Raw genomic sequence first — 72089 nt, 5'->3', positions numbered from 1 at the left:
ACTGGTCTGCATCATGTCAACGGATATGACGGAGTTAGGTGACCCAAGAAAGAAAAGCACAAGAAGCACCGTCCGAACTCACATAACTTTGTTCAGCATGCCTCCTGAATCTATACGGTGTCGCAGCAGTCCGAATCATTATACGCAAATAAAAATAGTTATTATGATCTTGAATTGTAGCTTTAAGATTATCCGATCGGCTGCGTCTCTACACTCATAGGGTGCAAAGTTCACGTATAGCCAAAAGAAACAAGATTCGAAATTATGGAGGCCATATGAATACACAAAGTGGACAACATTCTAGTGTCTCATCCTGCTCCTGCTCAAATTTGAAGTTTTTCCTGCATTTGCGGAAACTTTGCAAGAGGTATTCTTCAATATGGAATGGTTCAGTTCAGTTCAGTCGTTCAGTCGTGTCCGACTCTTCGTGACCCTATCGACCATATCACGCCACGCTTTCCGGTTTCTCACTACCTTCCTAACATCACATAACCGGAAATTTCGACCACCTGGGGTTCTTTAACGTGCACTGACATCGCACAGCACACGGGCGCCTAGCTTTTCGCCTCCATCGAAAAGCGGCCGCCGAAGCCGGGATTCGATCTCGCTTTCTTGGGAATAGTAGTCGAGCGCCGTAACCTCTGCGCCACCCCGGCGGGGCAGTGTAGACGATTTGGTATAATGATTTTTTTTCATGCGTTATACAAGAATGATGGTTGATTATTTAACAATTTGACGCAATGAATGTCCAGTGCAGCTTCAGGTGTCATGATTTAGGTATCTTGTTTCTTTATGAGCCATTAATACAATTTTCACCGAGGTTTGTGGATGCCGTCAGGAGAAGTCTTGATTTCCAGGAAGGTCAAGGCTCAGAACTGACCTTCTCTATGTGTTCCTGGAATGCGTCGATAGATGATAAGAAACAGGATACAGAAGGTAACGGAGAAAACGTTAAAGATGAATCAAAAGCCATTTGGTTCAAAACTAAATTGTATCATCTGGAGATCTTTTCCGTGTTGCGAATCCGCACAACATAAGAATCGCCTTTGTGTTAAGACTTGATATTAGCGCGACCAACGTGGCCTGGAAACAGTGCTGCCTCAAAGGGTTAAAAAACCGGCCGTCTTGTCCACAAGTTCAGATTGGCCAGTGCTGCTGCATATCGAGGCATATAGAGAGGAACCAACTGAACGGAGCGAAAGACATTGAATATGCTACCAATAGGCCAAACAAAAAAGTTCTTTGGCGGGCCAGTTTCTAAAGCTTCAATTGCACCTTGTTTGGCCAACTCTGCCGAGCGGCAAAGCGCGTTTGGGATTCACATGTGCCACGCAGATCGCTGGGACGTACATCTTGGCTGTGCGCTGCCATCGCATTACGTTTTCTGCCACGTTAGTGAAACTGAATTAAATATGAAGGCCGTACTGCAGTTGGTGGAAATACAGCTGATGAAATACACTTACAATACGGCTGAAATGTAGAAAACATAAAGGAAAAAAGGAGTCTCGGCTGCTATCTACAATCTTTAAAGTGTCCGAAAATTTTGCTGCGTTTAGAAATGTAATATACTTTCGCTTTGTTAAAGCTATGTTCCTCATTTTCAGAGCTCTTAAATGGCGGCTGATTATGTCAGTAGGCAGGTAGGACGACGATTTTAGTGGCAGCATAAACCATTTGAAGGTGCAGCTGTTAATTCTTTTACAGTAGCACTCAAGAACACATTACCTTTTATTAGGTTATTCGGAGTAACAATGCGTTGCAATCACGATAATAGCTGTTATAACATACTGTAACAAATACTTGACCAAAACACCGAAGAGGTCAGTCTGGCGCCACACACTGCAGTCAACTTTGTTTTCGATTTCCTCGATCGCAGAGAGGCACGCGGTGATGTAATCCTAACTCTTGAAGCTTAGACCGCAAAATTGCATAGCTACATCCTCAAAATATATACATCCATCTTTCACCGATGCAGATCAGTGTCCCTCGCACGCTTTAGATTCAGTTGCTGACCGCAAGATAGCGGTTGTAATTCCAGCAATGATGACTACAACGCCTACAAACCAGTTAACATTCCTATGAGGCAGAAATTCCTGCAAGCATTTTGTCGCATCTGGCTCCTGTACAGTGCAAACATGTTTGGTCCACTCATGATTGGCATGTGATTTCGGGCACTCAGACTTGCTTGTGAGAAATTAATTTAATTCACTCTTGAAGATGGTGTACCGTTGACGCAATCAGGCAGGAAAGTGTGTTCTGAGACGGCAGTTTAACAGATGCTTGATCCGATGTGCCAGTTACCTTTCTCCGATATGGTAACGTTTGGCGTGGCGAAAACCTTACTCGTTATGCTTGCAACTGGTTTGCGAAAACTGTATACACGGCGGATGAGGGCGCTGCGAGTGTGCCTGTGACCATTCACTCCTCCGTCCCAGTCCGCATTTGAACTATTGCTGTAACGTCCATTCCCTTCTGTTGGAGTTCTAGTGGGGACAAAGCTAAATTATTTTCATGTTTTATTTTTTATTTCAGAGGACACAAGCTGGGCCGCAACTCGCAGTTTTTTTTTTTTTTTTCATGGCAGCTAACGTGCAGGCATAGACTCTTTCGATCTCGCGGTTTATCCGAAGCCGCTATGCCACTCATTGCCACTCCTACTCTCTTCCCTCACGCGCAAATTCGTGGAGTGTATTTTCATTGACATTCCACCTTTTTCTAGCCTTGGAAGATGGTATGGGGTGCCTCCCTCAGCTATTCTCTACGACGGTTGGCAGATGGCTGGTTACACCAGATACTATGTCGACTACTCGCTAAAGGCGCGCAGTCCAGGTGTGGCGTCTTACAGGTGCCATTTACAGCTTTTATTTTCAATATTCTATATCCTGGGTACAATACGTTACTGCAGATTACGTTTGAAATCCAATACTAGTTTAGAGACTCGTCTATAATAAACAATCTAGGGCATCACATTGACTTGGCAGAAGCTCTATACCTAGCAGTGTTCAAAAACTGCAACAGGGTTCCTGCTTGTAGAGTGAGAGCTAGTTATTCCTGGGAATTTGCGGAGCGTAGACTAAATGCGAATCAAATGCACTAGCACTTCAATATTCACTTTGGTTTCAGACATTACAGAGCTGAGACCATATGCCTTATTCTTCCGTATTATACTTGAGAAAAGGGAATCGATTTCATTGGAGCCCTTGGAACATATATGCTACTCCTCGGGTATGCAGACACCCTCGTGCAGGCTAAATAAAGCAAGGCTTTATAGTGCTCTACATCGAAGGGACTTTGGCAAACTGCTGTAGTTTACGACAAATCGCTAATGCGTTTGTTTAAGCGGAAATTTAAGCAAAATAAAAAACGAAGCTTCTCGCATTTGCCTTAATCCCGATGTATCGCGCATGGTTTTCTAAAGCAGCCGCTGTCGGTTATGACAAGTGACCAACACATCTAAACTGACATCTGCCAATTGCCAGTGTAGTACATGCGCACTCAGCAATGTCATGTGATGTCATGACAGTCACCAACCTCAGTAACTAAACAGAGCAAAGTCATCAAAACACATCTGTCAAAGGTCCTGGAAGCTCGATTATGACACGTGGTCTCGAGATGATGTATAATTATCGCAGCAAAGCTGTATCAGCAGCCAACTAACACATACTACCGCATTATCACTCTGATGACCTTTCTTAAGCTAATGCAATGATAACAGGTTTAATGCCGACATCTAAGGGGTGAGTAGAGCGCGTGTGAAGGAACAACTACGTAATAGTTGTCAGGCGCACTGGCAAACCCGTACCTCTTCAGAAGAATGCAGATTTCACTGTTTATGCGATATCGTAATGGCCGCAAATCGCAAATTTACCGGCGTCTCCGTGTTTTCCGCGGTAGGTAGTGAGCGAAAAATCATTACTAGGTTCTAAGGTCTTGACGTGATAGCTACATGACCATGGGCGCGATTTTCGAGCAGTCTCAAAGCTCACAGAAAAAACGTTGCGTCAACAAGCGAATGAAAGGTACCTAAATATGATATGAAAAATAAAGGTATCTGCATGTCTAAGCTCAGTTGATTTACGTTTAGGTTTTAAGCTACGCCAACTGTTCCAGAGCCAAAAGGGTGATGATACCGCTTTCTGCTGTTTCTCTTCGCAACGCCAGAGCTCAGAAAATTTGACAATTAGCCGCGTGCACCCACGCTTTCTCATCGAAGACATTCCATGCACGACAGAATTCATCGTCCTCGCCCGCTCATTTCACAGCGTCATTTTGGGTTGGGACTTCCTCTCCACTCATTACGTTGTACTAGACTGCGGCAGTCCTCAACTTGAGTTATCAACCCTCAGTGGCGCTCCCATTGGCGTAAAAGGAGCTGCTGCCACGACCGTGGTCGTCTCAAAGTACACCGACGTTCTGCCTTTCTTCCCAGTGCTTGTACGCCATTGCAGTTTACTATAATTGCGCCACTGTCATTTGTGCACCCTCGTTACAATGCGTTCGCCAGAAATTCGTTTTCCTGCCGCATGCCGTGCTGACAATTTTTCGCAGCTGAAGTGCTATTTAAGTTTGTGACTCTTGCACCAGGCCTACCACTTAACTCCAAGGGAATCGCTTAGTATCGCTGCCTTGCGGGATCCCACCGCCCCGTTACCCCTCGTCACTAACACCACCGGCCATCACATCAGGGCATAACGCCTCTTCCTGCCTCCACTCCATCTTCCCCCGATGTTTTCCACAGGTCTATCGATGCTGACCGGACGCCACGAGCCCAACTTGTCACCATCCTATAGTTTCCTAGCTTCCCTCAATTTCCAGCAGCCTTCGTTGGGCCACACAACAATCATTGCCCACCGTATCGATATCGGCACCCATGCCCGTCTGCGCCACCGTCCGTGCAGCGTCTCAGCTTAACAGTCCTGCATCACTGACAAACAGGTGACCGACATGCTCCACCGTAACGTGCTCCACCCATCGCACAGCCCTTGGGCGTCTCCAGGTGTCCTGGTAAAGAAAAAAGACGGTTCTATCCCGTTCTGCATAGACTACCAGAGATTGAACAAGATCACCCGCAAGAGGTTTAATCCTATCACTCGTATCGACGACGCCCTCAACATCCTGCAGGGCGCTAAGTTCTTTTCTTGATTAGACCTGCGTTCTGGCTGCTGCCATGTGCATATGGGTCAAAAACCGCTTTTGTCACTCCCGATAGGCTGTATGCATTTTATTTCATACCATTCGACCTGTTCAATGCCCCTGCCACACTCGAGCGCTTGATGGGCAACCTACTCAGAGGGCTCAAATGGCACACATGCGTTTGTTATCTGTATGGGGTAATCTTTTCTCATATTTTTCATGTCACCTCCAGTGCCTTGATACTGTTGTGCGATGCCTGACCAACGCTGGCCTTCACCTAAATTTAAAGTGGGGCCACTTCTGGGCTCGGCAGCTCACCATTATCGGACTGTCCTCTCGTAAGATGGCGTTTTTTCGGACCTAGCAAAGTTGTGAGCTACGGCAGAATTTCCCAGGCACACTACTGCGAAAGAACTCCGCAGGTTATCCACTTCCGCCGCTTCGTTCGCAATTTCGCGCCACTATCATCGACCCTCTACCAAGCTTCTCTTCTGTCCAGCCACGACGTTCCAGCCTGGTCGCCACCCTGTCATAAAGCCTTCGCGACATAACGGTACCTTTTGACAACTCCGACAATCCTGTGCGGTTTTGTTCTTTCTCGCACGAAAATTCACACTGATTTCAGCGGCGTCGCCCTTGGCGGAGAACTCACTCAGCGGAAGTCATGCTTTGACGAGTATGTTGTGCTTACGCCAGCCAAACCCAAACAAAGGCTGAAGCTAACTATTCCGTCATCGATAAATCGAAAGAGTTCTCCCCTGCCGTCTGAAGCATCTCCTTTTATATCCGTCCTGCACACTTCGTCATTTGAGCCCACCTATACGATTTCCGAGCGACTCAGAGGGGCATGGATCGCTTCACTCTTAGATCTATTGTCTGGCTGCTCGTCACGACCACCTCCCCGTGCTCTCTTTCGCTACTCCCACCATTTCGCCATCAGAGACAAGCTCTTTACCGTAGGCATTACTTCCTGTATGATCGCAAGGTGCTGTTTGTCATTGCGACTCACCTGGGTTCTGCAGTTTACTCCTGCTGCCACGATGATCCCCACTGTGTTCACGCCGGCCTATTGAAAACGTTCACCCGCCTGCTACAGCTGCACTACTGGCATTAGATGTAGCGTTATGTTCGCCGGTTTATCCAGTCCTGCACCGAATATCAGCACCGTAAAGCCAACCTCGCCAGCCCGCCGCTCCTTTGCGGCACAGGACCTTCCCAGCCCTTTGTGCGTGTTGCAATTGACCTGACAGCCGTCTTTCTACCACATCAACCGGCAATCGCCGAATCATAGTCGAAATAGATCACCTTACACGTTACACCAAAACGTCGTATTCACCATTCCCTACAGCCTTCAACATTGCCTCCTTCATCTTCCATTGTATCATTCTTAAACACAGGGCTACCAAAGAGTTGCCGAGTGACAGAGGTCCCGCTTTCCTACCTGAAGTTGCAGTAGCTCTCCTTCGGGAATGTAACATCATTCCAGCAGCAACCACGGCGACATACTGTCAATGTATATTGCTTCCGACCACTACACTGGGATCGCGTTCTCACATTCAATACCTATGCTCAATTTCTTCCATTAAACCAATCACCGGAATCTCTCCATATTACTCCTGTACGGCCGTGAGCATTCTTGTACAATAGATACCATTCTTGAATACCGACCAAATGCTTACGAATTTGGAACTTTCCCATGCAACTTATGTTGAATAATGCCGCCAGCTTGCCTGGTCTTTCACTCCTCACGCCTAGAAGTAGCAGCAGAAAACCACCTGCGGATCATCTGCAGTAGGACCGCCGGGGTGGTGCATCAGCTACTGGGCTCGGCTGCTACGCCTGGAGAAGCGTTATCGAACTCCTGCGGCGGCGGCCGCTTTTCGATGGAGGCGAAAAGTAAGGGGCCGTGCGCTGTGCGATGTCACTGCACGTTAAAGTTCCCCAGGCGGTCGGAGTTTCTGAATCCCTGAACTACGACGTCTCTCATAGCTTCAGTTGCTTTGGGACGTTAAACCCCACAAACCAATCCAATCTGCAGTTCTTCGTGCTCATCGTCCAGACTCTTTACTCTGGCTATGGGTACCTTTCTCCAGTTGCGGCCTTTTCTCACACCATAGGAAGTACCAGGGCCCTACCGCATTCTCGACTAAGCATTCCCGGTAAACTATCTCATCGAACCCCTCACGCCGCCCACTTACCACCGTGCCGCAAGCGTCGAATAAAACACAGTAACCGCCTAAAATCATACTATGATCTCGGTATCATCACATTGCCATAAGCGCCAGGATGACGCGTTTTTGCCCGGGGGATGTTGTAGGGCACGCATTCGGCTGCGGAATCTTCCGCGTCTGACTCACAAGGAAGACAAGCACGACAACCACACAACGCTCGCTCTGACGCTCGTGCATGTACTGGAAAAAGCCACGACTAATAGCTGGACATTCTGCTCATTGTTCGCGGCGTAGCCTCCTGTGGAAGATGTTTTATTACAATTCTTAAATAGTATCATCTGTACTGTGGCGAGATTGAAATGAGTTCAAGAAATCGAAATAATACCCAATCGGTGACATAGAGCTAGGACATGTGACTCATCTTTAAACTTCTCCCTATCGTTTCATCTCCTCAAAACCTTATGGTACGTTGCGTCTGCCTTGAGCATACATTCGGCCTTGCAAACTGGGAAAAATCATTCTATGCGGAGGCTGAAAAAGCCATTATTGTCGAATTTTTAAACGCAAAAATTTATTCATTGTCGCTTTGACAGGACTCATTCGATTACAGCAAGAACACTTATTGCAGACTACAATAATCTTTTATGCATCATGCAACGTAATTGGAAATTGAAGCATTATGCATTGTTATAATCACTAATTTCCGCAAGGCAATAATTATATTTTCATATATCGGTACATGCTGGTTCGTTCCGCAAAAGCATTTCTGTACGTTCTTAAAAGTAGGCATTTTGACCTTTAATGTTTCCTTCGCCGCCATAGTGACACCGGTGGCAGCCGGAACCCAACGCTGTAATTTTAATTATATCTCAAAAATGGGCAACAAGAAATGTAGAAGCTCAACTCTCCTTGAACCATTTTTCAGGAGCGTCAGTCATCGGCTGCAGCCGCAGTCGATGCTGCCTCTACGACCTTCGCACGCTTCCGCGCTTAGTAAGCTTTTCGGCAACGGACTAGTCTGATTCCTCGTTGTCCGATGGTTTCACCAACTTGTCTGGAACGGCTGTGGTATCTATATTTAACGAGATGGCGTATGTGTTGAACGCCTCGCCTTCAAAAAACGGGTCCGCGCGAGCCATGGTCCCAGGTTTATTCCGGATAAACGAAAAAGTATTGAATAAAAGCAAACATCGGGCGCTACTGCATTGGAAACATTCTGTTCATGCGCTCGACAATAGAACACCAAAAATAAAGCATAAATAAGGTCAAGGCTTTACAGCGGCAGAACAAAATACACTGCGGGATGAATAGGGCGAGTAATAGGGCCAAAGTGCTCACGGCGGCACAAGAAACATTCCTCCTCGCGTGGCAACAACTCACGCAAATACGTCTCAGCCGTGCACTGGCAATGACTATGTTCACGCAGATATATAGTTCTACTCGTATTTTTTTACCATCATTTTTTTAAGCAAGAGTATTGTATGTTAATGGGGATTATAAATTCAAAAACTGTATGATGTCCCGTGGAGGAGAAAATAATATCATCAATGTTTTTTTTTTTATCTCTGATGCAGGGCAGGAAATGTAGAAATTACCGTTGAAATGCCACCCGTACAGCCTGTGCCACATCGTCTACCTATGAGGACGTGTGGAAGCATGGTACTCTGATATTTCTTGCATTCTGAAGCAATGAAATGGTTCCCCTATTTCAAACTCAAGCTTTTGTCAAGCGCCAGCATTGACGCTGCATGCCATCTGAACATACTTTTACTTTGCTCTGATGATAACTTACTGATTTGATCGATAACTGTATGTAAATGAGGTTCGAAACAGATTTTTTACTCCTTATAAAGTAGAAGTATTGTTCTTTGTGGCGACAGATTTCTTATCAGTGAACGGCAGGTAACCAGACAGGAGCGTCCGTAACTGTAGTAGTCCGCAAAACAGTCCGCTTTCACTTGGCAGCCTGCCTCTTGCACTTTATTCAAACCATCTCCAGGGCGCCTGGGCGGGTACTTTGAGTTTGTTTAGTTATCGAAGTGTCGCTATCTCACGCGACCTCGAGTGATCTGTTTGTTCGAAAAGCCGGAATCACTACGGAACCGGAAGAGGTGGTAGCATCATGTTCACGCTTTTCCACCTATCAGATGACTCAAGGTCGGGACATAGCGACACTTTCGATAACGACGCAAGCTCGGAATACGGGCCCTGGTGTCATATCATGAAATCACTGTGTAGCAAGACGTGCCATGTAAATTAATATTTTTCTGTGCAATTACTTGTTTCTTTCATCTCCAGTATTGAAATTTACTAGTTGTCAGAAATTTTCTTTAATCACTGAGTGCACATGCTATTAACTCGAAGTGGGGGCGATACTCGATTGAGTAGGAGGAGAACGCGTATTTTGAATCTGCCGCCACCGCTCTACTGCCAAGATAAGGCGTCGAGGAGTATTCTATAATGCGTGTGTTCGCACGCTAGGAACTTTAACAGCTTCTAGTTCACTGCTAAATGTCGATTGATGGATTATATTGGGAAAGAAGATCGTGATCACCGTATTCACCCAACAATTGCTCGCTCTGTATATTATTACTTGAACTCTTCCGCGACCTACAAGGCGTCAGAAATTAAAGTGATTGCCACAAACAGCCAAATCTCAGTACGAACAATGCCATTAGGCCGACGTGTGATATGCCTTCAGCTTAAGCTATACTGGTTCGGAGGTCCTCGCTGGATTGCCTGCCTTTCATAATTTCACTTCAGTTGCTCAGTCCGAGAGTGCTTTGCTTCAACTTCTAGAAAACGTGGCAGTAGTAGTGCTGATTAAGTGAGGTGGTGCAGGATGGTGTCGTCAAGTATGCGTACGTGACGCATTGGCAGTGTTGAGGGCGCTCGTGTGATGCGGTATGAATTGTACTCGTGGTACACATTAAAGGCAGGCATTAAAATGTACGCTTACGTTGTGGCGCGTAAATGCTAGGGACATGAGGTGGGTGCACTTAAAACCACAGTAATGGTCGAATATTTACGGACGATTGCCCCGGAAAGGCGGTAATCCGGGAATCGATTCTCGGACAAGGACGAATTTTCGTTTACATGCGAAGTTTCTGAGAAAGCTTTATATCTTTCTTTTGGAGCCGTACTGCTGCGCTTGGATGGAGGACAGTAAGTGATTAATCTCTTACTAAAAACCGCAGTAACAAGGAACGTGCACAAAATCAAGAGGAACTGACCGTGACTCGGGTGGGCGCATTGTGCTAGATGACGAATTGTTGCATAGGTGTAATTTATTGTGAAGCTGGAAACAAAGTGCTGCTGCCATGTACTGTGGCCTCCACTGTGGTTAGACGTAGAATATCCAAGAGTACCATTCTCCGGCTCAGGAACCAAACGACGCCGTTTGATTCACGGTTCAACATTTTCTTTTTGAGCGTAATTACTTTTTCAGAACCCTTACGTAATAGTGCAAGAACTAAATCATGACCTTGCAGGCCAATGAATAATTATGTTTGGATGTGTTCGATTGCTGCTTTTGTGGTCGTTTTGGGGTGCTTCAATTAACGAAATGGGGCGTTGGTCATTTCCCAGTCACGTCTACCTCTACCACTCAGCGAATTCTGTTCCATGAAGTTTAGGTGCAACAGTTGTAATACTGTGATAATAAAAGAGGAAACGTTTGCTCTAGCAGGGCTACACCAAAACTGGTACCTGAGTACAAACGAGCACGATAGTTATATGTATTGTCAGGAATTACAAGGGCACGAGTGCATATTCAGCTACTCGAAAACATCATCTCCTAGTCTTCAGGGTAACACGAAATTTTCATGTTTCAGCAAGCACGTATATAAAATTACGTTCTGCGATATCGTTATCTAAAAATGTGAATAAATATACAGCCGACTTTCATGGCGTTTTAAATATGCATTATTGCGTCAAGGGTTGGCCTTCCGCAATATTCCAGATAAGAATATTATTCTGTTTTTGACTCAGTATTACTAGAAGCACAGGAGAATTTCCGATACCATGTACTAGTGCCCCCAAAATAAAACGGAGCACACGAAAAAACAAACTTTCGTTTCGTGGCACACCCTGTAGGCGACTGCGTATAGCTTCGATGTATGGGAGTCACCAGGATGTTCAGCTTCATACTTTATGTTCATCTCATCAGCAGCCAGGATGAAGGAGACCGCTTTTCTCCCAAGCTCGTGTTCCGCTTTGTTTTGTGGGCACTAGTACATTCGTTTCAATTATATTAACAGGCACAGGCTGAGTCTGCTCGCTTTCTTCAGAGATCACATTGACAAATTTGCGAGGCCACTGCTTTTTTCTTCATATCGTTTCATTTTGAAAAAATATATTCGAAGCGTTTATAAAATAATGGATAGCAATGCACGCGCTAGTGAACTGGTCAGTGGAAGGTTATAGATAGGCTAGCTTACGAACATCACTGTTTTTTCAGGCTACCAATAACGCACGATCGGATTTTCAGCCGTCTTAAGCCACTATTTGTGAACCGAGGCCTAATAATAGGCTGCTAATAAATATTCCTGGCTGCATAGCTTACGTCCTCTTTACCAGCTCAAATATAAACGTTAACATCGCAGAAGGAACCCCACCGTTGCTTTGAACCATAAAAAGAAGAAATGCCTGTTGTTAGGTATGTTATTTGACAACACGAAAAAATGCAAAAATAAGTTTCCAAGCATTGCAGCCTGCCACAATTAGGGCTTGAATGAAGCAAAATGAGTGCTAATTAGTCGATGACTAATCTTTTCAAATATTCAGTAGCACAGTGGAGAGCAATGATAAATTACAACGCCGGGAATCTAAAATTGTATATCCAAACTCAGCTGCTACTACTGTTCCCAAAACGTGCAGTTAACTTTTAAATCATTCCTGTGCCCTCTGGATGTGCATTCTTCGAATAAAAGTATAACTTAATTGCCTTTTCTTGCTCATGATGCAGTGCGACCCCACGATTCCAATAATTCAGTGCCCGCCGAAGTGTCCCTGCTTTGGTGTGCCCAACCACCGCCTTTACGGAACGTGCTACATGCATCAAGTGCCGCATCCTTACGCCTTCAATGGTCACATTCCTCGGCATCAGATGCACTTCGGACAACGAGGATGAGCTACTGCTGCAGACAAAAATAAGAAATAAAACATTGACGGTGCATTTATAAGATGTGATGATAGTAGCAATAATATTATTGATGTTCAAAAAGAACCCCCCGAAGATTTTCCTTCCTTTGGGTTGAGCAAGAATAACCAACAACAACTTTTCAGATAGTCCCAGCCTTCAAGAAGGCCTTAGGCCGCACTGGGAATTACCGTGTAAAGGGAAAAAATCCACACAGGCAGACAACCTCGACAAGACGAGAGTAAAGCAGATAGTGGGACATAATCACCCCTTTAGTAGAGACGGCCTACGGCAAAATAGTGCGCTGAATGGTCTGCGAGGCACACAGTGTTAGTAATGTGTCATTATATATCTTGTTAATTATTGATTTCGGGAAAACGTGTGAACGTACCAGTGGTAATACATTTGCACAAAAGGGCGAGCTTTGTTCCTTCCACCAAGATATTGTTTGCTGAAAGTATTATTTACTGCCTGAAAAAGATGTCTCGCGCAGTAAAAAGCTTACACGTGGACAGCGGCTCCTTTTCAATATCAGAAACTCTTTTCAGATAACAAAATTCTTTCTCCCCTGCACAGCTCTTTTCTCTTCATCGAAGCATTTTATGCGCACTGGGCAGTGGTTGAAGCGATAAGCTAGTCACATGAGAGCTTCCTCAATTCGAAGGCCAAAAAGTGAAGCCACATTACTCGTAGCTTGATGGAAACAACGTCCGGCCATTTTTCGAGGCGATGTAGAACTTTTGCATGTACACTTATTCTCAAGGCATTAAATGAAGGCACAACTAATTAGTTAGTGCTAAATAAAGAACATTGGAGTACAGAACACATTGAAGGTTTAGGATAGACGAGTTTTAAAAGCTCTGCGCATTGGAGTGGGCTCACGCACACCGTATCTTTAAAACCAGGGCTACATTTACAGGAATAACTTGCACGTTAGGCTTTTTTAAGTGATAGCGTACAGTCAGTTTATTAACAACTACACCAACTGCTCAATACCCCAAATAGCTTGCTTTACAGCCCTGCGGCATTTGCTAATTTATGGCTCTCTTAATTCGCCGAAAATACAATTCTCGTCGCTTAAGCAGAACAGGATGTTTGGGGCTGCTCTCGGACGGTGCAAAGTGGAAGGCCAGATGGAGCGTTAGCAATGACTGTTACAATGCGTAACACAAAATACGCATCTGTCGTGCTCTGTGGATGCTAGCCAGTCCCAGCTGAGCGCCGTGAAAACTTCGGTTGACGCCCGCACCTCTGTGTGACGCGTGGCTGTTTGCGCCGATAGCGCTAATTCTGTCGTTGTGGTTCCGCCTTTATCCTGGTACAGCTGTAAAATTCATTCGGCTGCAGCGGCAACAATTAGGTTGCTAATGAGAAATGCAACTCTCATATGGCTTCTAGCTTCGGTTTAGCAGTACCTGACAGCCAAAAACACAGCATAACCCTAAGTGGTGGAACGTTACAAGCATTATAGTTAACACGGCTTCTGATGACAACCATCACCTAGACATACACTTTCAAGCTCGATAATTGTAGTCCTAAAGCTTGCCCCAATTATAAAACAAAATTCTTGGTAAAAGCTTGGGTACAGCCTATAAGCTAACGCCATAGCATGCGTGTCCTCATGGCACATGAAGCGAATATTGGCACTGTGCTATGTCACTAAACTGGCGCCCTTTCGACGGAAAAAGCTCTTGTCGCTCTCGCTTAAACGGAGCCACAGTTTATCGCCGCATAAAAAAATACGACGTGTGAATCCACTTTTTGTCATTGATAAGCTAGCACAGAATTTGGGCAAGTGTTAAGTGTCTAGAGTTCGTCTAGTTTTGTCGAGAAAGGAATGGCGTAGTGTCTTTGTGACTGCTTCATGAATATCTACAACTGCAATTAACAAAACAGATGGATGCACGCATTTAATCTGTTCTAATCTCTATCGCAGACTAGCCTCCAATTTTACAAGCAGGTGGGTGCTAAAAGGTAGAGCGGGAATGGAGTGACACCGTTCTGAATGCTGCACAGAAAATGCTAAAAGCGTATGCTTCTAATGCTATAGATTAGTAGTCATACAGTTACCTTTAGCTGTGTATAAAAATTAGAATGGTTCAACGCTGCCGAACACAATATGGAGCAAAAGCATTAGCTGCGGGTGACCGAGCGTTCTTCCTCTTCTTCTTCCGCAGCGCACATATAAAATCCAGCCTTAACCAAGCCGTATGAACGTGCCTTAGTGGCCTATAGGGGTAACGTGAATGTCACGGTCCTGGCAGCTGATTCTGACATAACCGTCCCATGCGAAACGAGAGACCCAGGTTGGAAGCTCCTACCAGGGGACCACAAATACAAACAGGGACACGAACATGGCACACAGCGACGAGTGGTTATACCTAGCGTAGTATTGCTTTCGCAATAAAAATGTGAATACCTCTAAAGCTACAGACTTCTAGGCATGTAAACTGATTAGGCTGGCTATAGAAAAGTGTATGCTCTTGAAGCTTTAGACTAGTAATCATACAGTTACCTATAGCTGTCTATACAAATATATATTCCTCTAATACTAGACTGCAAGTCATTTAAGATGTTTTAACTGGCTACAGAGAAGTGTATGATCCAGAAGTTATACACTAGTAGCCTAGCCATACAGTTATCTTTAGCTGTCTATATAAATGTTAATAAAGGTGCGAATGCCTCTAAAGCTACAGACTAAAAGCCAGAGGGACAATTTTACGTACCTCAAAAAGTTATGTTCCTGATACTCTACACCTGTAGTGATACAGCTACATTTAGCCGCCTGTAGAGATGTACATGCTTTTAAAGCTACAGACTGCAAGTCATATAAACTGTTTTAGCTGCTTATAGAATACTGTATGTACCAAAAGCTATAGACCAGTAGTCATAGAGCCCTCTATGAGGGTACATATACTGTCGGTTCTCATCCCTCGAACGACTTGCCTTCTAGCTTGACTAAGATCTGTGTGCTGTATACAGTGAGAAACCGTATGACATCAACCGCAATGCTTTATGGGAAGCGGATTGCGCCAGTCTTAGTATAACTGGTGGGAACACTGTCGCCGCATGGAAGTCCGCCTGCGTTCAGTACCTCCTGTAGAAGAAGGAAGGCGCACCAGCCGATGCCTCTTCCTTAGTATGCCTCTTCCTATACCTCAAAGGCTTCTTTGGAACTCAAAACACCAGTGACGAGGTCAGCGACGCAGAAGCACGAGGGGAGGATAGCAGCTCTACGATGTAGAGAGGCTTCAACTTGTAGTAAAGGGGAAGTAATGTTGCGCCTAAAAGACACGCGCTTGCAGTTGTCCCAAAGGGCACACTCGTCATGTTGTATTACTGAATGGCCAGCAAATGACTCGCGGGCAGCGGTGCGTGCTGAAGCCATAAGAAACGCAGAGCATCTTGGTCATGCCGCTAAAAAGCGAACTGCAGAAAAACACCTAGCACATCAGCGCAGAGGCCTACCGGGTGCAGTGGCAAAATCACCAGCTTCGTCACCATATCGTCCCTAAGGTAAGCGGTCTTTCACTCGTGAGACACCATGCGGGTGCGACGACGCATTCAAGACGACGCGCAGCCACTTTGCTGTAGATTACTCTGGAATTGCAGATTTTTAAGACATGTAATAAACGTACCCTCCGAGATACTGCTCGCAAGGTACCTTTCCTGTATATCCGTTCACTTCGTATTGCCTGACTGCTGCGTCGTACTCTTGAAGCAAGTCGGCACCAACGCCAAGGCGTTGAACCAGTGGGTACTGTAGCGTGAGCGCCACCGAATGATTGTCACCGAGGCTAACATCCACGGTCTTCTCCGTTAGTGTGACTTGATACCGCACATTTTGCAGCTCAAATGCTCTTGGGAAACCTTTCTAATTCTATGCTGTCTTGACAAGCGCTCGTTGAAGGGTCACATATGCCAATGCCGTCCAGCTCCCAGAAACGGTGGAATGTATCCAGACTTCTGCGCCGACAGAGCTCGTTTGAAGCACGCAGGCTTGCACTACTTGAGATAAATTACTTCCATTACCTGAATCAGGGCCTTGCAAAGTATAACCAAGTCTTTTATCGATGGTGGCAAGGCCATTCCCCGGGTTTCGGCTCCATGCACTGTACAAGAAAGAAGGCACACCAGCCGATGCTAGCCGTTCTTTTACTGAGGTCGAAATCCCAACATTGCGCTCACACTGCTTCTCGAGCTCCATGCTCTCTCGCTTCTTCATTTTCGTCCTTCTCAACCATCAGGCTCATATCTTCAATACCTTTGACCCATGGTAGTTTTAGAGGTTAGGATTATGGCCTATTTTAAGTTATTTAGGCATCGAATTGAAAATAAACATCCAAAGATATATAGCGTGACCCACATTTACTTGTACACATGCGCATGTACACACGTGCATGCACGAGCACACACATGCGCATGAAGTTTCTAAAGCTGACCATAGACAATGCTGAAGACTGCAATGCATTAGAACACACCCGAAGTACGTCAATGGGATATAGGCTTCTACAGCAGATTACAGCATTTTGGGTCAAACATATATAGCCAACCATACAAGGGATTTTCAAGGGATTTTCTATAGCTGACAATGTATTGTTTATACGTGACTATAGAAAATGCTAAAGTAAATGCTATATAGGCAAGCATACGTCTATGGAAACGGTTAAAGACCGAGATGATTTACCAACTAGCCCGTTCTTCCACCCTTGCAAAGACTGCAATACATAGGGAACCATAAGTCTATAGAATAGTTTAAAGACTTCTATACAATAGACTAAAGCAAAACATAGAGACTGCCATAGGAGCGGCTAAAGATTTTTGGCCAAATATTTATAGCCAACCATACAAGAGAGTTTCTATAGCTGACCGTAGAGCTTTTGTATGGTGCATACATCGTAACGTTCCTACAGAGATCAAACCCCTGCGCAACATTACTTCCGGACATAATTTCTCACATGAAGCGGGCGTCTTTACCCAGCGCAGAACAGCACTAACGTCTTTATAGGCCTAGCCAACATATGGCAAGTGCAGTTCACGAAGCGCGAAGAGATAGTGCTCCTAATTTTTTATATCATCTATATATATATATATAGAATTCCTGAACTTTTCATAGAAAATCCGAACCTTAGGAAATCAGCCAATTGGCTGAGGTGCCTCTAGCTTAGTAGGACGTTTACTTGCTGCTAGTACGGCTGGAGGCAAGGAAAGGCGGCTAAATTTTTGCGATACAGAATGCATAATGCTGATTATAAAAGAGCGCGGCTAAAATAAAAATAGTATACTGCATTCATTTCCAACGTAGCTTTACAGCAAAGAGGCCACAATGTTGGCTTCATATTTGTTTTTGTTATATATTTATAGATATTACAATTTCATATTTTCGATTTTTAGCATGATTAAAAACGTAAAAGCAGCACATCGGACAATACATCGGCAAAACAGTAGCAAGTTGACGCAGAGGAAAAAGCAAAGACACCTGTTTCATAAAATATTATTGAATGACGAAAGCAAACAGAGTCATTTAAGGTTGGACAACTTCAGGTCACTCACCATATTCCATTTAGTCGCCGTTCTAGGAAAAACTAAATACTTATATATTTATTACGCGCTGAAATAGAGTTGTAGTAAAAGCATATCTTCACCTAATAGCATAGTCAGTTGAGAAGGAGATATATTCATAGCGGTCAGATTTATAGTACCCTCTTAATTAATCGAAATAAGAACTTCAGTCAGCTGAGACAGTTTCTTTGACTTATTGCCGGCAAGTTAGCTATTATTAATGGGGCCTTCATTGAAGTATGCTTAAAATAATATGAATAAAATATATTCCTTTTTTCTGTACTTTTCCTAAGTTATTAATATTAGCTTTTATAGGAGTCTCAAATAATAGAAGCATAAAATAAGGTAGGAAGAAATATTCATTTGCAGGCCAGAAGGCGAACCGAAAGATTGAAAGGTTTAGAGCGCGCCTCTGTACTCTCAGTTACCACTTTTGGTGGGAAGCGGGACAAAGACCTTTACACGATTGCTAAATCTAATGTAGAACCTGGTGGCTAACCTGCGATAGGTCCACGCCTGATCAACTACCGACCGGAGGCATGAAACAGGAGCCGGGAATGAAAGTAAGAGAATTTATTTGCAATGCAAATTGGCACATTTAAAACTGTTAAATCCCCATTCAAAACAAAGCAGGTTACACAGAATAAACGGAATAAATTTTGTCATACATGCACAGCATCCAAATACACAGATACTACCCTAACCCGCCTCATGTCACGTTTGAGCCTTGAAGCGTTTTAAAACTCAATACTGAGTACAAACGCCATATTTACTCGACTAAATCACCGAACACATAACCTCGTCTCTCAAACATCAGAACGCGAATATATAAAAAATAAAACTATATAGCGGTTGTTTTCTTTGCTAATTCGATAGCGCAGGGCGATTGGCTGCGTGTGAAAGTAGAGATGGGCATGCTCAGAAGCTGTTCAGATTTCCTTGCCGTAAATACGTCACTAATCGCCTAATGGCTTTGTGACCTTATCCACCTTAACAAATTGAAGCTCGATTAGTGCAGTCGTCTGACAGAAACTGCGAAATTATGTTCTATGCGTTGCCATCGAATAAATTAAATAACGTGCGTTGCTGTGAACTCTGTGCTAATTCCATGCGCTAGTCCTTTTCGAAATGGCAATGCCTGTAGGAAATGACGTCCACAGGACTGCCACAAAATAAAGCTTTAAAACGGTCAGATAATCGGTACTAGAGATTTACATTTATAAAGACTGCCCATAGTAACAAAATCATATTTTATATTTACATTTTATATTTAATTTCCGCTTTTAAAAGAAAGGAAGAAATTTTGCATATATCACATACCTTCTCTACTTTAAATGCACTGAATAAATTGACATTCTGCGAAACAGCTATAATACGCAACTCGTTCCACACAGAAGCCGCCACTGCCGTATACGACAGTAGGACAAAATGGAGTGGGCACTGAAAATAGGGTGGACACCTAAGCTCCGCCTCCAGGACCTTAGGAGGTAGTGGTGATTATAGGACCGTGTTAATGACTCTTTCTTGCCGGCTCTTGCAAATTCTCAGATGCAGATTCTTATTCGCGTACACGGACTTTCCTTCAAATTCGGTTACCTCCACAGGGAATCAAACCCCTATCCCGATCCCCAGAATAGCGCACAAACCACTGCTTCACTCTGCGCTCATTAAAAACGGACCATATTTATAATGTCTTGCGTAAGGATGATAGTAGCGATGAAGACGCCGTTTCAACTAGTGATAGTAATAACGATTTTAGTAGCGATCTCAATTACGGTGCATATAGAACATGACTATAATGATGACAGCCAGGATAGTGATGCTGATAGTGCCGATGACAGCTCAGCAGGGGGGTTGCAGTTCTTGGGGCGCTTGATTACGGGGCCCAAACATGCGGGGTGGAATCTCGGCCACGGCGGCCGCATTTCGATGGAGTCGAAAAGCACGGCGTCCGTGTGCAGTGCAATGTTGCACATTAAAGAACCCCAGGCGTTCTGAATTTCCGGAATCCTCCCTTACGACGTCTTTCAAAGTCTGCGTTGTTTTGGGACGTTAAACGGCGCAAACCAAATTAAATCAGAAACGAGGACAATTACGACGCAGATAATGAAAACACTGCTGTAAAGTGTTTCCTTTCTTAAGCAGGTTTAAGAGCAGTCGCGTATGCTCGTATAACATGTCTGCTGTTTTTCGTTACAATGTAAATAAGTTTATAACGTATTTACGTTTTTATAAGAATTTTCTAGCCTTTAGATGGGAGAGTTGCTTGACGAGATCTTCAACATTGACCCGCCTGAGAATCTCGTGTCTCCACTCAGATGAGCCGACAAACTACTGAGGCGGCTGTCAGTTATAAGAGGCTTCTTTTATCACAGAGTTTACAGCTTGCATGTAAATCATTAAAACGAAACTGGCCTAAACCGTAATAATGACAAGTGAGTAAATTTTCCAGCTCTTATGAGCTGACACCAGCTGAAACCAACCAAAACCAGTCATGTCCAGCTGAAATATTTCGATTATTGAATCTATTTGGGTGAGCGCAAAATTTTTACTTTGACTGACGAAGAAGCATGACTGTTACCTCACCGTTCCAGATGTTTAGCCGCTTATATAGATGATTCTTCGCCGTCTTTAAACTGAACGCTGCAGAATTTTGTGGGCATTTGTAGCTCTATGTCCGCCGAGCTCACATGTTTTCGCCGCTACCGAATTGCTCACTTATTTATTGGGCGCAGGTAAGTCCAATAACTAGTTTATTTCGATGCAATTCCTCTCCCCGATTGCGCCTACGTCTTTGTCTCAGTACGTGACAATAGGAGGCTTGGTTTGAGATTAAGCGTATGATGTGATGAACAGCTTTTGAAAAATTCGTCATTGCAGTAAATATCTAACTTTAATAATTGCAAATAAGGAAGATGATTTCACTGTTTTTTGGACGAAACCTTGAAATCGCATTTTGAACTCCCTGGGGTCCCCTCAGAACGGAGGGCTGGGTTCATGAACCCTTTGAAACCTTCATAATACGGGTGGCCTGCGTGTTGCCGCCTTTGAGTGCACCCTCAATATGTCTTATGTTTGTTCTAGTTATCGTAAGGTGATATCATCAGCATACACGTCATGGCGTACGCCATCTATGGTTCTACGTTGAACCCGTAGCAACAATGAGGCCAAGCAAAAAAGGAGCGGGGATAGTAGCGACCATTAAGGCATTTCTTTACTGCCCATGTGAATCAGATTGAACCTCACACTGCCAACTAGGAGCTAGCAGGAAGAGACAGAGCGAAAACCTTTAACATTCAAGTTGTAGTGAACTATGCGAAGATATTATGAAGACGAGGATGAACTAGCCGAGGATATCACGAAGACGAGGAGAAGAACGACGAAGTGCCGCTGCGCTGTTCGAGCTCGCTTGTGGAGGCCTAGACTAGCTGTGCTCTTGTGTGGTTCTCTGTGCAACTTAGAGAGGGCTATTGTCCCCCCTTTCAAAGTAATCAAATTCGGGTCCTTCAATTTACGTGACGAGCACGCAGTCACTACGCCAAAACACTGCGTTGGTTGTTTGTGTATAAAGGCGACCGTAGTTTGTACACTGCCTCATGGCTATCAGCTGATGAGTAGACTATAAAAGAACCATTGTGTAAGTAATAGTTATGCAAGTAGCCATATACACTTTCCCTTGTCTTATATCCGCTTTGCATACTTACACTTATCGAGCCACAATGCGCGTTGACTGAAAACTCCCTTTATGGCACTAGCCCACAGATGCCACTGGAGGAGTAGAAGGCATGTAATCTCTACTTTCATCAAACTAGGCCATTTCTTGTGCTCCCCGGTGGAAGCAACATGCCGTTGCTTCCTTTTGTCTCACAAGTAAAGAATCGTCTTTAGATCGCCGAATCCTCCACGCCACCCCCTGGGGCTCCATTCAATCTTATATATGTGGGGAACCACCTCAAAAATGGTGTATATTCACGGACTCGAAGACTGCATTACAAATTTTGGAAAACTTCTTACGCCACACTGCCTATCAGTCCCTGGCACTAAACATTACGGAGCTCATCACATCTGCCCAGCTGCAAGGCCACATGATAATGTTTCAATGGATTCCTGCCCACTGCGGCCTCCATGGGAATGAGCAGGCCGATGTTGAAGCGAAAAGCGCTCTCATCAATGGCTTCCAAACAGCTGTGCCTTTTTCAAGAGCGGATACGACGTGTCTTCTAAAGAGTTGTATGAATATTGCTACAGCGACTTACTGGGCTCAACCAGACGCCCGACACATGCGTCTAAGAAAGCTTGATCGAACATTTAAATTTACTGTTCCGCGTGATATTCCGCGTCATCAGGCATGCTTGATACATCGACTTCGTTTAAACGTGGCTTTCACGCGCAAGTACTTACATTTAATTGGACAGATGGACTCACCGGAATGTTTAACTTGTGGCATCCCAGAGACTGTGGACCATGTATTATTGGTGTGCCCAGAGTATGCGAACGAAAGAAATGTGCTAGCTGCTTCCTTGAAGCATTTAGACAAGAGGCCTCTGTCGGAGGAACTGCTGCTGGGCGCTTGGCAGGACAAGGGGAAGGGCATCCAGGCAGTGCGCGCTCTTTGCCGTTATTTGAGCGCCAGTGGACTTGATTCACGTTTGTAAAGCAAGCTGCTGTGTCTGTATATATATTTCATATGCCTTCTCCCACATCGTCACCCATCATGACCTTCTTTCTTCTCTCCTTCCCCTTCCCCAGTGCAGAGTAGCAGGCCAGATTTGAATTATTCGGGCCAACCTCTCTGCCTTTTCCTATCAATAAATCCATCTATCTATAGTTGGCAGCCCACTTGTCATCGTTGAGCAAGCCAACTGGTATAAAACGACTGTGGCTACCGTTCCGACGCCTGCCGCTTCCGACATGCATCCGTAACCACCGCTAGAAGCATCTACGCAGCGCGAAGCTTGCATACGTTTCTAGATCGCTCAGCAAAACGTTTAAACCGTGGGGCATCTGAATAAAAATTTCAATTTTAATGCAAAGACTACCGTTGAAGCATCATAAGATATTGGTTTGATTTGGTTTGTGGGGTTTAACGTTCCAAAGCAACTCAGGCTATAAGAGACGCCGTAGTGGAGGACTGCGGAAATTTCGACCACCTGGAGTTCTTTACCGTCCACTGACATCGCACAGCACGCGGGCGCCTTGCCTTTCGCCTCCATCGAAAAGCTGCCGCCGAGGCTGGGATTCGATCCCACGTCCTTGTGAACAGTGGTCGAGCGCCAGAACCACTGCACCACCCCTGCGGGGTCATCATAAGATATGGTAAACAGCTTTAAAATGAACTAAAATGTTTTTTTTTTCTAATTTCACAGAGGATCTTTGCGGTTCTTTCACTGGTACCACAGGGTATGATTATCAAGCGCCATATGTTCCCGAGTTGGTCTTTTTGAGCCTGTAACAGAGCAAGAAATACCCACTATAATCACCAACCTAAAGACAAGTAGAGTAGAGGGCAAGCACGGCTTTCAAATACTTTTATGTTTGTGATTAACGCACTCGCACTGGTAGTGGTAGGCATTTACAATCTTGCTCTTTCCGCTGGAACGTTTCCAGACCAAATGAAAATCGCAAAGGTTGAAGCTATATATAAGGGCGGTGTGGAAATGGAACTGTCCTATTACAAGACCGATTTCGGTTCTTCCTGTACTGTTTAAGTGCTTAGGAAATATTTATACCAGACTAACCAAACCTTCAGGAAAACACTCGGTACTTTCTTACAGGCAGTACGGATTCCGGCAAGAAAGATCAAAAGAATTCGCGCTTAATAAACAAACGGAGCTGATCATAGATTTCTTTGAGGACCGAAAAATTGTCCTCAGAATTTAAATTGATTTTACGAAGGCGTTTGACTTAGTCCACCATCGTCTTCTACGATATTATGGAATCCAAGGAATAGGTTTATCTTTAGTTGAATTACCTTGAAACCCGCATGCGAATGGTTGTCAATGATTACACAGTTCAGTTCAGGCTTTCAGTCGTGTCCGACTCTTCGTGACCCTATAGACCATGTCACGCCACGCTTTCCGGTCTCTCACTATCTTCTTAACATCACGTAGCTTCATCTGCAATGCCTCGAGAATGCCATCTAACCATCGCGTTCGCTGCCTAACCCTTCTCCGGCGACCCTCAACCTTTCCCAACATCAAATCTTTCTCCAGCGACTCCTCTCTTCTCATCAGATGACCAAAGTAGCTGAGCTTTAACTTTAGAATTTGACCCTCCAATGAGCAGTCAGGGTTTATCGTCGACAATATCGACTGATTTGATCTTCTGGCAGTCCAAGGAACTCTTAAGAGTCTTCGCCAGCACCACAATTCAAACGCGTCAATTCTTCGGCGGTAAGCCTTTTTCACAGTCCAACTCTCGCATCCATACATCACAACTGGAAAGACCATAGCACGGGTTATACGGATCTTGGTTGGCAGACTAATGTCTCTGCTCTTTACTAGGCGGTCAAGGCTAACCATTGCTCTCTTTCCCAGAAGCAGGCGTCTCCTAATTTCATGGCTGCAGTCTCCTTCCGAGGTAATCTTGGCGCCCAAGAACAGAAAATCTGTCACAGCTTCCACTTCTTGTCCATTGATGGTCCAGGACTTGATAGGGCAAGACGCCATGATCTTCGTCTTTTTAATGTTTAGTTTAAGCCCAAACTTCTCACTCTCTTCTTGTACGCGCATCAGAAGTCTCTTGAGTTCCACTTCACTTTCTGCCACACATGTCAACATTAAAACCTATTTTTTTTTACTGTAGTTCAAAAGGGCAGAATTTTAGGCCCTTTATTTTTCAATGTGTACGTAATGATATATTTTACATGCCCTTACATTTAACTTTTATAGCTTACGCTGAAGATCTCACAATGCTTTTGCTCGATGATGTTTAAAGTGAACTTTTATTGTATGGAAACCAATTTTTGGAATATTTGCCTGAATGGTCGGGTAAGAATTGTTGAGAGTAAATGCTAGGAAAATAAATTAAATTATCTTTCGTCCAAAGAACAAGCCCGTCTCAATGAATTTTGATCTCATGCTTGGTAACACTAGGGTTGAAGTTGTAGACCCTATAAAATTCCTTGGTGTGGTGCTCACTGAACCCTGAGTTAGGACAACCGTATAAACACTATCCGCAAGAAAAATAACCGAGTCAGTTGTGTCCTGGATCGACATAGATACACGCTTCCAACAAAGATGAATATTCTTATCTATCCGGTCTTCTTCGCAACAATGCACACATACTTCCTATCATTACCTTTGCATAAGTGTACCTATTGCATAACATAATAAACACAAGCTTTTAGTTGCACAGACACAAGCTGCCAGATTGATTGCAAATGTACTCTAGCATGGCAGTTTAAGCTAAAAAGCAAGTTTCCAAATTACTTTTCGTGCCCTATCCAGCTTACCTTAGCGAGAAGTTGCTGTCATGCAAGTTTCAAAAATTTCGCGCCAGCAATGCTTTTGCATAACTGCATTTTCTGGAAAAACACTTTTGCATACATTTGTGGACTTTTCTTATGTGATAATTCCAAGCCAACAGTGATAAGGTAGGGGCATTTAACTGACGATAAATGTATAGTCATAAGCAAAAGTTGTATATAACAATCTGCCACTGCAGAGCTTGGGAAAACTGCATCGAATTGCCATCTATCGACAGCGAAAGGGACAACAATAACGACACATGCATGAGGATAAAATGGGGCACCACCACTATTGCCCTAAATTCATATAGCTGTCGCTAGACGAACTTGTAATGCAGTATTTTGGAGCTCCGCCACTGGCTGAGTGTTGTATACCACTTTTGCTCACGACTGTTCTTGTCACTTCATTTGCGCAGTAATACCAGAAAATGTTTACACGGGGAGCAGGCAAGTTAATGTCGCACTTGGTAAGAAGACAATGGAAAACAAATAACCACAGTGGGCCGTGCCCTTTTCTCTATGTATCACACGTTATGCATTGACATCCGTGAAGCAATAATTTAACACGCGAAATCTGATTCTATATTAAGCTGGACATATAAAGCTTCTATTCCAATAAAACCAAAGTTTCTACCACTCTCAAATAAGTTCCAAGTCCCTCGCAAGCAGAGCTAGGCAGGCCGGTGAAAATGCATGTGCAGTGATAAAAAAAAATTTACAAGGATTCAACGCTGCTGAACTAAATATTGAGCGAAAGCATCAGCTGTAGGTGACCGAGCGTTCTTCTTCTTCTCTTTTTCTTTTTCCTCAGCCCACTTATAAAGCCCCGCTTTAACCAAGCCGTATGAACGTTCCTTAGTGGCCTATAGGGGTAACGTGAATGCCAGGGTCCTAGCAGGCTGATTTTGACATAACCGTCCCTTGTGAAACGAGAGACCCTAGATGGCAGCTCCTGCCAGCCCATATCTCGCTTTCGTGTCACGTGGGGTGTGACGTCATTCGCGGCGCCGTGGCTGCGACCGCGCTGCGCCGACCGCTTGAGTTGGTAGCCCAGCTCTCACCCTAGTGACACGTGGGCCGTGACGTCACAGCGTCACTTGGGTGCGGCCGGGCCGCGCTAGAGGCTCGAAACCTAGAGTAGTATTGCTTTCGCAACAAAATTAGAAGGCTTCAATGCTGCTGCACCCAATATGGAGCGAAAGCATTAGCTGCAGGTGACCGCACGTTCTTTTTCCTTCTTGTTCTACTTCTTTGTCTTCTTCTTCCCCAGCTCTGATATAAAGCCCCGATTACACCCAGCCGTATGAACGTTCCTTAGTGGTCTATGAGAGTAACATGAATGCCAAGGTCCTGGCAGGCGGATTCTGACATAACCGTCTCATGTGAAACAAGAGACCCAAGTTGGCCGCTCCTGCCAGGGGACCACAGACAGGGACACGGCACACGCCGACGAGCGGTTAGACCTAGCGTAGTATTGCTTTCGCAATAAAATTATCATATGAGAGAGAGAGAAAGAGAAACAACTTTATTTGCCCCAGATGTCGTGAATTAGGGCAGGTGGGTTCTGTGTGGCCCCCAGATGGGATCGACATCCTGGGCCCACGAAAGATGACGAATAATGGTATAATAGTATAAAACGGGGTGTGTACAACAAAAGACATAATCAAAACTAAATAGGACGTAAATACGGCACATCACAAATACCAGACCGCATTGTACTATATACGAAAAATACACCTCCAGCGAGGCAAAGTAAGGTTACAAAAATTAAAAGGGTTCAACGCTGCTGAGCCATATATGGAACGAAAGGATTAGCTGCGGGTGACCGCGCGTTCGTCTTCTTGTGTTAGGCGCAGGGCCGTCTCGGTGACAACAGACACGGACAGGGCAGAGTGACGAGCTGTTAGACATGGCGTAGTAATCCTTTCACAACAAAAACAATTGTTTGGGTCATGAAGGATTACTAAAGATAGATTAAAACTATGCGGTATGGGAACACACACAGAGGCCTGTGAGATTAGCCCAATCGTATGCTTATAAAACTCTCTTTCTCACATAGCGAGGAAAGAAGCCGCCAACTCAAAACTACCAACCAGAATGCTATTTTAGTTAGGTTTAGTTTATGGGCTTAAAAATATCAAAGTGACTTAGGCTATGAGCGACACCATAGTGGAGGGTTCACGAAATATGAAGCACCTGGGGTTCTTTAACGGGCAATGATATCGCACATCATACGTGTCAATGGATTCACTCCTTCATCTTGAAGCGGCCGTCGCTACTGGGATTCGAACCCTCATACCTGGCTGTGGCAGTCGAGTGCACTAACCACTGCACCTCCTTGGCGAGCAGAGTGGTGGTTTAGTCTTGCATGTCGAAGGAATCCTCAAGTCAAGTGGCATACTTAAAAAGCTTGCAAAAACGTTTCGTAGATACACGCAGCACTCAAGTGAAATCTATTGTTAAGAACATGTACGCGGGTCCTAATTGAAGCTAAAGGATGGTCAGGCCCAAACCTGCCACCATAGGACGCGTAGAAAGGAAACGCTTGGAGCCTCCTCCTTTGGCAGATGTCACATTTCTTGTCGTGAACAACTATAAGCAGTTCTTGACAGCCTGACCCCAGACGTCCATCTCGGTTCTTGCCAAGAGCGCAAGAGGAACGCTATCTTAATGAAAAATAAGTTGTCACTCTCTGTCTCTGCCTACGTTGCTAATTACGTATATATTAAAGGTGGCTTTTGTTGCAATAAAATAGATGCGTAGATCCCGTCTGCTGCACCCAAGACAGTTCTTTGATGCAATGGTGCTGTGCCGATCTGTCACAGTACGCTCAACAAACATCTCAATTATTTTTCAAGGCCACGCATAATTGAGAACGAATGTCTCGTCTGACCACAACCACTTTAGCTGCCTTCTGATGTAATAATGTCCATTGAATCTATTGATAAATTGCTGGCTTTTTAACCACAGTCGTGTTTCATATTGGTGTATATTTTCTTGTTAGTGTTGAACATTTCTTATCGTAATTTGCTTGTCACTTGTGTTTAGTATGTTACTTTTGATGAATTCATATTTTATTGCATTGTATTAGTTTCGCCCCTCCTGCTAGGGCCCAGTTAGGGCCTGCAGTATTTGGTAAATAAAATAAAATAAATAAAATACGTCCGAGGCTACTCATATGATGGGACAGATAGTCAGCGTTGTGGTTGAAAACTATGAAAAAATCTTAGGGTGCAAGGTATTAGCACATAGGAAAGGAATTGTTTATCAACAGACATGACACATGTTACGCTAGGACATGAGAACATAAATTTAAATTTGTTTCTGAAACAGCGCTAGTTTTTAGAGCTTGTATTGGACGCTTTGGAGACATTTTCTTTAAATATGGTTCAACTAGTGGTAACCTAGTTTAAACACCTCACTCGCATCTCGGCTATGATAATGAGACAACAGTTTTTATTACTTTGGTATAACAATTAGGGCTACAGCAAAAAGAAGATATTCTTAGAATACGATTATGCCCCGCCGGGGTGGTGCAGTGGTAAGACGCCCGACTACTGTGCCGGAGTTCCCGGGTTCGAACCCGACCACGGCGGCTGCGTTTCGATGGAGGCGAAACGAAGAGGCGTCGTGTGCTGTGCGATGTCAGCGCACGTTAAAGATCCCCAGGTGGTCGAAATTACTCCGTAGCCCTCCACTACGGCTCCTCTTTCTCTCTTTCCACTTTAATTCCCACCTTCCTCCCTTCCCTTACGGCGCGGTGCGGGTGTCCACAGAGCAAGTGTGACAGTTACTGCGCCTTTCCCTTCCTGTGAACCAATTTAGCATTGGGAACGCCACTGAAATGTTTCTGCTACCAGTTATCATTAAAACAATAAATCGGGAGGCTAGATGTTAAGTGCTTCTGTATGTTGCTATATAATTTACGAGTTGTATGAATAATGCTACAGCAGCTTACTGGGCCCAGCCAGACGCCCGACACCTTCGTCTAAGAAGGCTCGATCAAACATTAAAATTTTATGTTCCACGTGATATTCCGCGTCATCAGGCATGCTTACTACATAGACTTCGTTTAAACGTGGCTTTCACGCATAAGTACTTACATTTAATTGGACAGATGGACTCGCCGGAATGTTCAACGTGTGGCATCCCAGAGACTGTGGACCATATATTATTGGTGTGCCCAGCGTATTCGCGCGAAAGAAGTGTGCTAGCGGCTTCCTTGAAGCGTTTAGACAAGAGGCCTCTGTCGGAAGAACTGCTTCTGGGCGCTTGGCAGGACAAGGGGAAGGGTGTCCAGGCAGTGCGTGCTCTTTGCCGTTTTTTGTGCACCAGTGGACTTGATTCGCGCTTGTAAAACAAGCTACTGTGTCTCTATATGTATTTCATATGCATTCTCCCACATCGTCACCCATCATGACCTTCTTTCTTCTCTCCTTCCCCTTCCCCAGTGCAGAGTAGCAAGCCAGATTTGAATTCTTCCGGCCAACCTCTCTGCCTTTTCCTTTCAATAAATACATCTATCTATCTATATAATTTACATTTCATTTCTTCATTAGTCGTCCACGAGGAAAACAGCATAAAGCAATGTCGAGTGACGCAGGTTCTGCTCCGCTTATTATAACCGTATGCATATATGAAAGCATTTATCGCATTTGCTCGACGCTGTCATATCAGCTGGTGTGTAGGCCAAATGTATGCTATTATGTTTTGCCATTGGTATTCAAAACCGTATAAATCTGTACGTGTCCTATATGTCTCTGCTTTGCTGGCATCAATTTGTTTCAGTGTGAGCCTGAAGTGTTTTGTTAAAGATGAACGTCGTTTTGCGGATCTCGCTTTTTGTTCTCTGCTGGGCCGCTCTCGTTGAGTAAGTATGTACTCTGTAAGAGATTTGGCTACTTTATTTTAATTTTGTAATGCCATGAGAGGTTATGCGCAAAAAAGGCGACACGAACACAAAAGACACGAAGACCGAATCTTCATGTCGTGTCTTCTGTTTTCGGGTCGTCTTTTTTGCGCCTAACCTTTCATCGCATTACGATATTACAATGACATAAGACACGACATCACGATTCGGTCTTCGTGTCATCCTTTTGTGCATAGCCTTGCATTACATTACATCCTACTCTCTACATGGAATATTAGCCAAGTTTTTATCAGCAATATAAATCCACCACATAAGTTTGTTGCGATCTGTTTAGATCGCAACAAAACCAAAATTGATTGGATAAACCGTAACATACCAAACATATTGTCGCGTGAGTGGACACAAGTATATAACATTCTGCATGTGTACGCAGCACGAATTGTAGAAGTACGTTCTTGCGTTTTCCGTATATGCAACACAGGCTCAGACGGGCAATAAGGACAAAACTTTGCTGAGTTCAACGTTTGCTTCTATCGGAAGGATACAAACCGTTGACTTGGTCGTAAATACGAATATTAAGTGTTGTAAGAATGGGGGGTTTATTCAGCGGATCAACAGGACTTGATCAGCAGGACTGAGCAGATCAGCTTCGAACACAGCGGCAGCGAACACAGGCAGATCCAGCACGCGCAGCGATCACGATGCCACTGACTGGCATGTTCCTTGTGCACTTCTTCCTCTTCACAATTACCCGCGGGACGAAGAGGAGACATCCTGGCGACTTACGGTGTGAGCAAGACGGCAGGGTCGTAATAGGGTTTGAGGCGCTGGACGTGAACAATCTCGCGTCCGCGCCGGCGTAGATCATGGGACGGCGTAACAGGTTCCACCACATAATTAACCGGAGAGGTGCGCTCCAGAACACGGTATGGGCCATGATATTTAGCAAGAAATTTTGAAGACAGTCCAGGGGCATTGGAAGGTATCCATAGCCACACAAGAGCGCCAGACGAGAAGTGCGGTGTCGAGTGTTGGCTGTCATGGTTGGATTTATGGCGGTACTGGGTGTTGGCCGTGAATGCGCGGGCGATTTGTCGACAGTCTTCCGCATGCTGGACTGCTTGAGACGCAGGTGTATACTCTGATATGTCTGGCTGATACGGGAGTATGGTGTCGATTGTTGCAGAGGGGTGACGGCCGTAGAGGAGAAAAAAAGGAGAGAAGCCAGTAGTAGACTGCGTTGCGGTATTGTATGCGTACGTGACATACGGAAGGACGAGGTCCCAGTTTGAGTGGTTGGAGGAGATGTACATAGAGAGCATGTCGCCAAGGGTACGATTAAAACGCTCAGTGAGGCCATTAGTCTGGGGATGATAGGCGGAGGTGGTTCTATGAATTATGTTGCACTTGGTGAGCAAGGCTTTTACAACATCACTCAAGAAAACGCGTCCTCTGTCGCTGAGCAGCTCTCGAGGTGCGCCATGGCGAAGAACAAATCGCTGCAAAATGAAGGAAGCTACTTCTGACGCTGTGGCAGATGGAAGTGCGGCGGTTTCTGCATACCTCGTCAGATGATCAACGGCTACGATAGCCCAGCGGTTGCCGGCCGCAGTGTAGGGAAGCGGCCCGTACAAATCAATGCCGACGCGGTCGAAAGGACGTGGTGGGCTGGGTAACGGCAGCAACTCTCCAGCAGAACGTTGAGGAGATGGCTTGCGACGTTGACAGGTGAGGCATGAGCGAACGTACTTGAGTACAAAGGTGTACATACCCCGCCAGTAGTAACGCAGCCGGAGACGAGTGTATGTCTTGAAGACGCCCGCGTGACCGGATTGTGGGTCAGCGTGGAAATAGTCACAAATTTGCGAACGTAGCTGCCGGGGAATAACTAGCAACCACTTGCGGCCATCTGCACAGTAGTTGCGGCGGTAGAGGAGGTTATCACGAATGGCGAAGTGGGAAGCATGGCGGCGGAGAGCACGCGATGGAGAAGCAGCTGTAGGATTGGAGATAAAATCGAGGATAGAGTTTATCCAAGGATCTTGCCGCTGCGCTGACGGCATGTCATTGATGTGAAGCGATGGCGGGGAGTCGTCGGAAGGGGAAAGGCTCGCGACCTCAGCTGTAAGGGGGCAGCGGGAAAGTGCATCGGCATCGTGATGTTTGCGGCCAGAGCGGTAAACAACGCGGACATCATATTCCTGAAGGCGAAGAGCCCATCTTGCCAGTCTGCCGGACGGGTCTTTCAGTGAGGAAAGCCAGCAAAGCGCATGGTGGTCCGTCACTACGTCAAAAGGGCGACCATAGAGGTAAGGGCGGAATTTAGTAAGAGCCCAAATAATCGCTAAGCATTCTTTTTCAGTGACAGAGTAATTGGATTCAGCCTTCGTGAGTGTACGGCTAGCATAGGCGACCACGTATTCAGCATAACCTGCTTTGCGCTGAGCGAGCACAGCGCCGAGACCAATACCACTGGCGTCTGTGTGGACCTCAGTAGGCGCTGTGGGGTCGAAATGACGTAGGACAGGCGGTGCCGTGAGGATATGTCGTAAAGCATTGAAGGCATCGTCGCACGCTGGTGACCACGACGAAAGGTCGGAACTGCCGGACAGAAGTTCTGTCAAGGGAGCAGCAATGGAAGCAAAATTCTTAATAAAGCGGCGAAAGTAAGAGCACAGCCCGAGGAAGCTACGTAGATCTTTGATGGAAGTCGGTTTGGGAAAGGCTGTTACGGCACGAAGTTTGGCAGGGTCTGGAGATACACCTTCTTTGGAAACAACGTGGCCGAGAATGTTGAGCTGGCGGGCGGCAAAACGACATTTTTTCAAATTCAGCTGCAGTCCGGCATCAGATAGGCAGGTCAAAACGTGCTTCAGACGGTAGAGGTGCGTGTCAAAGTCACGAGAAAAGACGACAATGTCATCGAGGTAGCAGAGGCATGTCTTCCACTTTAGGCCACGCAAAATGGTGTCCATCATCCGCTCAAATGTTGCCGGAGCATTACAAAGGCCAAACGGCATAACTGTGAATTCGTACAAGCCGTCGGGAGTTACAAAGGCAGTTTTGGGGCGATCAGCCGCTTCCAAGGGGACTTGCCAGTACCCGGAACGTAAATCTAGGGAAGAAAAGAGTTCGGCGCCTTGCAAACAATCGAGAGCGTCGTCGATGCGCGGGAGAGGATAGACGTCCTTTCGCGTTATCTTATTAAGGCGGCGATAATCGACACAGAAGCGGATAGAGCCATCTTTCTTTTTTACAAGGACAACAGGTGAGGCCCAAGGGCTGCTTGAGGGCTGAATCACGCCATTCTGGATCATTAGGTCGACTTGCTCTTCTATAGCCTGGCGTTCGGTTGCAGACACACGATAGGGACGCTGTCGTAGTGGTGCGTGGGTGCCGGTGTCGATGCGATGAGTGACTGTAGAAGTTTGACCCAAAGAACTTTGATGAGAGTCGAAGGAGGAGCGAAAGTGATGTAGTAGGTTCAAAAGCTGAGTGCGCTGCTCTGGAGGAAGATCGGCATCGATGGAACGGAGAAACAAGTCTGTAGAGGGGGGAGCGGGCGCAATTGAAGGGGGGCTGAGGGCAGTCACGGCACAGTGCGGCGCGTCGTCAGGTTCCTCAGAGATCAGAAGAGATGCGATTGGCTGGATACTTCCGAGACATTCGCCATGGCGCAAAGCAGTAGGGGAGTTAAATGGGTTAGAGACCCATAACATGGAAAAGCCAGCGGAAATAGCGAGCACTGCGTAGGGCAATGGAAGGCACTTGCGGCGCAGGAAAGTATGGGCTGGTGTGAAGAGAACGGTGTCATCGCTAAGAGATGCACAAGCGACACGAACAAGCACTGAAGAGCAGGGAGGAAGGTCGATATCTTCGGCGACGAGGGCTTTAGCACCGGAATTTGACTGATCAGCGTCTGGTAAGGCATCGGGCATAGTCGAGAACCCCACTTCAGCTCGAGCACAATCGATAATAGCAGCATGACGCGACAGGAAATCCCAGCCTAAAATTACAGCGTGCGAGCAACTTGGCAGCACGACGAACTCAATCGTATAAAGGGAATTTTGAATAACTACTCGAGCGGTGCACGCTGCTAAAGGCTTGATATGCTGAGCGCTGGCCGTTCGCAACGAAAGTCCCGCAATTGGCGTCTTCACTTTCTTTAAAGTGCGACATAGTTTTGCGTCCATTACCGAAATCGCAGCACCAGTGTCAATTAGAGCCATGACAGCAACACCCTCGACGAAAACTTCAATTAGGTTTGTCGGCGACAGATGAGGACTTGGGAAGTTCGACTGGGTCGCAGTTCTCGCCTCAGGAACTGCGGCCTCTAGTTTTCCTCATGTGAAGCGTTCTGTCGACGTCGCATCGGAGAGATAGAGCGGCGTCGCGGCGACGGTGAACGGCGGTCGGACATGGCTGAGCGGTCTGGGGAGAACTGAGGGCCAGCTGGAGGCTCGGTAGGCGCGGAATACTGAGGCGTCGGAGACCAGTATGCAGAACCATGAGTAGGTGGTGCCGACACCGGGAGACGGTTGCGGCAGTAACGAGAAATGTGTCCAGCAAGCCCGCAAGTGTAACAGATTGGCCGGTTATCCGTCGTGCGCCAGGGATTACGTGGTCTTGGAGCCGGTCGCATAAACTGCGCAGGTTCTCGCGCAGGCGCAGGAGGCGGCTGAACGTAGGCTGGTGGCGGTGGAGCATATGCAGGTGGCTGTCGGGCCGCAACAGCCGCATAAGTTAACGGCGCTGTAACAGGCATGGGTTGAGGGGCTGGAGGAAGAGATTCAGCTACCTGTTCTTGAATAATGTGGCGCAAACTAGGAGCCAGGTTTGAGGAAGGTTCTTGATGGCAGGATATAAGGGAGAGCTGTCGAGCAACTTCTTCCCGAATGAAGCTCTTAATTTGTGGTAGGAGCGCAGAATGTTCACATGCATCTGTCAGGCCAGCAAGGGACTCGGAGTGCATGGTGTTCGCGCGAGTTATGGCCCTTTGTTTTCGCAGTTCATCATAACTTTGACACAGTGTGACCACTTGTGCGACGGTGCGGATATCTCGAGCCGACAGCATCTGAAAGGCATCGTCATCGATGCCTTGCAGAATGTGCTTGATCTTCTCGGCCTCTGACATGTGTGGGTTAATGCGCTTGCACAGGTCGACGACGTCCTCGATATAGCTCGTGAAATTTTCGCCAGCTTGCTGAGACCGCGTACGCAAGCGCTGTTCAGCGCGGAGTTTCCTCACAGCTGGTCGGCCGAAGACTTCAGAGAAGCTGGCTTTAAACGCGGACCATGATGGAATGTCCGCTTCATGGTTTCGAAACCATAGGTTTGCTACGCCGGTGAGATAGAAAATGACGTTGCTTAACTTTGTTTCCGCGTCCCATTTGTTGTAAACGCTCACTCGTTCATAGGATGTGAGCCAGTCCTCGACATCGTGGTCGTCAGTGCCGCTGAAGATGGCGGGGTCACGCTGGCGGAGGGAGCCGGGGCAGATGATGGCAGAGCCAACTTGTACGGCTTGGTGGTTGACGTCCTCAGGCATCGCAGGAGGTGGTAATGTACGGCTGCGGAGTTCCAGGGCGAGAGGATAGATCTTACCCAGCACCTCCACCAAATGTAAGAATGGGGGGTTTATTCAGCGGATCAACAGGACTTGATCAGCAGGACTGAGCAGATCAGCTTCGAACACAGCGGCAGCGAACACAGGCAGATCCAGCACGCGCAGCGATCACGATGCCACTGACTGGCATGTTCCTTGTGCACTTCTTCCTCTTCACAGTGTATATTTACAGCACATATACATAAACTGTGGTTTCCAAAAGTAACCAGGCTGCTCCAAAGGTTTCAAGAGCAGGCACGCGGCCGTGTGGCGGTGTTGAGTTCGCAAGCGGCTGCTGGCGCTCGTCCGCTCTGAGGGTAGAGCAGCTGACGTGAATTCGCACTCTCGCTCTCGCTGTTCGAATGACTAGGCGCGTATGACGCGCAGGCTGCGCTTTAACATGTGCGGAGCATGCTTATGCCGATCGAGGGCGCTTACTATAGCTATGGTGCTATTTTCTCTTTTCAATAACTGCCCTGAAGCGGAAATCGCGTATTCGATATATAATTACGCGCGCTCGAATTTTGTACACCGCTACTCAAATGCAGCAGCGAAATCGCGACATTTTTGCTTGTATATTAAAGAAGCGTACCCGACCCCGAAAGTTAAATTGGTTCACAGGAAGGGAAAGGCGCAGTAACTGTCACACTTGCTCTGTGGACACCCGAACCGCGCCGTAGGGGAAGGGAGGAGGGTGGGAATGAAAGTGTAAAGAGAGAAAGAGGAGCCGTAGTGGAGGGCTACGGAGTAATTTCGACCACCTGGGGATCTTTAACGTGCGCTGACATCGCACAGCACACGACGCCTCTTCGTTTCGCCTCCATCGAAACGCAGCCGCCGCGGTCGGGTTCGAACCCGGGAACTCCGGCACAGTAGTCGGGCGTCTTACCACTGCACCACCCCGGCGGGGCCGACCCCGAAAGTTAAGTACGCTTTCTTGCGGTGCCTTGCGTACTTTCACTTTATGCGCCTCGGGCGCAGAGATATCGAGAGGCTTGCTAACCCTTTCAACCCCAGTTATCTCTCCTTCATATTGAAAAGCGTGTGTATAGCCCCTTGGTTATGCTTTGTTATATTAATGCAAGGCTTGATTATGAAATGTCTTGTATTTTCTTGTGGGTAAGTATTTGTGTACGAACCGAATTGTAGTGAAAAGTTCCTTGCGGTTATTTTCTAGGCACGCAAGGTTATTTTTCTACACGCACAACTCTTTATTTCTCGCCAACACTATCTAGCAACTATAACCAGTTTTTGTGTTTTCCGAACTTGCCGAACACCGCCACTATACTGAGCGCCCTCGCTCGGCAACTTCCGTGCTCTGCACACGTGAAAACACAGCTCGCACATCATACGCTCCTAGATTTTAATATTTAATGAGCGAGATTGAGGGCGTAGGGTTACGTCAGCTGCTGTACCTCGGAGCTGTCGAGCGGCCACAGGTGGTTGCGAAAGCCAACGACGCCCCACTAGCGCACCGCTTCCCCCACAGCCTTGGGAGCAGCCTGGTTACTTTTGGCAAAGACGGTACACAAGCACAAACTGCAAGCTGCAAAAAGCAAGTTACAAATAGAACAAACATCGCGGTTTCAAGCTATGCGTTAGAATAATTTTACTCACAGACGCGGCATATGTATTCATTGGGTTCTAATGAGAAAGGAATGGTACTTTTATTTTCTTGCGCATTTTAAAGCCTTAACTAAACAAAATTTTAGCGATAACCTTCAATAAACGGTGTAGATCATCAAAGAATAAAAACGTGCGATGTGCAGTGTCCTCAGCATCCAATATTGGGACATGGCCTTGGATAGAGCGGCAGTGTTATGCATGTGGTCCATGCTCGCTTACAATGCAGAGGCTAATGCAGCGCTTACGCTTCACCGTTCGCCGTGTTAAGGCTAAGCGGCTGCGCCTGTGATCAAGGGTGGAATATTTTAGCAATTTCAAAATCTATTCCATTCCCTCAGTGATGACGTCAAAATTGCGTATGCGGTGACAACTACGTGAACTTACTTCTGACGTCCTGCGATGTCCTTGCAAACGTATTATGCCCAGATTCAAATTTTAAGTGACCAATGGCAGAGAAGGCGATGGAATTAAATAGTTTTTAATCGAATAGAATCGTTATATAATTCAATTCCACCTCAAAGCGGCAGCTATTAAGAATACAGTTCTTTGAATAGGACCTTGCCACCGTGTTAGCCGGGCATCTTGGCTGTCCATGATGTATGGCTCTAATGAATCACTGTTTATTTCTTCTTTGTGCGCGAAGATTCCTGTAGGGAAAGGGGAAAAATAAATCGGCGACAAGCATGCCTGGGCAAATTAACATGTTTGGGACTCCTTGACGTGATCCGTTAATACTGAGCTGAGTTTTTTTTTTAGACTATGCGAGTGCAGGCCCTAGGCGCTGCAATGGCCAAATAGGAACAGGAATGTAGACCTTTCATTACTTAATGGAAAAAATGGTGACACTATAGGGAAAATCAGCCGAATGAAATGATAAGAGAAATCTGTATTCACAAGGGAAAGTTCTTTTCTTCCTTTAGTGGTGCACTGTAAGGTTACAAAAGAAAGTTTTTCTTATTTTGGGAATTCGCTATTCCCTAGGCTCCCACCACTTCCAGCTTATGTATTTCGTGAAGACTAATAGCAGACATTTGTTCTGTGATTTAGCATGCCGCTAGCGATTAAAAGATGGCAAAGCTTAAGGTGTGTCAAACGTAGGGATTGACTTTGTTATTGGTAGCATTACTGACAGGAATAACGGATCGGATACCGTCCGCAACTTGTCTTTGGAATGTTCATCTCCATACAAGCACCTTGCAATTGGTAAACAGTAAACCCCGAACTATGGGTCCCTGGTGCCACACACATCCCTTTTCTGACAGTCTTAAGCTACCACAGCCTCTGAAAGACCAAAGAAGCGATATAAAATCCCGACTGACCATTCAGCAAACAAAGCGAAAATGAAGGGCTAGTTATAAGTAGGATACAAAGGAAACCAGCAGCCACCGACGCCAACGAAAGCATAGTGTATTTTTTGCTTTCTGTTCAACACTGTAGTTCCAAGAGCTCTGCAGGAACATCAGTGACAAAATGCGCACGTCTGAGGTTTGCTGTACACGGTAGATCGCGCGCCCCTTGTCGAACAACCAGCGTTCCGTTGAACGCATCAAACCTCACCAGCGTTCTACAATCTCGCAGGCACATCTCGCGGCCAGATATCGCAGACGCGACATTTTAAAACTCATTACACACTTCTAAATACTATCACCTAATTATCTGGCTCATTAAATCAGAAACATGCCCACTTCCGGTTTGCGTGACGTCACATCCCTTGGACGTCGACATTAGTCGTATGCCTATTTCGACGTACGATTGATTTAACTTTTTGACATGAATTAATTAACTTACTCCTATTCAAAATACTTTTTCACACCATCTTCACAACATCCTTAAAAACCACAACCCTTAATTTATTTAATCCTACCACCTAACTCTCATAAAAATAGCCTAGTAATGCTTTCGCATTAATAATTGAATCCTTCAGCCACTCTTGTCGACTCACGTCCATAGCGGCGGACGTGGAAATTATGTTTTCTCGAATACTACGATAAATATATGTATAATTGAGAAAGTGAAAGCTGTGGCATAGCACTGTTATGCTACGTATAAAATGAAGTATCCAAGATTGGACCTCGTCTTTAAGCAAATAGCAAACAAGCTAAAATCGGACACTTAAAAAGCAGCCAGCAGCCACTAAAAACAATGGAAGAAGAGTTTTCTGGTATTAATCGGTAAGAAAAAATATTGAGATAAACGATTAGAATGAATACAAACCAGCAAGTGCAAGTTAAACCCCCCGCGATCAACCGTCACGAGAATAAACAGAGGTTGTTAGGGTGGAGAATCACATGCATCCCCTGTCCCGATTATAACGCCTCCTCCAGTGCATTATCCTCGACAATAACGTGATACTAGTCATCAAACGACTGACTCAGCAGCCGCTTCTGGAATAGATCGGGTAAGGCACTCAATGTCGACATTGTCAAATGACTTTCTTCTTTCTCTAATACGTTCCGTTTCAGGTTGCCGCCTCAATTTGTGAAGATTTTCGCGCAAAACGCTTCACAAGTTTTCACTAACGTGGCACTGCTCTTAGGTAACATAGACAAAACACCTTTTCCTCGATCGCTTTTACCAACCATCATGAAAAACACGTTGACATTCTTCTGTAGCTTGACGCTTACGAGGTGACTGAAGCTTGGCATCAGAGGTTTTCCTGTTTTCAATCGTTTTCTGGGCATCTGACTGCTGCTCGAACGCAACATTCATTAAGACTGCGTTCGCATAAAAAACCTATTTATCAGAAAGTATCCTTAGAACAGCCTCTGATTTGGTGTTTTCATATAAGCCTTTTACAATTCCGTGAGCACTGTTTTTCCAGAAACCGGGAAAAAAAACGGGTTTTACCCGATTATTTGGGAACATGTTCATGGTGCAAAAACTGGGTAGACACGAGTTTTACCCGAAAACGAACAACCATAAGTATACGCCGATAATGTATTGTGAGCACTGAAATATAACTGACAATGTTTTTACCATCATGTTTTACCGTGGTTTTACATTTCACAAAAAGTTCATAACAAATACCCTTGTCACTGTCGACCTCCTAACATCTCATTACTTACGCCTCAAATGTTATGGTCTCCAGAATCGCTCCTTGCCACAACGGAATCCAGCCTCCTTGTCTTGTTGAATTCTGTCTGATCTGCAGTATGAAATATACGAGCTTAGTTATCATTATTTGGGACATATACCCCATCGAGCTGGTGCAGTGGTTGAGCTGCTCGACTGCTGCTGTGGTATCAAATACCGGCTGCAGAGCCCATTTTGCAATCGAGGCGAAAAGCAGGGCGCGCGTGTACTGCGCGATGTTAGTGCACGTCGTGGGACTACTTTTCAAAGACGTGCTGCAGTTATATGGTAAGCGGCTACCACATCCACATACCGCGAGTTCGCGACAGAGCAAGCTGAGGGCACAGTATGCATGCGCCTGCGCTTCCGCTCCGAGGGAAGCAAGGCCCAAGTTAAAACCAGAAATGTTTAATGTCGAAAAAGCTGTATCACAAAAACTACACTGATCCTCCAGACCTCAGTACGAACTAAAAGCCCAGCCACAAGACCCGAGAGCAGGGCCGCGGCGTCGCTTACACGATGCAAATGTCATTCACGCGTAGGCGGTGGAGCTCAGGGCGCTCCCAGGTCGCACGGCTAACCAGAGGGTCAAAGCGCGCCCGACACATAGCAAAGGAGAATGAGGAATGCGCGGAGCACATCTCGACAACACAGGTCACACGTCGATGGCTAAACGAGCGCCGCCACTGGCACTGGCCAACGGTGACGGAGCAGCGCGCCAACAAGGCTCTCCCGACTCAGAAGCGTCGGCGCCGAACAGGCTCGCGCAGAACTCTTTGCGGGCCTGTTGGTCTCGAGCAAGCATACAAGATAAGCCCGTGTTCACGAACCGCGGCGCCCCGGCCGAAGCCGGGGGAACTCGAGGGAAAAATGTACGCACCTGCTGCTGGCCGAACCAATGGCGGTCTCCGCGTTCGCTTCGCCCGGAATGCCCCGCGTCGAAATCACTACGTAACCTGGAGGTAGCCCTGTCGGGATGCGAGATGAACAGGGGAAGAACGACGCGGATGCTGTGTCAACAGTTCTCGGAAGAGCTCTATTCAGGAGGGGTCAGCAGCGCGGCTGCTATCCCCTCCCTTCTGCAGTGACCCCAAAGGGGGTCTCTAGCAAAAGAGTAGCACCGGATGCATGTTCCGCGTCGCTCCGGAAACGCAATCTTCATAACGTTAAAGACATCCAGGTGGCTCTCTACCTCGGCATTTCATAGCCTTAGTCGCTTCGGGACTTTAAGCCCAGTTATATATACAAGCATTTCATAGTTCTATTATAATGTTTTCTAACTAAAAAGCGCACATGTGTCAGGAATTAATATAATAATGTCCTATTCATTTGTCTCTTCATAAATGCAAAACACCTCTAATGACAAAAGTTTCACACTCGCGTGGACAGAGCAGACCTAAGTATCACCTCCGTGGCGAAAACATCTGGCATGGTAGCCTCACCGGATCGGTTATCCCGCATTTTTAAGTGCGACCGCCTTATATTTCCCCTCACCCCCCCCCCCCCCTCCGCCGAGGTGGCGCGGAGGTTGCGGCGCTCGACTGCTGCTCCCAAGGATGCGGGATCGAATCCCGGCCTGGGCGGGCACTTTTCGATGGGGGCGAAAAGCAAGGTGCCTGTATGCTGTGCGATGTCAGTGCACGTTAAAGAACCCCAGGGGGTCAAAATTTCCGGCGTCCTCCACTACGGCGTCTCTCATAGCTAGAGTCGATTTGGGACATTAAACCCCACAAACCATACCGAACCTTATATCTTCGCTCAGGTCAAAAGCCAGCGTTGTTGATTTTACCTTCTGTCATAGGAGATTCAAATGATGGCATAGCTGGTGTAAGATGACACAGCACAACATGATATGTGTAGACACGAATAACAAAACGTAATCTTCATTGAGACTTCAATGTCATTACTTACGCTGTCATGCTTTATAATTCATAGCCAGTATTCAATGTCATACCCGATGGCTCATGGTCAATGTGCAACATAGCTTGACTCGGGACTTTACAAAGTAGCAAAATGCTAGCGGGTGCCAAGTTTAAATAAACCCATTGTCTGCTGTCATGAAGTCATGGTCATGACTTATTACTGTTGCTAATTATACAGCATATTATGTATGAGCTTTTCAAGGAGTAAAGTAAAGCGTAGAGTTCGAAAAGCATTACGCATAGTGACAGTAATGACCACGAGTCACAACTATATGCCACGTGCTCTGGGTCGGCGCTTTATACAGCAACGTAGTGCAAAATATTGTACCGTTTCCGTTACATTAGAGAGATTTTAGCTTACCGTGATCCGCGATCCGCCACCGTCACCCTCTACCGTGCGTGGGCGGGACGCACAAGCTGATTGGTCCCGATGCGGCAGGTCTTTGTGCCGACAACAAGTATGTGGTGCCATCTATCGGCGTCAAGGGAATCTGGGCATGCGCAGTGGAACGTGCGGTAGCGGATCATGGTAGCGGATCGCAGATAACGGCAAGCTAAATCTCTCTATTATTCTGTTAGATACGCTAGGGGATAAAAATTATAGGGATTCACTTAGGTCTGCTTAGGCGCAAAAATGCGCAAGCATGTCATGTTTCGTCGCTTGTTTCTCTGTGCGCTTCGTTGCTTAGCACTATTGCTTATTTGCCGTTTCTATCACTGAAATTCGGAAGCCACATTTTGGGACCAAAGAGACCGAATTTAGGCAGACTGCCTAAATTTGGAAGGTACCATTAGGATTACGTTATCAAATTAGGCGAACCACCAATGTAGATCAAAATGGGCGAAGTCAAATTTCGAGAGCCCAGGAGTCATATTTTGGGTTTGGCCCACAAACATTTACAAGTCCCCACTGAGCTGGCCATACTCAGATTAGGTTAGATATCAATTCAGGCCAAATTAGGACAAAGTCACATTTGGGAATTTCAGGGAGGCAACGTTTTCATCGTAATAATATTAGGCCGCGGAAAAGGCAATTTTAAAACTATGAAATGTTTTAAAACAATTTTAAAACTATAGAAATGTTGATCCGTACGATGGTAGTTTTTGCTTACCGCCTTCCGCCGGTGCAGTGCCAGGCCGTGTTCTTGTACGCTAGCTCCACTGCTAAGGCGTCCCAAAAAATAATTTCCTTTACTACAAAACAATTGAGTTCAGAGAACGTTTTATGATCGAGCGGCCCTTTTACCAAAGCGTCTTGTTGATCACTTACAAAGCGCCGTCCGCTGTTGCCTCGGTGCTAAGCAATGTAGGCCTAGCGATGATTAGGGAGGAGCAGATGGCCACAACGCCGTCATCCGCCACGCTCGCGGGTGGCACCATTGCTGTAAGCTTGCGGTATCCTTTGCTGTAAGCCTCATGACCTTATTTACTTTTACAATGCGGCTGGAGCGAGGCTTGGGTCTGGCAGCGAGCAGGGTAAACGAAGAGGCGGGACTGGGTACTGGGTGCCTCAATGTAGCGCGCCGCGCCTCTTACACTAGGCTGCTGCGTTGTGGGGGGGGGGGGGGGGGGTACTCGAAGATTGTACAAAAGCGCCGTCGGACGGCAGTCTATGAGCATTTCATGTGTTGTTTTTGAGACATGTTTCTTCGTGCAGCGTGTACGATGCTCTAGCGGGCCAGCTCATGCGGCTTTCATATTCAGGCGCCGTAGTGCTCTACAATCCCGCCCACAGGCACCGAACTATTGCCTAGGTTAAAAGCGTTAACAGAGATCGAAAAGCAGTTTGCGGTAACCAGGGTTAGCTGCGTACTTGCTGTTTAGTCCGCCACATCAGTTTCGCGTAACCGCGGTTGACGCTGCTCGTGCACAGAATATGCCGCAGACGACGCGGCGTCACTTTATGTCGTCACCGGTTACGCCGGTAGCCAGATGAGCAAGCTGTTCACGTAGAAGCAAAAATACTATTTTTAAAATATCTGTATACCTCCGGTGGGGCTGACACTTTAAGGTTTAGTTGGCTGGCACATCGGGAATGAAATTCAATAAATAGTTTATAATCTCAAATTGGTGTTATGACCCCTTTAAGGTCATAGGCAATCGGCCTTTAACATTTTATTTTCTTTTTAGATTTTGTGGCATCGAAGGACTGGTACACAGTTTGGCATAATGTTAAGCGCCTTTAGTTCGTGTGGTTTCTGGGGAACGAAAGGCACACTATCTGTTTCACTTCTCGCTAGACGCGTACGCGTAGAACGAATTACATGCATTTGGACGTTCATAAGTTATCGATTAGAATCTGTACCAAACTAGTTTTCAACTTGGCTGGCAGATGCATGCTAAGTGGGATACGAAATGATGTGATACCACCCTGAGCCCATCGAACGATTGCGTCGCAATTTTATCCGAAATCAAATGCGCATTTCGGTCGACACGCTTTTCAAAATATGTGTTACGGTGGCTCTTTTTCAATGGATTTCCTGGAACTTTTTTAATACGGCGTATTAAAACACTTCAAGAAAACGAATCTGATTTGATCACGGGGCGGCTCAAATATTACTTCACTGGCCTCTGTATTAATCATTTACGCCATCGACGCCTTTTATATTGCCACCTTCAAAACCACAAATCTGACAACAATAAAAATTAGCTCAAGGGAGCTGCTGAAATTTCTACTAACGTGCGTTGCTTAGCAAACGCTGACATCTCGGGGTGCCCGGCGCCTTGCTTTTAGCGTCGATCGAAAAGCGGCCGCTGCCATCGGGATTCAATCCAGCATCCTTGTGGCCATAGCAGTCGAGCATCCTTGTGGCCAGAGCAGTCGAGCATCCTTGTGGCCATACCAGTCGAGCATCCTTGTGGAAATAGCAGTCGAGCATCCTTGTGGTCATAGCAGTCGAGCATCGTTGTGGCCATAGCAGTCGAGCATCCTTGTGGCTATAGCAGTCGAGCATCCTTGTGGCCATAGCAGTCGAGCATCCTTGTGGTCATAGCAGTCGAGCATCGTTGTGGCCAAAGCAGTCGAGCATCCTTGTGACCATAGCAGTCGAGCATCCTTGTGGCCATAGCAGTCGAACATCCTTGTGGCCATAGCAGTCGAGCATCCTTGTGGTCATAGCAGTCGATCATCATTGTGGCCAGAGCAGTCGAGCATCCTTGTGGCCATAGCAGTCGAGCATCCGTGTGGCCATAGCAGTCGAGCATCCTTGTGGCCATAGCAGTCGAGCATCCTTGTGGCCATAGCAGTCGAGCATCCTTGTGGCTATACCAGTCGAGCATCCTTGTGGCCAGAGCAGTCGATCATCCTTGTGGTCATAGCAGTCGATCATCCTTGTGGCCATAGCAGTCGAGCATCATTGTGGCCATAGCAGTCGAGCATCCTTGTGACCATAGCAGTCGAGCATCCTTGTGGCCAAAGCAGTCGAGCATCCTTGTGGTCATAGCAGTCGAGCATCCTTGTGGCTATAGCAGTCGAGCATTCTTGTGACCATAGCAGTCGAGCATCCTTGTGGCCATAACAGTCGAGCATCATTGTGGCCAAAGCAGTCGAGCATCCTTGTGACCATAGCAGTCGAGCATCCTTGTGGCCATAGCAGTCGAGCATCCTTGTGGCCATAGCAGTCGAGCATCCTTGTGACCATAGCAGTCGAGCATCCTTGTGGCCATAGCAGTCGAGCATCCTTGTGGCCAAAGCAGTCGAGCATCCTTGTGGCTATAGCAGTCGAGCATCCTTGTGGCTATAGCAGTCGAGCATCCTTGTGGTCATAGCAGTCGAGCATCGTTGTGGCCAAAGCAGTCGAGCATCCTTGTGACCATAGCAGTCGAGCATCCTTGTGGCCATAGCAGTCGAGCATCCTTGTGACCACAGCAGTCGAGCATCCTTGTGGCCATAGCAGTCGAGCATCCTTGTGACCATAGCAGTCGAGCATCCTTGTGGCCATAGCAGTCGAGCATCCTTGTGGCCAAAGCAGTCGAGCATCCTTGTGGCTATAGCAGTCGAGCATCCTTGTGGCTATAGCAGTCGAGCATCCTTGTGGTCATAGCAGTCGAGCATCGTTGTGGCCAAAGCAGTCGAGCATCCTTGTGACCATAGCAGTCGAGCATCCTTGTCGTCATAGCAGTCGATCATCATTGTGGCCAGAGCAGTCGAGCATCCTTGTGGCCATAGCAGTCGATCATCCTTGTGGCTATAGCAGTCGAGCATCCTTGTGGCCAAAGCAGTCGAGCATCCTTGTGGTCATAGCAGTCGATCATCATTGTGGCCAGATCAGTCGAGCATCCTTGTGGCCATAGCAGTCGAGCATCCTTGTGGCCAAAGCAGTCGATCATCCTTGTGGCCATAGCAGTTGAGCATCCTTGTGGCCATACCAGTCGAGCATCGTTGTGGCCAAAGCAGTCGAGCATCCTTGTGGCCATAGCAGTCGAGCATCGTTGTGGCTAATGCAGTCGAGCATCCTTGTGGCCATAGCAGTCGAGCATCCTTGTGGCCATAGCAGTCGAGCATCCTTGTGGCTATAGCAGTCGAGCATCCTTGTGACCATAGCAGTCGAGCATCCTTGTGGCCATAGCAGTCGAGCATCGTTGTGGCCAAAGCAGTCGAGCATCCTTGTGGCCATAGCAGTCGAGCATCCTTGTGGCCAAAGCAGTCGAGCGTCCTTGTGGCCAAAGCAGTCGAGCGTCCTTGTGGCCATAGCAGTCGAGCATCCTTGTGGCGATAGCCGTCGAGCATCTTCGTGGCCATAGCAGTCGAGCATCCTTGTGGCCATAGCAGTCGAGCATCCTTGTGGTCATAGCAGTCGAGCATCCTTGTGGCCAAAGCAGTCGAGCATCCTTGTGACCATAGCAGTCGAGCATCCTTGTGGCCATAGCAGTCGAGCATCCTTGTGGCCATAGCAGTCGAGCATCCTTGTGGCCATAGCAGTCGAGCATAGTTGTGGCCAAAGCAGTCGAGCATCCTTGTGACCATAGCAGTCGAGCATCCTTGTGGCCATAGCAGTCGAGCATCCTTGTGGCCATAGCAGTCGAGCATCCTTGTGGCCAAAACAGTCGAGCATCCTTGTGACCATAGCAGTCGAGCATCCTTGTGGCCAAAGCAGTCGAGCATCCTTGTGGTCATAGCAGTCGAGCATCCTTGTGGCTATAGCAGTCGAGCATCCTTGTGGCCATAGCAGTCGAGCATCCTTGTGGCCATAGCAGTCGAGCATCCTTGTGGCTATAGCAGTCGAGCATCCATGTGGCCATAGCAGTCGAGCATCCTTGTGACCATAGCAGTCGAGCATCCTTGCGGCCATAGCAGTCGAGCATCGTTGTGGCCAAAGCAGTCGAGCATCCTTGTGGCCATAGCAGTCGAGCATCCTTGTGGCCATAGCAGTCGAGCATCTTTGTGGTCATAGCAGTCGAGCATCGTTGTGGCCAAAGCAGTCCAGCATCCTTGTGACCATAGCAGTCGAGCACCCTTGTGGCCATAGCAGTCGAGCATCGTTGTGGCCAAAGCAGTCGAGCATCCTTGTGGTCATAGCAGTCGAGCATCCTTGTGGCGATAGCCGTCGAGCATCTTTGTGGCCATAGCAGTCGAGCATCCTAACCATTACACCTCCGTGCGGGGGGGGGGGGCAATTACTTGCATTGTACATATTCTGCAATAAGGAAAATGTATTCAGCGCCATTTGTGGAGGAAATCTGAAAAATATAGGTTGTTACCAGCAAAGCTTATCCAAAAAAATTAATTCTTAAGAAAGAAAAACTTTTATTTTGAGAAATATGCATTACTTTTCCATTCGTTAAAATTTAAAATGTTTCTTTTCACATTAAACACAATCTCTGTAAACTAATTTATTCTTTGTCCATGTGTTTTTCTTTACTTCTAGTGACCCAATCCCTACAACACCACACTGACCCCTTCATTGTTATCGGTTATAAGAAATTATTCACCTCTTTGTTTGAGGTTGAGGCACACAGGTGCTAAGTTTTCAACTATACTTTCGCTTCCATCTGTGTTCTAATTTCTCTCTTTGGAGGTGCGAACCCCGCACTCCATTACATCGATTCACTCCAGGAAATGGAAGCTGATCTTCTGTTTTTCTGCTAAATTACTTCGTGTAGAAAGTTAGGCTGCGATTATTTATTCAGCTGGTTTTGTTTTTTGGGGACAAATTTTCGGCGAATAATCTTAATATCAATGCGCCTTTTACACGTTAGGAGAAGCATTTTCGATGTAATCGTACTTGTGAAACCAATAAAATGCGTAGTAGCTGGTTAATCGAGATACATGAGGTACCTTATTGCATAGTTAGTACGCAGCTTTAAAATGCTTCTATTTAATAGTTGTTAAAGAGTAGTTTGTAGGTATAAATTTTCATGACGAGGTTGCGGAGAGAACTGAAATTGCGATTTCAAAACATTTCTTTGATCTTTCTTAATTCCAAAAATTCTTCTGATGGCTGGCGAAAAACCACTACCTCATACCTGGATAAATTTTGTTGGTTTCCTCCTAGGAGGATATATGTTCCTATCTTCTTAGATTTGTTCGACTATAGCACTTGTTGGTATGAGTTGTTCATTTTGGTACTCATCTCAATGCTCCGAAAATGTGATCGTAAATTTATTTGCTGGTCGTATTTACAAAATATAAAAGGGAATCAACAGGTCGTCATGGCTATCGTTCATGGAGGCAGAAGTCTCCATGAACGATATTCAGGCTTCTAAGTAAAATAAGCTGAACGACTGATGGTCCTTAAACCCTCAAAGGCATTGGTACAAGTATTTCGCTTTTTAGTAACACTTCATATCTCTCACATATTTGATTATCAGCTACTTCTTTCAGTAGCTGTGTTCAGCGTTTACCAGTTTTTCCTCATCCGATATTTTGAATTTATGGAATGAATGAAATTGTTACTCTGAAGATAACTATTTCGATCGCGCGAGCAGTGCATGGGACCTGTCATTTTGCAAACCCAAAATAGTACAGCAAACGTAACTGAGAGTAAAATAATTGTAAATATAGATTATTTAAGCTTGTTACCACTGTGATCATCACAGAATGAGCTAACGAAATTTACGCGATGTGAGACTACTCGGGGAAGGTTACCAACGATGTTGGTAATGTTTAATCTAAAACGACAGTGGGCAGATAGTATACATGTTGGTAGGAAAAGCGAAAGGTTACACTATTACAAGATTTAGCTTTATAGATCCATTGCAAATGGCTCTGTTACCGTTTCTCGTTTATCCGACCTCTTTCTAACTGCGTGTTTCCTTTTTCCCAAAACAGAGGAAAGGCTGCAATATATATTTAGCTATAAAGTTATGGTGACACACACCACTATTCTGCCACTTCAGATCCTTTTAGCGGGCGCCTGACTGCATAAATTAGAAGCTTCCCTTAAACACGGAAGAGCCAGATCAGAGCCGCCTCCTCTGCGTCTCCGCAGTCACCATAGGTTTTCTTTAATTTCTTCAAGTGAGAGGACGATTCGCTGAGTCGGTAGATTCTAGTTTATTGCGCCATATTTTTTGCAGCGGCTGTATACAGGAGAACAAACGGATAGCGCGGTTTCTATAACCATGGCATTTTTCCCGTTTTTAAGATCACCGGCCCCGCTTAATGCAATATAGCCAGTACGACACTAGTTAGTAAAGAGGAGCGTTGAAAGTTCAAAACTCACAACAAGCCAATGGGCAAAGAGCAGCTAGACAGGATGCTGTGTCAAGTCCTTTCGTACTTTTCCTGTATATGTTAGAAATCCAAACAGAAATAAAGTTATTGAGTTGTAATCGGCAGTACTCGAATTTAAGCTTCCTGGTTATGAAGATTAAGAGCATCAAATATTAGCCTGTGAACACCAGCTCCAGTTGCCAGCCGCAAAGTATCCGGCATCTCAATAAAGGTACACCTACCTACCTACCTACCTAGGGTATATGTCAAGCAAATAGTTTTCCCTGCTTCCTTAATATGTTTTCAGATATATTTGCAGTGAGAAAATCTTCGATTTGTTAGAGATATTGAACAACGATTAGGGGTGTTACTGGAGAACAGGCCTTTGACTCGCATTTCGGTTGACACGTCTTTAAAGCTTATCAAATATCCGAAAGCCCCAATCGCAAGTTTAAATTTCAGCACAGCAGGGCTTATAATCTTGTTCTCAGCGAAATGGCGTTGAGACAGGTTTAGCAAAACTAAACGATGCATATCAACCAAATCATCTAGAGCTAATACTCTTGACAAAATTATTTTCTCGTTATTGAAAGCATTAAGGAATTACTTTCCGTTCTCTTGTTTTTTTCTGCGTCTACGTTAGTAGAAAGCTTTACTGCTACACCAAGGACTGCAGGAACAGATTGCCTAAACACGTAATTCAGCGTTCATTAACTTTCCTGTTTTCAAATTTCAGATCAGGCAATCAATTGGGCAGACTTCCTATTCCAAATCCTTTTCGAAGACCTCAACAAATTCCAAACCCGTACTCTGAAATAGAGAGGTGCGCAAGTGCGGTAAGATGGCAATTATTTCAACTTCTTTTATGCATGTAAATGTTGTTCATCAATTGCACAGAAATTTTTCAGTTTATTATATTTTGAAGCGAAAGCTTCACTGGGCGAGCTGCGGCGCGTTTCGCGTACGCCGGAGTTTGACCTTCAGCCGATCTACTGCCTCATGCCTAGAGACACGCCGCTTCTTCGCACATATCGTGCACGGAGAGGGCAGCCCTCCATTCTCTTTTTGATTCCTCTTATTTGCATTGAAAGCCTTTATTTTCTTCGCACACCTGGCAAGCCAAATTCCTACCAGTACAGTCGCTGGTCTTCTTAGAGCACCGCGCACGACGTCATCGCAGGGCTATGCGTCTCACTTGACTTCACATTCGCAGTGCTTTTCAGCTGCTGCGCCGCAGCGGAAGGGAAGGGGGGGGGGGGTTAAAACTTATATATATAATGACTTATGGCGGATCTGTAGTGCAATTCCATGAATAAGGCAACGAAGTTTCGTACAAGCGCTCGCTCCGCTTGCTTACGAGCCGAGTCTACTCATACTGCCAACTTCTCTCGCTGTGAAGAAGCAGCACGTGGGCCAAATGAAGCTGAGAGATCTAAACTAGCCATGACAACTCCCTAATAGCGAGAAGAGAGACGTGCACAGCGACGACGTAAGGCGGCGTGAAGAAGGTGCGACAGGAACAACAGAGAAGACATTCGGTGTCATTCACGACAACTACTGCTTTTGCTTAATGCATCCTTGCCTAGCTGAGTTAAGCTACAGCCAATTTTTTCTTCCCTGTCTGCTTGTTACGACCAGAGCTGAATAAAAGGTTCACTGCACAAAAAGCGTACCTCAATCTTATGCCACTCATAGAATGTGGTGACCATACTAAGCTACTGAGCAGCCTGTTTGACGGCCGAAACTGCCTGAGCATTTAATGATGTTTATCCACGAGAATGGATGCGCCTTTATTCTCTTTAGCTGCTTTCGCATCCGCGCAAACATCTATCGGTATTCCGTCTTCATTGACTAAAGGAGGCTGGCAATATCCTCTTCAGATTTGTAGTTTTCAGTGGTCAACAGTGCGCCGCAGTGTTCTCTGTCTAGCGTGCCATTAAACTTAGACGCTCTTCCTCTGACTTGATGGCATGTTTGGCGTTTTGTGCGAGTTCTTACGTTTCTATGCAGTGGCATACACATGGTTTTCATAAAGGTAGATAAGACTTGTTTCTCTTTTTCTTTCTGAATCTTGTGTTAGGTATTTAGGTCGATACTTCAAAAACACTATGTGAACGAATAAGAATTTATGTACGTATAATTTAGCCACCGCCAACTACTCCAAAATTTTCCCTCCTTAAGCAGTTCTCATTGTTTTCCTAATCTTCCTCTTGAATTTATCATTCATGTGCACAGTTTTTTTATAGCACAAGAAACGCACATTGTAATGGTTTGTCAAAATGCGTTCGCAAGCGTCAGAAAGTGCTTGACTCTTTTTGCAGCTTCGAGAAGAGTGTGGGCACCTCGTCGTAAATGTTTAATCTCGGAAACAGCTCTACAAACGCATAAATGATGTCAGGCCGCACGTGGCTAGACCGCTGAAAGTGCACAAAATTATATTAACGGAACGTCATCAAAGCAATTGACCACGCCACCAATATCCCATTTTATTACTACCTCAGACAATACTTGTGTACTTCTGTCCCTAAATTTCCTGCCCCTCGTTTTTTCAAAAGCACCAAGGATGGTATTAAAATCACCCAAGAGAAATATAGCAGTTTGTCTGCAATAAAATGCTACTCGACGATTTTAAACAAACTTGCCGTCTCCGCAGCACTGTTAGGTGCCTAAAGCCCTATTCAAAATTGTGGCCATCTATCGGACCATCAGCGGAGCGCACACGCAACGCCATGTTCAAGGGTTTAGCTTGCTGGGCTACAGCCCGCGCTTTAGCTGCGCCAGTTTTCAGCTGTGGTTCTCCCGTTACATGCTTCCATTCCGAGCTGAAAAAAAGACAGATAACCTTACGATGAACCTGACTATGTCACCTGCGTTCTCTATTTGCTTCTTAGAATAGTAATGCGATACCGAAACTAGTTCCGAATGGCAACAGCAGCGTTGATTCAACAGAAAATTATCGTTCGCATTCCTTAATTACTTCTCCTCACTGATACGGTGCATTTCATTATACATTACTCTATGGCACATACACGCAGTAACTTCATATTGCTGCAGGGTGCAAACCTGATTTCTGCGATGCTATTACCACAGCCGTCAGCCGCCGCTGATGCTTTCGAGCCATGCAGCGCACCCATAGTCATGCCAAAAATGCTGCTACGCGTACCCCCCGATGTTGGTGGCGTTTCATAATAAGTTACTCGAAAAAGAATCCACGAAGGACATTAATATTGCTTCTTTCCTTCCAATAGACAACATTTCTTGGCTCGCTAGTCCTTAAAAACAGCATGTCCGTAAAACCTGTCAATGATTAATTGCGTTGCTTTGTAATCCAGCCATTAATTGAGAAAATATGTAAATAATATGAATAATTAGGTCGGTGAAACGTTGAAATATGGTGTTAATAATTGAACGAATTAAGCTGCAGACTGCAGCCTTCGACAGAACGTGCCCGTAGGAACTGTTAGCACAGCGCGTCCACACGAATAACCAGGTAATTTGACCAAATTCTGAACTCGTAAGAATTGAACCAAAATTGATGTCTACACCTAAATCGCGAGTGGCCAATTAAGTGGTTCCGTCCATTTTGGGATGGCCCACCCTTACCTCTAGACCCCCGAAATTTGACATACCTTTTCCGTAATTCGTGGCTAACCTTATTTCAGTATGGGCAACTCAATTTTGACTTTCATGTTTGTGTGTCCTATTCCAAAGTTTGGCTTATGTATTTCCTAAAATTGACTTTGTTCGAATTTGACCTAAATTGATGTTGAATCAAAATATCCGTATGGCCAAGTCAATAATGACTAATACACTTGGGTGAGCGACCCCAGAAAGTGGTACCTTGACTTTAAAGTTTGAATGCATACGAATTTAGCAATTGCAAAAAAATCTTTTTTGCAATTGCTAAATTCGTATGCATTCAAACTTTAAAGTCAAGGTACCACTTTCTGGGGTCGCTCACCCAAGTGTATTAGTCATTATTGACTTGGCCATACTGATATTTTGATTCAACATCAATTTAGCAAACACACTGATATTGCAACAATAATGGCTCTCATAATGTCCAATGGCGCAATATACTCCAGGTCACCCCTGCTCCACTATGCTCACCTCTATTAGAGGCCAGACGATCAAATAGTCTGCTATAAGATGATATGTTAGCCGCTGGTTTCTTTTTCCAGCATATTTCCTGAAATAGAGTTGAGAACCATTTCTGCTATAGCTTGAAAAACAAAACCGAGAACATATTATTTATTCCCTTATGGTCTAGCATATTGCTTGGCGTTTTGTGTCTGCATGAAAACCTGCAAAATCCCGAACTCAAAGGCTCAGGGAGGGTCAGTAAGCAACGATGGTAAGCAACGAATTTTTGAACTTATGACAGAACTAGGCATGCAACTGGCAATGGTTTTTGTATTTCTGTACATAAGCAGAATAAAATGTACATGTTAATTTTTTTAATGTAGTATTGCTGCCTAAAATGACACCACTGCGCTGGATATGAAAGTATTGACACTGCAGCGGAGACACTGCTGTGTCCGTGCTCTCTCCAGGCATTTAGTGTCGATGTACCTCATCGGTGTGTAATAAACAAGTTACAGAAACTCTGGTGTGTATGGTATTAATAGAAACTGCAAGGTGAACTTTACGGTTCTACCCAACAGGCGTCCGACGTGATCGGCGCGTGCCTATCCTGCTTAGATAGGTTGCTTGAGGCACCGTCACATTGTGGTTTGAGTTCGTGACCATTGATACCTTAGCAGACCCTCCGGTCCGGATATTCACCTCATGAAATGATGTTGTAAATGGAGAAGGAACGTCAAGCATCTTTATATACAATGTAATATGGAAAGCATCATTTCTGTAATGCAGAAATTCTCTCTTATGCCGAGTTTTTTCTTTTGCTTCCTCGAGTTCCCGGGGTAGCTGAAAAAATTCAATTTCGTTTTCACTGTCTAAGTCCGAGATGGGTTCAATTCATGCACGCATCATACACTAAACACTAGTCAGGATCTCTCCCTGTGTACAATATTGATGACGAATTTGGTGTTTTATTTAGAAGGGTTGGCTAAACTGAACAAAATTGGCTTCTCTTTGCTTCTCGAGTTCATTGATTGTAAGAAACTAGTAGCACTGGAATATCTAGTAATATTTGTCATCCGCGAGCAATATGCTTCTCTTCTGCAAAATGCAGCAAACACACTGATATTGCAACAATAATGGCTCTCATAATGTCCAATGGCGCAATATACTCCAGGTCACCCCTGCTCCACTATGCTCACCTCTATTAGAGGCCAGACGATCAAATAGTCTGCTATAAGCTGATATGTTAGCCGCTGGTTTCTTTTTCCAGCATATTTCCTGAAATAGAGTTGAGAACCATTTCTGCTATAGCTTGAAAAACAAAACCGAGAACATATCTTTTATTCCCTTATGGTCTAGCATATTGCTTGGCGTTTTGTGTCTGCATGAAAACCTGCAAAATCCCGAACTCAAAGGCTCAGGGAGGGTCAGTTATGCACACGAATACTGCAAGACTAATCCGGAGTATCATACTTCGGGCGGCCAATGTACTAAACGTACCTTCACACGCAAAAAAAAGATGAAAGTTGCCTAAATCTAATGTAGAGATGAGGATTTAAATCGGAAGCCTTACTTGTCTAGTAGAGCGACTTTCGTAGTCCGTGACAGTTTGGCCTTGAAGTTCAGGAGGGATACCGCGCGCGTGACTCGCCGCCGCTGCACCAACCACCTCTGATAAGCTGTTTCAGCGTGACTAACTGCATGACGCACCAATTGCATGGAAGATAGGCGGGCACTGCTTGAGTTTAGCTGTTGTGCACGGAAGGATGGAATGAGGACGCTAGTCTATCTCTGCCCTAGCTGTATTCTGTCCCAGTCGTGAAAGTGGAAACTTTGTCGGAACTTCTTAGAGATCTCGCTGTGCTTGCTTCGGAGTGAACGCAGAAACGTGAGTACAACTGCGCAAGGGGGCCGGCTAAAACAACAACCGCAAGTTCGACGAGCTAAGCACTGACACAAAGATGCAGAAAGGCAACAGCGACAATCTTTAGAGACGACCATGAACGCCTAGCCTTCGACTTTGGCGAGAGCCTCGGAAACCGACAAAACAACTTTAGTGAATGCTAGCAATACGGAACCTTCGACTAGCCATTTCGTTCGGTTGGCAAACTGGGCTTTGGCTTCGAGGGTGTTCGAGACTCACTTGACGTGCAACTCGTTTTGTTTTGTGTGTAACATGAGTGGCCGGCTTAGCAACACAGCATAACAGGGTACAACAAGCTTTCCCTTGCATAGCCAGGCCTAAACGAGCTACGCTGCTGCCATTTTTTTTAACATACGCTGAAATATATTTGCGCTGTGGAAAAGCATACGTCCATCATTATTTTCTAATAATTCCTTATTATCAAGGTCAATAAAGTAAGCCGTACTACAATATCAACAGTTGTTGTCCGCTTTGCGATCGACGAAGGCTGCTTGCCAAGCAAAAATACCTTCCATAACACTTCCTCTAATAAATATGTATTTATTAAAACCTGAATAATAGGTTGAAGTTGCATCATGGGCGCCGTTTTGTGGTGCAGATCACAGCTTCAGCACTGAAAGCCAATAACAGACAACGATGCACTGATTAGATATACTTGCAGCGTTTCACCTGCCTTTTGCCACCAAATGACCGTAAAAGTGACACAAGCGCCTACTCACTATAGGAAGATATATAGACAAAACGAGACTGCAAGTACACTTCCAGCCCAGGCAAATACATATGAAAGCGTCAAGCTAGAACTGTGGCCAACACATTCCACATAAAGCTGAACACTTGAAAATACACTGGAAATTTTAAGTGCTTCATACATCCTTTCCCGTAACCAATAACCAGCAAAGGCGCACGAACGACTTTAGATGACAATATGTGCGGTGATCACGAAAGCTCGCCTTTCGTTATTACGTTAATCGTCATATTTTAGCACAATATCTTGTGACTGCTTAATTCTCTTAGAAATCGTGGTTTTAATATCGTCTACAACGTAAGGGGTTTTAACATACGGTGGCTTGGGAATAAGGTTATCTCATTGTTCAGTAGAAGGTCATGAATCTGATAAGATATTTCAGCCCACATTATATATATTCAGCTATGTTGACAGCGGGTTAGTTATGATTTCTTCCAAGTATGCCCAAAGTTTTTCACGTTGGAATTCAAACGGAAATAAATGCAGAGAAGACGCTGCTTACAAAGAAATGTGCTTACAGGTTGCATTTCATATCAAATTACAGCTTCTGTTGCTCTTAACCGAATATGATGCTTACTGACTATGTCATTCTGTCCTTTCGCGCGCAGTGCATTCCCCATTCATCCAGAAACGACTGCCCATATCTCTGCGGGTGCTACAGACAGCCTGGAAGCCGATGGTACGGAAGGTGCTTTAGTCGGAACGGTCCGCATCCTCATGACCTCGATCCATATTTTATTGGGCCACTTCGAACTATGCCACGTTTGTCGTCCTCAGGATCGCAGGGTTCACACGGGTCACAGAGAGGCTCAGGCAAAAATTGATTGTGATATAAATAAAAATATTTGCTTAAGCATTTGCTCATTTCTTATTTGATATTGATAGGTGATTCTACTGCACATTCAGGATGATTTAGGAATTACATAAAACTCCCTACAGCTAAGTGGCTTGCTGGGCGAGTTAGTTGGATATTATGTTAAAACAGCGTTAGAAATATGCATAGATAATGTGTGTTGTCTTCTTATCTGTCCGTGTTTCTAGCGCTGTTTTAACGTAATGTTCCTCCAGTTGTTTGCCCAATATTTATTGCGAACCAGTAAGGACCATACATCAGCAAAATTGTGCTGTAGTCGAGGCACTGGATAAGCCCGAAGTCACTCGTTTAAAATCTTAGCACACGCAAAAGCGAGGACACATAGGTGCGTTTACAAGGTCTTGTGTCAGTCCTGTGCGCAAGATCAAAGTTATTCAGGCTTGTGCGGCTGCTACCCTATCGGGAATATAAAAACGTCTGCAACCAGTCACACATCTCCTGCTATATTTAAAGTGTTCCTCTCTCTCATCCAGTCCTAAGCAAAGTACCTGTGTAAGAATCCCTCCTATCCTTGCTGTGAACACCTAACCTTCCAGATCGAAAGCACTCAGTCAAGGCAGAAAGGCTGGCTAGTTAGCATGTCAAAAATAGCATGAAGACGGGTGCATAAAACGAATACAAAGAGGTAGCAATAGGTAGAAGGAGCGCAGTCATAAGGCTGATTTGATCCGCTGGGGATGGATGGTTTTTATGCGCATACTAAGAAAGCCAACAGGTATTGCATGTTGGGAATGGAAAGCAAAATAGCTATTTATTGTATATTTCAGTAACAGCTAAAAACCACCAGACCAGAGACAAATAAAATGAATGGTAGCTCATGATAAAATACAAAGAAACCCACATGCGACTGAAGTGGTCCGAACGTTTTTTTTTTTTTTTTTTTGTCTTCTGTAGTCGTCTTATAAATTTTGCTCTTAGATCCAATTTAAATGCGTTTATGCAACTGAGCTTTTCTGTTTTTACTTTGTAATCGGTGTCCAGTAAAATGTCGAACTGTGCTACCTGGGGAGAGAGCCTCTGTCAGACTATGAGCCGTTGGCTTTTTACTCCGTTTTCTCTGTACTGAGAAAAAAATGAGAAATAAAGAAAATATTAAGGTGTACAACAAGGGTTAAATCTACCTTCCGAAGGTTCGATAGTCTGTATAGCACATCCATTAGTCTCCACCAACGCCACCAGTCTCAATAGCCATGAACATAGGAGCGTCCAGTCCCAGAACGAAATTGCCACTCAGCGTGATCAAAGGGTGAGGCACATTATGCAGTATCCCGCTTATGCGTCAACGTTGCTAGACTGAAGGACTTCATTTCGGTAACTACCATAAACGTTATGGTCTAAGTATTTTTAAGTCCGAAATACACTCAGTTAGAGACAGCGAAATGGAGGCCAACGGTAATTTGGAGCAAATAAGGTTCTTCAACAGGAACAGTCTTGCAACAGTACACGAGCATTTGAAAAACATGCCGCCGTCAGCTGAGTGTAGCAGCAAAGATTAACAGTTGAGATCAGAATACGCCGAACTTGATTGCACCAAATTCTACGGGATGTGCAGTTACAAGCTGCAACGAGCACTGTATGCGGACTGAACATGGACCGACATCGTTTTAACTTCCCGTGATGTCCCATAAAGACCAGTGCCGGGCTCATTGCCCTTGAATCTTCCACTTGTCGGCCTAATCCACCTATCAACAGAGTTGATAAAATGCTCTACCTATAAGGGTGATTTCATGAGGGAATCTGGTGGTACGCAATAACAACTAATAAAAGGCGGTGAGTAGTCATGTCCCACATCCGCCATCAAGGCCGAGCAATTTCTATAAAAAGGTGTAGTATTATTACCCTGACGCTTATCATACGTTTAATTATACCCCTTTAAGCAAGGAGCCATCGCTTCTTTGGTGTCATCATAAGGCGTAATTTATAGTGGACCCCGCTCATATCCTTCATAAAAAGATTGACAACAATAGCTGACATGGTTCTTCTTCTTCCTCGGAGCACATCATGAGGAGTGTCAGTGGAGCCAGTCGTCGTTTATTTTTATCGCTGCACCGACGTCTTCCAGCCCAGACGTCTTCAGATGTTGTTTATGCATTTTATACGTAGCCAATACTAAAGAGCACTGAACAAAAGCTAAAGGGGAACCTCACCTGGCAAGCCGAGCCAAACGTCGACAAGGGGACTTGTTGGCTTCTCGGCAGTGCGTTCACCACTGGCTGGTGTTTAAATATGCTTTTGCTTACATAACCAAAGAGGTTAAACTTTGATAAGACTGCTTTACGATCACTTAAATAGATACGCAGTGAATAAAGAAACCATTTGATTTGAGGGGTTTCATCAATTCATGTTTATGGCCTCATTCGTACCACGTCTCTATGCGCCGCTAGATGCAAACAGTGGTAATTTGCTCTGAGCATTTAGATAAAAAGGAAAATTGTGACAAGCTTGAATAAAGTTATCCACGGATTTTGTAGTTTGCCACCTTTCCACTTTGCTTTTGTTGGCATGCGTGCACGGTTCTCCTACTTTCAAACTGATAAGCCGCTTCCAAACAGCTTTTTTTTTTTTTCATTTCCCCTTGAGTAACAATGTTAATCTGCCAGCATCATTGCCGTGCTTGGCTGAGTTTTTGCTATTGGGCCACCAACTGCTGGCGTACCAAGCGCTTTTAGGCCGACACGAAGGCCGAATGAAAGAAGCCGTTTGCCACGCAACCGTCAGTTATTTCTATCCCGGGCGCAAGTGAAGCAAGCACTTGTGGAAATAAAGGAAAAAGAAGGACAATATAGTTGTAATGTGTTGTAAATAGAGTTGTAATGAGCTATCACGAAACAAAACACTTGTTTTGACCACCAAATCATGAAGGCTTTTTGCAGCACAGATCCGTTTCAGCAGTTAGAGCTATGAAATGCACACACAAGCTTAAATTAACCGACGTAAGAAAGCGTATGTGCTGGCAATAATTCATGCAGTGAAGAACGCAGGTATCGCGAAGCCATCAAGAATAAATTAGATTTAGACGCATTAAATGCACTCCCAACGGTACAAGCATGGGGGTTTCCGTCGGTCGTGATGATTAAGGTTTTTAAACTCCATGAAGTGTTCTGCTGAGATGTTCAGAATGATAGGCAGATATGCAGAACGCAAACTAGACCGCATCGCTTTCCAAGGATGCAGAAGAAGGTGCCGAAACAAACGAAATTTTATATTTATCATAATTACAACGAAAACATTAGCATATGGGGGTTCTTTTAGAACTAGTTGCTTTAACTTTGCTTTAAGAGGGAACAGCACGAAGAAAGGGCGCAGCAAGGAACGAACAAAACAGGCGCTGATGCCAGTGGCTCTGCACTTCCTTTTTCGCTTTGCCCTGCTTTTTTCCTGTTCCCTTTATATCAGTTGCATAGGAGAAAACACAAAATTAGAATTGGAAGAAGAAAGAATTCAGGAAAGTCTGTTTGCGAACCTAATAAAACAGCCATATTTCAGATTACCGCAAATAAATGTTTCCTACCTTCCCCACCTCTTTATTAATTATCAATACCATTCATATCTTTTCTGCCCCTTCAACAAATATGAAAGTAAACGTTTATTTGGAAATACATAAGCACCTCGCCGCAGCGCCTATGTGCTTACGGATCACAACTCCTGATTCTGAGGACGCGGGCCCCGGACATCTCTGGTGCGGCGGTTGGTGTTTCAGTGACGGTCAGCTGAAAGACGATGCCACTGCACCATAAAAACCTCTCAGTTAAAAGAAACTTCTGCGCCCTCGGCAGCGAAATTCCTCATAGCCTGAGTGACGTTATGATGCCAAATCCAATGAAAGAAATCAAATGAAGTAAATTAAGTTCAACGGAGGTCAAAAAGGGATGTACTCCAGCTGCCTGTTTCAGTCCAAAATATATCATCAAATATTTGGAATTTGCACTCATAAGTGCATTTACGCCGCCGAAGGCACTGTGCAAGCGCCAACATTCTCAGTTTAAAAACAATTTGAACATTTGCCCATGCATGCTCTAGAGCTACAACATTTTGATATATTTATCAACCTACCCCTTGAGAGAAACACACGTCTTTATATCTGCTTTATTCTTAACTCGTATCTGTTTTCTAAAATCCCTTTTCTTCTTTGGTAAAGTGAAATCATACTTGCCCATTTCTTGCGTCACATCTCCAACGCTTTTACAACGCACGCGCCTTTTTGTTCAGCGCCAAAACCTTCATCGAGAAGGAACGCAGGTGCATTTCAGCTTAAAAGAGAAACGACTTTGAGAGCGTTACCACACCTTTCTGTACACAAGGTCACTGAAGCGAGATTTTTAAACTATAGGCGTGATATAAATCATATTTGAATCTGTGAAGTTTTTAATCTTATTTGCCTTATAAAATCAGTAACGAAAGCTTCTCTTATACCAGTAACGGATTTATTTTGTTTTATTTGAGTAAAAATGGAAATCATTGCCAACCCTTTTAGTTTCTTATAATTTTCTACTCTAGACGAAGTTGCGAACACCGACGCTCCAGTGCCAATCATTGGCTTTCAACAATCACAGGTAGGAGCCTTTTCGCCCAAGCTGTCTTTGCACGCTACAAAAACCAATAGTTGGTAACACGTATATTTACTTCATTTAAAATTCAACATAACTCGTTTACGGTGAACTCGCTGGTGACCTCCAAATTTTGGTTTGGCTCACACATGGTTTACGAACCCTCGGAATTTGATTTTGGACAATTGACATCAAAAGCGATCAGTTCCTAATTGCATTGACCATCCTCGGCACTATGGTTACCTATAAAGTTAGGCATGACCATTTCAAAACCTTGGCCAAGGCCGCCTTCGAAGTTTCACCTTTATATTTCGTCGACCATGACAGTCAACCAACTATTAACTGCGCCCGACAAGACGGCAACCACCAAATCGACCACAGCCATATCAAAAATTTGGCACGTGCTATAGCTATAAAGACCAAGCTTTTGTACTATAATCAGCTTAAAAGAGATAATCCCTACCATATTTTTTCCTTTTCCTGTAACCTTTCAACACATTCATTACTCAAGAAAACAGTCTAATCATGTAATGTTACACATTTGTTTCTTTTTTTCCAGCATTTTTCTCTGTACCGCGTTCCGCCTACCTATACAAGCTTTAGGACCGTCACTCGTTGCTTGTCGAGAGTGGAAATGAGTGAGTCCCGATGAGTCGAATTGAGTGAGCTCAAACGGGTCGTGAGTTGAAATGAGTGAGTCCAGATGAGTCTGAGTCCAGATGAGTCTGAGTCCATATGAGTCTGAGTTCAGATGAGTCGTGAGTCAAAGTGAGTGAGCGCAGATGAGTCATGAATCAAAACTGAATGAGTCACGATGAGTGAGTTCAGATGACTCGTGAGTTGAAATGAGTGAGTCCATGATGAGTCTGAGTTCAGGTGAGAAGTGAGTCAAAGTCATTTAGTGCAGATGAGTCGCGAGTCAAAAATGAGGGAGTCGAGATGGGTGAATAAGCCCAGATTAGTTGAATCTGAGTGAGCCCGAATGAATCGTCATCATGAGTGAGTTTGAGTTCATGAGTCTGAGTGAGCCCGAGTGAGTCGCCAGCTTGTGTGAGTTTGAGTTCATGAGTGTGAGTGAGTCCCGGCCTTGTGAGTCTGAGTGAGAGTGAGTCCTCAGATGGACCAAATTTTTTTGAGTGAGCACACGTGATTTTGCCGACCTATGGGCCAGTCATACCATTCAAGGAAACGTTCTTCTGTGACAAGTAAGAATTATCTTGATTATCTAACAACCTGCATCAAGTTCATTTATATGACGTTGTTATTTATATTAGAGAAAACATAAAAATGGAGAAAGAGCACGATGTTTATTTTGCACAGCACTACACGCATCTCATTGCCATATTCTGTGTGCAATAATCGTCTTCTCATCCCTAGCGGCCTTGCACAAGCAGCAGGTGCAATTTAAAGATAAATAATATTCAAAGGGGCACGTCGACCATGACAAAGCCTTTTGACTTCTTATCATAGATTCGGTTTATTTCAAGAAAAGGTTTGACTGCCATAGGATACGTCATTCAAAATGTTGACCAGAAAATGTTGGTGGCAGCATGCTTGCCCCACACACATACAAAAAAGGAACAAAAAATAGGCTAACAGCTAACTTTTGGGACCTCAGAGTAACGGCCGTGGTGGGACTCCAGGCTATTTGCCACGAGCTGACACGTTCCTAATTATATTGCTCATGATAGCAAGAATGATGTTGGCAACAATTGTACACCGTGTAAAAACACAGATGTATTTCTGTAAACTGCAGACATCCGTCCCATCTAACAACCTTCAAAAACCAGTAAACACCTTTTTACAACTCCCCAGTTCTCAATTTCTTTGTCAGAATTTGAAGCCAACAGCCACTTGCGCGGCACAAAGAAGTAGAGTACAATACAGATCATACAGTAAATGTTAGCAACGCCCAATGCTGCGACGATTGAGGCTAATAAGGTAAGCATTTAAAGAGGTCGCAAATGACAGGTCTGAAATACTTTTGCTTATATATCTCCGCAATGTTCTCGTTCTTTTGTTAGAGCTATAACCACACGCCTAGGCGCTCATCACTTGCGAGCGTGCCACGTAATTCGTTTCGTTTTGTGGTATGGCGGCTCAAGCAGACACGATCTGCTCTAAACAAGACGAACGACATCGCACACGAATTTACTAGTTAAATACATTGTCTCTGTTTAACGATCCAGAGGTATACCCCAGCATTCCCCTCTTATTTTGAGCATGTTATTAAAATTGGGGAGGATAATACCAGTTCATTAGATCTCTCAAATCTGAATGCAGCGCTCACATATTAAGAAACTGTCGGACACATTATATGGCTTGGGACCCTCCACAGCAGCGCTGTGGCTTGCCTGTGCGAGCGCCAGAACGCTTCATTGTAGCGGCAATTCCTAAATAGAGGTTCAGCATCACCATAACTTTGACTCTCATGGTTAACCATGTTTAACATACTGTAACCCCATCATTACTAAGCGATTGAGCGGGAGGATTTCATTTCTTTTTTTTTTCGTCGTCGTCTCCTCTTCTGAACAAATAGGAATCCAAGTAAGTAATTATGTTAATGAAAATGCATATCAGACACCGCAAACGGCATTTTGTTCTCTCTCTGACGCTCCAGTTCTCTATCGAAGTAATGGACAGCGCTCCCAATTTCTTATTCCTTGCTTCCTGAAACTTCGCTCTCTGAGCTCGAACTCACTACGTGTTAGGAGAACAGGATGGTATTCGTAATTTTGTTTCTAGAAAACACTTGAATTGTAGTGTCACACCAACGCTCGGTGACTGTCGACGGTGACAAAGACGACGAGCGTATGTCGAAAGGCGCGTGCTACAAAGACTGCAGACAAAGACGCAAGAGACTGACGCGCTAGTTAAACGGTCGACCGGAACACCGACCTGAGCTTGAGCATACCCTTACAGAACAAACACTCACTGATCAAGTTTTCATTTTTGACCAAGTGCAATAGACAGTGGCGTAAAGCACCTCTGTTTTTGTCTCTCGTTCAAGTTCGTGCCGTTGCGTTTTGTGGAGTATTATTCATCAAAGATTCATCAAAACTTCTACTCAGCATATTAGGTAAAGATGTTGGAGGAAAATTGAATGCGGAAGAAATGATGAGTTTCCGAAAAGATGGCTTGGCGAGCTGTTCCAACGAAGTTTATTTAAAGTAGCCTCTACGCTTTATATCGACAGGAGAACGTATTCGATGTATTTCTAAAAATGACCCAGGGATCGTTTACGCATTTTATTTCCTGTCTCATGCGTCATAAGAACTCTGCACTTCACGTGGAAACAGAAGTAATGACAGCGACAGTATAGCGCTGATTGGTTGCCCAGAAATGTAAATTGTCCCTAAAGCATGGTTGCAGCTATTATTTTCTTAGGCACTGCTGCAGCATGACTTGCAGCGAAGTTGACATTCGGCAACAATATTTCGCGATGTTGAAAATCTATTTACAAACTGCCTGCCCTCTTGACAGCTCAAGAACATACATCCGACGTGTTAAATGCAAATTGCGGCTCCCTCTCATTGCTCGGGAAGAATTTATGCTGGATACGTATTCACGCACCTGAACAAAACTTGCTTCATGTTCTGGAAAGATAGATGTTCACACTTTGGGATTATAAAATCATTTATAGCCTTAAATATAGAGTATATACTCAAAACAAAACAACCTACGTTTGCGGCAACACCACCTGTCGGTCAGATTTAAACTGCACATTTCTTGGGGACTTTAAAGAAGATGAACTCTACCGAGCTTCTGGCTTTGTTCCTAGTTCTCTTTGTTGCTGATGTGAAGTAAGTAAGAAAGAATTTGAACAAATTTAGGGGCCCGTCATGTTCGCTTTTTTACTTCAATTGCTCGATCTTCTAGGGAGATAGGAAAGGCACATAAATATGCTTAGTTACAGTAGGACAATTCAGTATTCGAAAAATTGCTATTAGACTAAAACTATTGTATGCGCTTTGAGGGGTGGTGCACTTTATTTTTTTTTTCATTATTACTGCAATACGTAACTACGGCCGAGATGAAGATAAGTCCATTTGTTGAAACGTTGGCTCGGCTTGCGAACTGAGGCTTCCCCTCTACGCTTGTTCAGTGCTCTTTCATACGGACACCTAGTTAGTTAAAGTATTATTAATAGTGAACGAGCGAATATATTCTACCCGCAATATACGCGACTGGTTTGGTGAAAAGACTTGGTTGTATAGAGACTCAATTTGCTGCTTCCGTCTTATGCTTCCGTGTAGTCGCCATCGAAAGGACAATATGTCACTAGAACTTCATACATTGTAGTGAAATCGAAATGCTAGTTAATTGGTAAAGCATCTTGAAAAATTAACGCCGCATTCAAGGCAGGGACAAGAAAGACGGCATCACAAGCTCCACAACTTCACACCCCACACTTCACAACGTCATATATACCTGCAGAAAGTGAGTTTTCACCCCAGTCTCAGATTATCAATTTTGCCAAAGGAATTGCTACATATGTGCTGATTTATTGAGCGGCCCGAACGTAAGACTAGATTTGCTGTCCCTTCATATCAGACAGGGCGCACCAAGTAGCGTTAGTGGAAAGTGCAGAAAATGACTATTATCTCATAGAGGCAGAGGAAACGATCTACTTTAGCTGTTGTTCATGTGGTAAATTATCTACCGATATTCGTGTTATCGAACATTATAGTTAGAAATATAGTATGTAGGAAGGCGACTTAAAGAACGACATAGGGCACTGGTCACAATTTCACAGCGTCCATGCACGTCCATTGTAAACACATTTACCACCAGCAAAGATGTATTAGAAAAAATATATTCAAAAACCTACAAATACTGCCACCTAGAGCATTGTACCTGGCAAAGTTCTTTTAAGAAACACTGGTATGCTCCCATAGTAGAATAGTTTGGTAAGTCTGCAACTGTTATTAGTACCTAAATAAAAAATGTATTATCCATAAGACCTTAAACACAGGACAAACTTCACTTTTGATAGTTAAGTAGTGAGGTGTAGGATTCATTCGAAAATTCATACTGATACGAGATCCAATTTGTAGATTTCGGAGAACCATATTTTCACTTAGTCGTTTTCAAGAAACAATGCGAAAAATATAGCATGCACACCTGAAATCACAGCTACAAGTTCTGAGAAATTGGCCAATTATGTAGTCTTCCATCGATAGATAGCACATGCTTCGCTTCTTTTCTGCTTTTCCAAGTTTGACAAAATAGTCTGCTTTAAAAAACAGTCCATCTATCTATTCAGGTAATATAGCTCAAAAACAGGGCATTCTAACGATGTTTCCAATTACTAGAGCGTATCTCACTTTTGCTTGTTTTTCAGGGCAGGGAATAGACTAGCAAAGTTACGGAAAACCTCCGAATACAGTCGAATGAACAAATGCCTGAGAGAGGTAAAACGCCTGTTTATTGCTCATATTTGATTATAAAAATGCAATCAGGCGTTACCATTATTAACCTATCTATTACAGTCAAACATATATTCCCTGTATCGATCTTCATTTTCCCTCGGGTAAAAGAAAACCTATTTCGAGCCTCGATACAATATATGCCTGAGTCCCAATATTCATATTTACAGTGCGTAATCAAATATCAATGCAGGCCTGCATTAATTTATATTTGAGTAGTCGTCGCGATGTACCCTTAAAATAATTATAAAGCTTTCGTAAGACCTCATAATGGGATTACCGATATCGGCCGGCGATATGAAAATAATTCAGGGCTGACAACCATACCTGTCATTGGGCTTCAACTGTGTGATGCTCCGACACCGCAAACGCTCTTACAGAAGACGGTGCATCCTCACTCATGTAGTACTTTGCCACCAACTATAGTGCCAGCACCAAATAGTGGTGCCTTCAGCACCACTATTTGGTGCTGAAGGCACCAAATAGGCTCAGGTCTTCAGTCTATAACGAATACAGGTCACCTAATGAGAGGGGCTTCGCGCCTGTGACCCTGGGGGTGTTCTAATAATCTGTGGCTCCAAGCAGGTTACCATTTTAAACCGAAGTTTGCAATACCTAATGCTATCAACTGACCTGTGAGCCCTACTTAACAGTGCTGTTCGAGCTACTCGATGGAAATAAAGGCTAAAATATATCGTTCAGCGAGGTTCGCAGGGCTCTAGATTCCTATACAGTTTTAAGGCGGGCGCATAATGAATACTGGGGGTAAGAGGAACAGGTGGGCTGTACGCATGCGATGTCTGTTCGGAAAGCAGAGTTGTTCAGAACAAAATAGGCTGAACATTCAGGCTCTACCTTTAAGTTCATTATTTTCGCCTGCTGCGCGTGTTACTGTTGCATGTTCACGTGCATATAGTTTCTGGTCACTTAAGGGGGGACACGGCTCTTTGGCACCGAAAATCGGCCTGAAAATGGGATTTTCATTTTTTTCATTTTCGTATTCCTCGCACCATTCCGCATCTGCACGCAAATTTTATCCTTATACCCCGCGTATTTATGAAGTTATAGCGATTAAAAAATGCAGTACCACACCCACTGCCCTTTAAATTGTGGACAAACGACACCCAATTTCGATCGCCCGGCGCATGAGAACTACGCGCTCCACCGCGGCGATTTTGGTCTCGTTCGAAAGCGCGCGCTTTCGGCTTATTTTTTCTTTCGGAAAGCAACCTTGTGCGCTCCGCCTTCTCTATAAAAAACAAACAAAAAGATAGCATGCAGCGCGCGCTACTATTGGCCGGTTAAGGCACGTGATCAAAATGGCGTCGTTTGGTTGGTTCCGGCAAGCTAGCCCTGAAATGCGGACTCCCAGTGACGCCATTTTGTCTTTCTGCCGACCACGCTAGTGCAACGCGAGAGTCATGCCAGGCGCGAAGAAGTACCGCTCTTTGCACAAGTTCGGGCGAAAGCAACCAAAGAAACGCGTTAAGAATGCGACTTCGTTGCATACTGTGCAAGAAGCAAGTGCCAGTGCTGCGGGATTGTGTGACGATCACGTTGCGGGCGGCGACGCTTCTCCGATTCCGCTGGACAACGGCGCCGTTCTTCGTGCCGACTGCAGTCGTGTACGTATTGATACCGCGCCTGTCACTAACAGTGACATAACTCAAGTGAGTGCCCGTGAGCAGGCTACGCTTGATAGACTGGTATCGACGCCGGCGACGGCACGAAAGACCGCGCTGTTCGCCGATGCAAGTGGTGCGTCCGCAGAGTCAGATGCGGACGGAACAGCCTCCTATGCGGTAATTGACCTCAGCATTGTGAATATCCTTCTGGATGCCGTGCGGTGCAAAACGTGTCGTGGATGCGTGCGTTTAATTACCAGCGACCGGAGCTATGGCCTCGCCGTAAAACTGATCGTGCTGTGCGACAACTGCGGTGAGATTGCGGCCGAGTGGAACTCGCGGAGGGTTGACGGCGAGAAAAGGTGCAATCCTTTTGAGCTGAATATTCTGGCTAGTCGAGCAATGCTGTCGACCGGTAACGGCCAGACAGCAATGAACGATATCTTTTCGGCGATGGGGTTGTCGCGGCGCGGGATGCACAACAAGACGTTTCAACGGCATCTGAAGAACACACTGCAACCCGCTGCTACCCGAGCCGCCACGACCGCTATGGCACAAGCCGCGCAGGCAGTGGCGAAGGTCTACGATGACTTGTGTTTTGGGCATAGGGGGAACATTGCCGTGTGCTACGACGGCACATGGATGACGCGCGGACACTCATCACATATAGGCGTCGGTGCCGTGGTGGAACTCTTCACTGGTTACGTGCTTGATTATGTGGTGTTGTCAAACTTTTGTCTGGGCTGCGAAATTGGTCCCAAGCCAAACACTGACGGCTACGAACTTTGGAAATCACGCCACCAGTGCCAAAAAAACACCAACTCCAAGGCTGGTCAAATGGAAGTAGAGGCTGGCAAAATTCTGTTTGAAAGATCTCTGCAGCGCCACAACATGCGCTACACAACCATGCTATGCGATGGGGACAGTCGCACGTTCAGTGCTCTTAAAGATGCTGCAATCTATGGCTACATTGAAATAGTCAAAGAGGACTGCATAAATCACGTGCACAAGCGTATGGGAGCAGCTTTGCGCAACCTCTTGCAGAGACACAAGGGTGCAGGGAAGCAAAGTCTTGGCGGCAGAGGAAGGCTGACAGCTGATCTAGTTGACAAGCTGGCAATATATTATGGCCGAGCGCTTCGATCAAATATAGGTGATGTGGATGCCATGCAGCGAGCTGTGATGGCGACATATTACCACATCACATCTACTGATGACTACCCCAAACACAGTTTGTGTCCTACCGGTGAGAAGTCATGGTGCCGCCACAACGCTGCAAAGGCAAAAGAGGAGCCTGCACCAAAGCACAATTACAGTCTGCCAAGAGATGTGGCTGATGCTCTTTTGCCTGTTTATAGTCGTTTATCAGAGAAGAGCCTGCTGCAGAGGTGCATTCGGGGGAAGACCCAGAACTCGAACGAAAGCTTCCACTCGGTCATCTGGACCTTGATCCACAAAGAGCGGCACTCATCACTGTTTGCTGTGGAAGCAGCCACAGCAGCAGCTGTGCTGCGCTTCAATGCCGGCTGCAAGCATACAGCAGCAGCAATTCTGCAAGAATGCAGTACAAATGTGACAGCAACTGGGTCCAGGAGAGCTGAAGAAAAGGACTTGCACCGTAGCGTACATTCTGCAAAGAAGCGGGCGGCTTCGCTTGGCGTTGCTAAAACAGAAAAAAGAAAACACCGCGACAGCATGCACCCCGACTATGCTCCTGGTGCATTTTAATAGCATGAGGTCTTTGGGGTTGCCCTTCCTGATTAAATGCCGTGAGGCTTGAGTGCTTCCGAAAATCCCCCAATTTTGGTAGTGTTGCATTTTTTAAATATCAATATCTCTGGTCCTGTTCTTGCTATTGCTTTAAAAATTTTTTTTTCTAGAAAGGGAATCCTGCGAGTCTCATGAAACCAAGGTAAATGCAGTGACGACAAAAGAAAATTTGCTGAGAAGGTTATGTTGTCTTCGGTACCCAAATGGAATTTTCCTTTCAAGCGTTTCCTATTGCGTAACTTTGGCTCAAATTGGCATAGGCCATTAATTTTCGCTTCAGATCACTTTCCATCTGTTTCTGATCTTGTTGACATATCAATCATTGACATAATTTACACCTACATGCTGTGAAGTGTTTTTCCTCGTTTTCTCAAAACTGCAATTTTGAGGGTGCTGCAATTTTGGAGGAGAGATATCTCTTAGTCTATTTGTGCTATAGCTCTCATTCTTGTCTTGTTAGAAAGAGAAAACCTTCGACAGTGCCGTAGGACAAAAATATGTACAGTTATTATGCGGCAACATTTACCGAATTAATTATCAATCTTAGGTGCCAACCTGGGCTTTTATTCATAAAAGTTTGACTTATTGTAACTTTGGTTCAAATTCTTCTACCACGTTAATTCATGACTAGCGGCACTCTATGATCCTTCTAGATCACTCTGGCAGGGCTATTCTCCTCATGCCATAAAGTGTTTAGTAATTAACTCACCTCCAAACGAAGAACATGAATTAGGGATTATTTTGAAAGCTATTTCATCTACAGGAAAACTAACCAGATATTTGAAATCAGCATGCAAAAATACATTAATGGTGCAAGTTTCAGTCAGATCCACCCATAAATAAGGAAAAAAGTTTTAAGAGGGATGTCC

General features: G+C 45.1%; 1 protein-coding gene and 1 long non-coding RNA gene across 9 annotated transcripts in view; both read left to right on the top strand.

Moving 5' to 3' along the window:
- The window catches only part of LOC146174041 (uncharacterized), a 264164-nt gene extending 251677 nt beyond the window's left edge, over positions 1 to 12487 (top strand). For 5 of the 8 annotated variants that reach the window (XR_014701980.1, XR_014701979.1, XR_014701975.1 and 2 more), the window contains exons 2-3: positions 8879 to 8963; positions 12271 to 12487. Coding sequence is in view for 1 of the 8 variants with exons in the window: in XM_084583977.1 (XP_084440103.1) it covers positions 12271 to 12435 (165 nt within the window). In the remaining 7 variants the exon portion in view is untranslated. The remainder of the gene's footprint in view (positions 1 to 8878; positions 8964 to 12270) is intronic. The other 3 variants (XR_014701981.1, XR_014701982.1, XM_084583977.1) reach the window with 1 other exon arrangement.
- Positions 12488 to 30185: 17698 nt separating this feature from the next.
- LOC146174040 (uncharacterized) lies at positions 30186 to 57833 on the top strand. Its single transcript, XR_014701983.1, has 3 exons — positions 30186 to 30344; positions 50960 to 51059; positions 57584 to 57833. It is a non-coding gene; the product is annotated as an uncharacterized LOC146174040 (long non-coding RNA).
- The last annotated feature ends 14256 nt before the right edge of the window (positions 57834 to 72089 follow it).

The sequence above is a fragment of the Amblyomma maculatum genome, chromosome 11, assembly GCF_055883805.1.
Source record: "Amblyomma maculatum isolate TAMU_Amacu chromosome 11, ASM5588380v1, whole genome shotgun sequence".
Lineage (NCBI taxonomy): Eukaryota > Metazoa > Arthropoda > Arachnida > Ixodida > Ixodidae > Amblyomma > Amblyomma maculatum.
The sequence above is the reverse complement of the archived record's forward strand: the minus strand, read 5'-3'. Positions and strand labels throughout refer to the sequence as shown.